Raw genomic sequence first — 62,405 nt, forward strand, 5'->3', positions numbered from 1 at the left:
AAAGTGAAACGCGTAAAGTGGAGGTTTAGTAATCAATGTGCCCTTCCGGTATTTTTTCATGGGTGGTGCGGATCGTAGAGGTGTGTGTGGGTTTGTCAGAAATGGTATAATACGAATTGATTTCTCATAAAAACTTTCGTTTTGAGGGGGGAGGGAGGGGGTTTCATGTAAAACGAAGGAATTACATTTCTTGTGCGTCAGCTTTTATTATCGACAGCCCCTAAACATTTTATCAAATTTCCACTATATAAAAACATGTGCACAAACCTAAAGGTCGTTGGGCCAGCATATCCAAAATACATGTACCATACCATATTTTGGCTGTCGATTGTGTGGGTGGGGGAGGGGAGACGTGAAGATTGATTGGGTATACAATATTTTTGTGGTTATTTTCAACATCAGTACAAACTATGGACTATGCTTACAGTTTTGCGAAATCATTAGTGTGGCAGTGCCCACCACCAACTATTCATGACACTGCCCCCTTACTTCTTGCTAGCTTACGTTCAAAAAGGTTCAGTTTTATGATATCAGTACACCACTTTCACAAATCCAAGAGAATCAATTACAACTCAAAGAGTTTACCTTTCGCACATGTATTTATATATAGGCACACATATGATTTGTTTATCTTGTAATTGTTCTGGCTTACACGGCAGATGTTCAAGCAGTTGACACCTCTGAGTATCACTGACCGATTGACAATTGTTTGAGTAGTGGAACCGAAGTTTCCCAAGTGCCCTTGTGTTTCTTCATAAAGTCATTTTCCAAAAAATCTTTGTAATTGGAAAATCCTTTAAAATTATGTGGATTTCTGTATGGTCTACGTGTTTATGAAATGATAAACATTCATGCCATTCCAATAATTTTTGTTGACTGGTGGTGTGTTATTTTCACTGAGCGGTACACCTTACTGTTGCTATTGTTATTGATGTGTTATTATGAATTTTCGAATAGTAAGGATGTCTTTAACCCTTAAAGTGCCATAGACTTTCTATGCAATGCAACTACCAGGCCAAGGACTTTTTGAACCCAACTTCTCAACATGTTACACTTTTTTCAGACTGGTGCAGTTCATTTTCTGTGATGAGAAACCCTAACAAACCATTATTATTTTCAAAGCGCAGGATATGAAGAAGCTCTCTATGACAATGAAAAGTTTCAAATTACACGCTGAAGGTGTAAAATTGGGCTAAAATGCTCGTTTTTTGTTCAAAATTCACTCAAAATGATAAAAAGTTTCTAAAAATGTATAAAATTCATCAACGGCCTTCAAACTTGAATAGAAGTTTTGTGTTATCGAAAGACACAATTCAGTTACACGATTTCAGCATCATGTAACATCATACGTAAGTCATAAACAAAAACAAACAAACAATTAGTGTCTTTCAAAATAATACAAATGCTTCCTGTGCAAATGCATCTCTACAAAATACAAATAATATTTTACATGCAGTACACTAAATGTAGATTGACAGCTACTGTGTATGGAGCATTGGCATGATTGCATTGCCTAAGCATTGTCTTTTACTTGTCTATTGTATTTGTTTGTTTATTTGTTTGTTTGCTTGTTTATATATTTTTATTTCTTCTAGTGGAAATGATTTTCCAGACAAAAATTCAGTGTACATATCCACTTTGTCATCAGTTTACTATCATATGATTTCTTGTTGTTGTTATTTAAAATCTGTCTTCAAAGTTAGAAGAAATCAATTTGTTTGCCTGTAAACACAAACAATTAATTTGCATACACAGAGACAACAAGGTTCCATATTGTACAGGGAGGGGTAACTATTGTGCAACACATGCACACAACTATAGGGCATATTCAACTGACTCTGTAGACATGTAGTTTCAACCGCCAGTATAATTATAATGAGTTGAAGACAAAAACACATTTCACTGACCTTGTCATTGATTAATTTTGGTGTTTGACCCAACTTACATTAGTTTAATTCACGTACGCGTGTGTAACTATCTGTGGCTTATCGAGTCACAGACTCGTACTACCAGACAATACTAGTCAATCCGTTTGCCAAGTTTGATCACGTATTTTGACAAGCACGCCACAAAATCCACCACGAAATGGAATGAAACCACTAAGTATCGAGAAAAAGTTTCATGTCCGATTTATTTCAGTTCAAAAAATGCGTAACACGTAGGAATGTCTCGCAATGTCAACAGTTCGGAACAACTACATTTCATTTACAATCCGGGTCGACTGTCATGGCCGTCTCGCTCCAGGCCGGCCGGAGGTCAAATATCAACAGTTTAAAGGAGCTTATTGGTAGTCCAACGCTTGAAAATCGACAAAATACACTTCAATTTAACCAAATCCTTACAAATTCTCAATCTTGCATGTTTTGGACTTCGAAAACCTTAGTTTTGGGCTTCGAAAACCTTAACCTTGGGTTCCATGTCGAGAGTTCGGCATCACACAGTGCCGCCATCTTGGCCGCCCATACGTTCGAAGTTCACTATTGCGATCAATTTGGTCAGCAAATCGCGTAATTTTTTCGTAAAATACTCTCAAAAAAACTGTCATTTCTATCACCCAGGGGGCAGTAGCTTCGCATAATCATGGAGTTCCGTGTCTACGGCATGGTAAAGCTTTCAAAACGTACGTACGTGTTCTGTTCAATGCACTGTGGCCGTATCCGCGTACGATTGAAACTGCGGACCTGATTAAATATTCATGAAAACCGCTGACCTCTTTTAAAGAAAGTTCGCATAAATTACTGGAATTTTCGATTGTTAGGCTGCATGATGTCATTATTTTAGTCCTTATATGGTACTAAACTGGGTTCAAAGGGTCAGGAATACCCTTCTTCTGGCTGAGTTCGGCAATGCATAGCTAAGTTAGGCATAAGCATAGAACGCAATCACTGTCGGTTTATATACCGACGTGGCGCCGAGAGCGAGAATGCCGTGTCGGTTTAAAACCGACGCGGCGCTTTAAGGGTTAATATCCAATATTGGAGTTTAAAGGGTGTTAGCGAAGTGACAGAGATGTAAGAGGATATGGCTAACCTTCAAGCAAATCAACCCCTTTGATTCTTCAATTGGTGTGAAGTCATCATCTTTAAACTGGAGAACTGGTCTCCAGTTTGAAGTTGAACGATGTCTATATCTCATCCGCACTTTACCATCAAATTCCTTGAACTGAAAATGCAGTGGCTTTGACCGTCCCTTGAAGTTCTTCACCATGTGTGGCAACAGCCATTTCTTTATGTCAAACACTCCTTCTACATGTTTGACAAATACAGGGACATTATATGAATTCATCACAGCACGCTCCATATCTGCACAGAAAGACATTCAGAATAATAAACACTAAAGGGAATAGGGGAAGTGTGCTTAAGACTGCGTTCACAAAACCAGGGGGGCTGGAGAGAAATTCGGGTAACATTTGAAAATTTTTGGGGTTAGAGGAGGGGGGACTGTAAAGTTTTGCTCTACCTACAGGGGGACTTTAAAATTTTTTGGTTCCCTTTTTTTATGATTCCAAGGTTTGGTTGAAAATTCAATGAAATTTAATTACATTTTTATGTAATTCCATTGTTTTAATGTTAGTAATAATTATGAAAGATCTAGAACCATTTTGTACCATTTCATTACTTTTGTCTCAAAAAAAATTTAAAAATTTATGAATTTTCGTTAAAAAGCAAACAAGTAGGCGTAGTATTGGGGCAGAAGCTGGAACTGTTGATAAGTTTTTTCAATAGTTTTATGCAATATATCAAATACAGTTGCTTGCTGTCTCCCTAAAGTATGCTGAAACACATATTATTCAGTTTGTCGACAAAAGCCTGCATATGGGAATATTGGGTGATAATTGAATCAGAGTCCAGACTGAAAGTCATTTGTCAATGATACAAATGCAGGATACATATTCACAGGTTGTGTTGACAAGCTGAATACTGGACAGTTCAACACACTGTAGGAAGTACAACAACAATGCAGTTGTGTAAACTTAACAAAATTATTATCAAAATTATCAAAGTTAATACAGTTACTGCCCTGCTACTGCCCACAGGCATTGTCACTGTTACTGTATACTATAGCAGTAGTGATAGAGATAGCTCTGATTATGAAGTAGCTGAAGAAGAGTTTGGGCATGTGACGCTCATGACACTGAAACATATTTGTACACGTGATCAGGCAGAAAGCACGACACAGAAGACCAGGAGACTTGAAAGTTATCTGGGATTTTTGAATTCTAGCACATGAGAATAATCAAATATTTCAATTATTATTAGTAAAGGAAAAAGATAGGGTCACCATGCTTGATTTTCTAAATTTTCATATTAGTAATACAGTAAAGACTCTAATTTAAAAAATACCGTCAATGACGCTGTACCTTCTCTAATGTGTGGCCAGGTCAGGTAATTGGTTGTTGGCATGGAGTTGTTGGTAAATAGTTGATGATGTAGGGGTATGAGGTGGGATATGGACCGAAAGAACCCAAAAGATGATTAAATACATCAATCAAAAAAATTCTAAGCTACAGTATAAACTGCCTAAAGATAGTTCAATATGGAAAAAAGTTAAATAATTCAGAAATAAGAATTAACAGTCCAAAATAGTAATGACGCACTTCCCTACTGACCTGAGTGCATGTGAAATACACAACCTGGCATCTATAAATTAAATGTACCGGTATACCAAGTGATCATTTTAAGTCACTTTTAACTGTTTTAAATGGATTTTCCAAAGAGTCCTGTGGAAATGATGAAAAACGCTTATCTGGTACTGTGTTTGTAAAACTTCATGGCTGATAATTGTCATAGTATTGAAAAAAATTGAAAGTGAAGAAATTACTGTTTTTGATAGGCATATTTACCTTGAAATACATGACCGTGTAAAGAATATTGTCTTTTCTAAAAGTTAAAATGCTCCTTTGTGTGGTCAAGCTTTCCACAAGCATCAAATGTGGTACTTCATATAGGAAGGTCTGCCTCTAGAGGGCGGGCATCATGAACAGTGTTTGTTTGTTAGTTATTTCCTCCCACATAAATTTCTGATTGTACTGTGGCCGACGTCCGATTTTCCTGTCTAAAACTTTCACTCATTTTCGTTCATATGACTCTGAAACCCCAGGAAACGATTGGGAAGAAAGAGTTATCTTGAAATATTGAGATACTCGCCGATATTTTGCAAAATTAAATGAGAAAAAACGCAAGGACAATGCCGACTGGCTAACGACCGTTTTCAGACTCAGAGGCATCATATCATCTGTAGATTATGCAACAGGCCCATATCACGTGAGGCCATGAGGGGATATCCACGCAACTCAGTACCAAACACTAGCGCACACAGAGTGAGCAAACACAAAGTGAGTACCCCAGCTCAGTAGTCTGTAATAAGTTGTAGTCAACTAAGAAACCTTGGAGAAAGGCTTAACACTGGCTATGCCGCAAGTCCATTTGATTTTTGTCACAGCTCAAAATCGTCTCCTACACCTCAACCTGAACCATGAACACCCCCACCAGTTTATGATATGACCCATCACAATAGCATGACGTCAACGGATCTTGACAGACGGAAGTATTGACAGACGGAAGTAGTTGACACCAGCATACTGGTTTTCAACTCTAATACCTTCTCTGTCTATAAATAGACACGAGAAGGTAAAAATACCGTCAATGACGCTGTAGCTTCTCTAATTAGTGGCCAGGTCAGATAATTGGTTATTGGCATGGAGTTGCTGGCAAATAGTTGATGATGTATTGGCATGAGGTGGATATGGACCCAAAGAACCCAACAGAACAGATGATTAAATATATCAATGAGAAAAAATTGTAAGTTACAGTATAAATTGCCTACAGATAGTTCATTGTGGAAAGAAGTTAAATAATTAAGAAATAAGAAATAAAAATCCTGAAATAGTAATGACACACTTCCCTGCTGACCTGAATGATGTGAAATGAACAACCTGGTGTCTGTAAATTAAATGTATACCAAGTGAATATTTAAGTCACTATTAACTGTTAAAATGCAATTTCTAAAGAGTCCTTTGAAAATGATGAAAAATGCTTATTTGGGGTTTGTGTTTGTAAATGTACCGCATGGCCAATACTAGTAATTGTCATATTATAGAAAAAATTGAAAGTGATGAAATTACAGTTTTAATAGGCATATTTTCCTTGAAATATATGACCCTGTAAAGAATATATGCTGGAAGTGTTGAAAAGTAATTTCTTTAAAGAAATTACTCTGTGATAAAGGATTTTTATTCTTTGAGCTTAACATATTCAAACATTGCAGTTTTTTCAATGTTGTGCAGTGCAAAAATTTTAAATGCCTGAAAAATACAAATTTTGGCAGAATTACAGTCTTTGTGATATAAAATTAGGGGTTGACAGAAAAATAATGGTTAATCTGTTTGAAGTACTACTTGACTATGATCTAAAAATAAGTACTAGTATGCTGTAAGTGGAATGGTGTGGCTGCATCCACATGCAGCAATAGGAATGCCTTTGTCTCTCGCCCCTCATTTCCAGCCTGCCCCATCCCTGAAAAAATAGTTTGGTCCTATATATATAATGTTAATAATTTCTGTATTTGTTAAAATATGCCCATCTCAAAAACTTTGTTTATAATATAGCTTAGAATTTTTTGATTGATATATTTAATCATCTTTTGGGTTCTTTGGGTCCATATCCCACCTCATGCCCTACATTATCAACTATTTGCCAACAACTCCATGCCAACAACCAATTACCTGACCTAGCCACACATAAGAGAAGGTACAGCGTCATTGACGGTATTTTTTTCATTTCTAATAGCTTCTCTGTCTATACATAGACGAGAAGCTAATAAAAATGTGTGACTAGATGGAATTATTTTAATTTTAGCAAAATTAGCATTATTTCACCAAAAATTTCAGCGATTAAAACTTTTATTTGATGGAATATTTTATCATTTCTTATTGGTATTGTCAATTTAGTAAACTTCTAACTAGCATTTAATGTGCCCAGGAATTCACCATTCGCATACTCTTTCATGGCCATCATTTTGGTGTGCTCTTCAGCAGGTGCCATTGGTGTGGCCATTTCAAGTTGGATTACCTTAAAGCCGCACTTTTCAATCCCAGGTTTTCGCATTAGTGGAGTTCTCCTCCCAGTCAAACGCTTGGCCAGTACGATGTTTGATTTCTATAACACTGATTACACAAAGTGATCTCAACCTTTTATCACATTTTGATAATCCTGCAAACAGAGTTTATGCAAGCTATTGATTGACGGTTGGTTCAAATCGCCAACGGTCATTGATTCCCCACCACAAACGCTCGAATTTCCTAAAAAATTGTCTTCCAGTCGCGTTAGACTTTGAATATAACCACAGAGTTCGATCGGCAGCAACTTCGCACTGACCGCTTGGCAGTCTGTCTGTCTTTTTGCGGCCGGGGAAAACTAAAAAGTGGCATTTTCTGGAGCGTGTGCCCGCTTGTTGCCTGTTTGGTGTCCACTTACACAATGAACGCCGCCATACCTTGGCGTCCTTTTAAAGGGAGGCTCCGCCTTTAAGTCGGCTTTGACTGATAATTCAAAAAAGTCGACTGTCTTTAAAAATGAATCAATTAAAGAACTTGCCTGGGAATATGGCTCTACAAACTACTAATAACAGGTAGTGTTGGACACTTCTGAGCAGAACTGCCCAATAGATTTCTATATTTTCTTTGTGTGCATCCCTAATACATATGCAGCTACATGATCATTGTAATCCCTAAGCAATTATAGTGTTGGCTGGCACTCTTTAATTTTTGGTAAATATTATTTATAGAAACTCATTATCATGACAATTAAATTTATTGTTATGGAAAATGGTCTCCACTCTACCAGAAAATCCTGGGAAGAACATGATGATAATTGGGGGGGGGGGGGGGGGGGGGGGGGGGGGGTGGGGGGGGGTGGGGGGGGGGGGGGGGGGGGGGGGTGGGGGGGGGGGGGTGGGGGGGGGGGGGGGGACTTTAAAATTTTTGATCATATAGACGGGGAGCTTGAAAATTGTTAAGGGCATTGAGGGGGGGGATCTGAAAAAAAATAAGATTTCAATCACAATTCCTCCAGCCCTCCTGTTATTTGTATACGCAGCCTAACATTTCCTTTTTTTTACTCAGGACAATGAAAACTCACAGCATGTTGCCTAAGTGACTTGAAAAAACTCAATCTGAGGAAAGTTAATGCTGAAATTACAATATTAGTATCAGAAACCTGCCGTCTTATCAGAAACCTATATGGTAGTTTTCTCATTTTGTACAATATCATGAATGCATAATCTTAATGCAAGGGGGTATACTGGTGTTTGTAGCAAATCATGTCACTCCTTTAAATTAAAACTTACCATCCATTGTATAAATGTTTGTCTTCTTCAAGTGTCTGCTGATGCAGGAAAACAACTGGTCAATATCCTCGTGAGTATGACCGACCGGTAGGAAATGAAGGTCAACCTGTGATTGTGAAGGATACATCACTGAATAAATAGTGACCATTCAAACACATGGAAATTGTATTCTTTCACTTTAATTTACCATTTTCCATAGAGGATAGAGATAAGGAAATATCTTGATAACTCTGTGCCTGATTTGAAATTAAAGGGGAAGTTCACCAAGGCTGATTTTTGCGTATGTGCTGCCTTTAGTGTCACTTATTCCGAAAAGCCATTTCACCATTCATACCTCATGCAATTTTTTACAAAAACAGATAAAAATAGTAGTGGAAGTTGTAGTTTAGGGCTTTTTCAACTCAATTTATTTGGATCATGGAGAGAAAGTGAAAAGCTTGGCGCTTTCATCATGTGATATGGCAAAGAAATCGCGGGGAAATGGCTTTTTCCAGAATAAGCGACCCAAAAGCTATGTAAAAATCAACCTTTGAACCTCCCTTTGAAGTTTTACACTACAGGTATAATCACACCCGTTTAAACTCATTGTCTATTTTAAAGGTACATAAGCTGTAACTTGTATCAAGTTTTTTCAGTATTCTGCTTCTGTATATCAACTACAGTGTTTGACCAAAATCCATTTGTCATGCAGAAATTTCAGGTGTTTTTTGGGTCAATGCAGCTTGTATGTGTGTAGTGATCATTGCTTACTGTTTACAAATGAATTCTAGTCTGGACTTGAAAACAGTTTTCAACAATAACAATACAGATTACACTCATATAGATTGTGTTGATATGCTAAATACTTGGCATTAAATTACAGTTTAGGCATTCAATGCAGAAAGTTTAGGGAAACCACAAAACAAAAGTTCTGAAAAAAATAGCAAAAGATACAGCTTCTGGAGCTTTAATATGAGGGATCTATTTAAAGTAACACTGTTTACTAAATAAACTCACCATATCAAATACCTTGTACTGCACCAACACATGAGCAAGACTTAACATGTATCGATTTTTATTTTCACGATAGCAGTTGTCTAATTGAGTAAATAAACATCTGGATAAACGGGCTCGGTTGTCAAACAATGTTTGCAGCAGCAGGTGCATGGATAGGTTGCTGTCGTGTGGATAGTTCAACAGGTCAACATAAGCCGGTATTATTTTACCACCTGGTACATTAGTATGGATAATATTGCCTGTATTTCGGAGAAAAGAAAAAATATTGGGAGAATTATTTCATACATTATTTAACAATCACTGTACTTGACTATTAGAATCAATGACTTTATATGACATGCAGACATGCAATATGAGCGATATAACATAAAATAAAATTACTGAGCAATCATAAAAATCACACACAGCCTCCTCTCCCCATTCATTATTCCTCCCTTGTAATAGTCGCGCCAGCAGCTTACTGACTACGCATGCGCGCATTCATAATATACTATGCGAGTAACCGGAAGTGTACCCTTCTTTCGGGGCGCCGCCATGTTTTTTGAGTGCTCGTAAATAAACAAATTCGAAACGTGCTCTCTATTATTTTATAACATGCCATTAATAAATATATCTTTTTATTAGCGAGTAATTATTATTATCCACCCTGTCGCTGATACAAAATTTCTTATCATGCCTAAAAATTAAAAGAAGAGAGAAAACTGTCGTGCATATGAACGAGAACATTCGCAAAGAATGCTGGGATTGAATCTTAGAAAGGCGCCCTCTGTGTCAATAACTATGTGCAAAATTTACCCGTTTTTAGAAGTAACGCTGGTTTTCAGCTTACAATATCGGAAGTTGGGCGGTACAGTTACTATTGCAAAGTTAATGATGGCACAATACGTCCCTTGTTAAACACAATAGATAGTAATCATGGTAAAAATTGCAAATTTATGTCAAACTTTTTACACATAACAGAAAATCTATACCTAAAGGGGTCCGACATCATGTACGTGAACTGTCATTAGAGGGTAGGCCCTAAACCGGTCATACTTGTACAAACGTATATAGAAAGTAACAATTAATTCTATTTTATCCTTTATGATTGCTAATCATGAATCGATACAAATTACATTTTAATCTCAACGCCTGGCGCGACACCAAGGGCTGAGCCCTATATAATATTAGTATCATCTGAATAATCATATATCCCTTTGGAGTCATGATTGAGGTAAACAGAGGAATGATACCAGTATTGCCATCATGGACTGGCTGATGCAACAGGAGTTTTTCTGAATCTTTTTTCATACATGAAAAATAATTACAAAGTCATAAAATCAGCTTGACCTATAATTCTTGAGTATATAATTTTGTCATATTTTTTATTTATTTTACATAATGATAAGTTTTGTTTCCAACAAAATCTCATAAACAGTCCAGGTTGCATCCATGTACCGGTACAAAGGAGATATGTTCAATGGTTCTAAAGCCGTTACAGGATACACACGGTACTGCATTACAAGCAGAAATTTCCACTATAAATGCTTAATTTTTGTAAATCTGGACAAATGTCAAAAAGTCAGCTATTGATCGAACGTGTTTGGTTTGATCCAAGAATCTCCTTATTTTACAATGTTAAAAAGAGGCCCTTGTCATTCAATCACGAGGTCTAAAAATCTTAACTAAAAAAATATTGTTTTTGTCATAGAATGCAAGTTTCAAAAACATGTGCTACACCTTGAGTGAAACAGACAGTGTTTACCTCAAATAGATGGTTATAGCCACTGTTTATTATACCAGCATTCAAAAACTACCCTCAGTGTACAATGACATGCATCATCAGCAGTTCCACAGTGCACCCATGACTTCTTATATTCCCATTGAAATAACAACAGACAGTAGGGGAAGATTTTTATGCAGATTTCCTCCTTAAAACACTGTGTTACATGAATATATCTAATTAACATTAGAACTTTCATCCTGTGGCCCACATACTTCTACAATCGTTTGTGTTGTAAACACAAATTTGTGCACTTTCAGAGACATGTCATACTGGCATCTGCACAGTTGCATTATTATTGGACAATAGCATGGAGAAAATTGTGTTAGAGACAACTGAGCAATGGATATACCACTAGGTTTTGACCGCTTCACTCCAGATTAGCACTTGTCATTGTTTGCGAATATATATTGGAAACTGGTCAATATATTGCATTATACATACCAGCATATTGATGGCACAAATGTAGCAATCAGATTGGTTGAGAATGAAAAGAACCATGGTATATACGTGATATATCATGTTTGGCACCTGCATGAGCTTTCGGCAAGAGCAAAAATCCTTTTCTGACATCAGTGCAAGAATTCCAATATACTGTTGTGATATAATAGCAATAAATCACATCTAGCAATAGTAAACCACTCATTTTGACCAGTTCACTTCTTGTATACAATGGCTCTTCCTTGTGCAAATAGGTTGTGAACTGATCAAAATCTCATGGTATGCCGTCACTGGTGTGCTTTCCCTATGTAAATACTGGATATACGTTCTTGTACAATTACGGAACACCGCATTAGATCTTTGGGATGTATACCGCTAGTGTCGTGTGCCATACATTCATAAACATAAATCTACAAGAACGTACATAAAGTATTTTACTTGGTGTTTATTGCTTAATATCCATTGCTTGGTGTGGCATATCGCCTATGGGACAAAAGCTGACAACAACTCACCGGTAATATGCAATCGTATTCGGGCAAGCAAGCTTGTCATCTTATCCTCATTTACTAGTCTTGGGATTGCTGTTTTCTTCTGATCCATTCCATCCTGAATTATACACATTATTTCATCAGGTTCAAATCTTGCCTGTTCTCGGGTTGCATGATACACCTTCTCTCTGTCCTATATACATAAAAGATACAATATCAACATTCTCAATACTTCACAAAATCAACCTTCTGGGTAACAATGAAGCTTTTCACTGCTATCAAAAGACACAGGTACAACTGTGAATACCAAAGCCAATACACATGCATGTATGCGTGCAGGTACGGGGTTAAAAAAACAAAAACTATTTTGCAAATGCATAGTATGGCCATTTATTAGTTTGTGAGGTTGTTATGTTGGTTACGTTTGGCATTTGTTTTGGTCAATGGCATACCAGTATCACAGTCATTCAATCAACTTATTTCAAACAAACTAGTGCATTATGACGACATATAATACTAGAGTCAAGATAGAGTATTGTCCAAGGATAGAACTCTGAACACTTTGTCTCTCTTCACGATTGATTTAGCTCACATGCTTACAATGTTATCCATGAAACAATGAAATAACCTGAATGGTATAAAGCAAATACCTACAGTACACTTACATACTCTAGGAAATTGAATTCTGAAGTGGACTTGAACTCATTTCTTAATATAACAAAATTTACTTCTTACACAGAGATGGACAGATTTGACAGGAAGAATAGTGGCATTTGGTTTATTATAATATGATGCAAAATAGATCAAGAAGAGCAGTTCATAAACAAAAAAAGCAAAGTACTGAAATTATCAAATTTAGCAGCTTTCAACAATATAATGAATGAAGGGACGCCTATCATACTGGTCTCCCCTGTTTCAAATCTATGTGTCTGCACTAGTGACGTACCTGAAATTTTTCCATTTAATTTCACTCCTGAAAACAGCATATATCATCATAAACATTGGAACCAATTAACTATATTCACAAGGCAGGACACATGTACAGCACATAATATTATCATTCCATGAAAATTATCATACACAAAATACTTACTCAACTTGGACAAAATTTTTTTTCAGCAATTCCGAAATGATTTCTTTTTCTTGTTTTGTCTTAGCTCGGTTTCGGTCTTCTTTCAACTGTGCACATATGCTACACTCAACAAATTCTGAAGTCTGTGAATGAATATGAATGAGTGAAAACAAGATGGAAAACTCCAATTAGTGCTGTCATATTGAGTAAATGCAGAAAAATACCCTGCACTGATATGTTCATTCATATTTTTTGTGTTGTAAGACTGTGGACCCATACATCATGGCAAGTTAACAACATCATGGAGGTAGTAGTGGCCAGACTAATGCAATTGCATTGTGATCACATTTTGAATACTTATATATCAATCAAAACTACGAGAAATCACAAAATGATCAAAACCTACGGCCTTCCCTTCCCTTCGAATGATTCAGAAGTTGTGTTTGTGTGTGTGTGTGTGTGGGGGGGGGACAATGCATGCCTGCACCTGGCCCTGCAGTTGCTAGTTGCATTACCCTGGTAATTTATTCTAATCATCGAGTTAGGAAAATTCCTAAGTCATTTTGCAAACCTGCTCTATATACAAAAGTATTCATATGCTAATTTAAGTTATCGCTATTTGTTCACTCCAGTTGATCTCCATTTCAGTTCACTATCATTACATAAATTTAGATTATAAAGTGACTACCAAAGCCCCAACTAAGTTGGTGCCAACACGTTTAGTAAGGTTTGAATAGTCTAATGCATCGATACCACAAATTTAATTGTAATTTTATGACAGAAGTCTTTTCATTGTACTTCCCTCCATATGATTTAGTTCAGGACATTAAAGTATAAGCACAAGTCATAACAATGTGCAGCGACTATTATGCATAATTTGTTATTGTGTAAACACCAAAACAATGCGGATATGTTTGCAAGCGATCAAATAGAGCAGTCACTTGTTGAATTTCGAGACTGCCATCAGCAGTAATTTAGCAATACATGTATGTAGCTATGCTATGCTAACACTAGAGGGCGCAATCCCCTGACCTTCGGATCATAACAACAATCTGCCAGCAGTGTATCGGGTATCAGTTACGCAGTCGTTCTTCACACGAAGGCGTCGTTCGACTCTACTTTTTTCGGGACTGTGGAGTTTGGGTTATAAAGTTTCTGAACTGGGCCAATTTATCAGTGAACCGACTAATTTTGGGTAGTTTTTCCTTTTTGGAAATCTTTGAACATTGCCAGCTCCTCAAGTGATGTGAGTTCAGAACGGAAAATACCTGATATATGCGTATCATAGACTGTTTTCCTGCGGACAATGTGTGTTGGTTTCGGCCGCCATGGTCATCAGGTCAAAAATAGCAGTTTTCCGAGGTAATTCAACGGACCTCCATGATAGTTAGAACAAAAGAACATCGATTGCACTGGCCTCTAACAATGATTTAATCCATATATGGGGAAAGTCAAGGTTGGAGGTGAAATATTTGCATAAACATTTCATATATTTGCATGTAGAAGTTAGCCACAAATAGGCATGGACTGTAGATGGTGAATTCAATGCAATGCAATGACTTTCACATTGAATTTGTTTTTTGTAAACCGTAAAACATTTCAGAGGACAACAATAAGAACATTCAATGGTAGTTCAAAGTGGTTTTTTTTTCATTTTTGCCCGGTATTGCTGAGTTGTCACTTTTCGGGTATTTTTGGAAAATGTGAATGTTGCATAACCTCTACAAATGTGACCCATGTACATCCATGAAGACACTTTGGAAAGAAGTTTTAGTATTTCTGTGTTAGTCAGCCTACAAAATGCATATGTAATGAGCTCACATAGCCAAAACTGATCTCCATAATAATAGCCTAGCATAGCTAATGTATGTTGTAAGACCGTGGCTCACCTTAGGAATCTTAAATTCGGGTAAATGCTCGGCCCAAATTGTAGTGAAATATTCATAGCTTATGTTGTCCTCTGGTTTTATGTTATAGTCCTCTTCAAACTCTTTGCACATTCTCTGATAGAACATTTTCTTTGATGATGTTTTCGGCAGGTGAACTTCAGTTTTGTGCGGCATCCAATCACCAATTCGCTCGAACAGGAAGCGCATCCACGTCAACGCCATTGTCGTTTTGCTCTTCATTTTTATCTGATCGGCATTACCGTGTACTACGTTGATAACACCATCCTTGTACATGCGTACACAATTTTCGTACCGCTTCTGACTGATGTTGTGCATTTCACGCCATGCCTTTACGCAAACAGGCTTGCCGAGAATGCGGAAATCAGTCTCCGTGTGCTTTCGTTTCCCTTTCATACTGAGAACGGAAATGTTGTCTAATGTTGTCGAGGATATATTGTTTCTGTTTCACTTCATTGCCAATGTCCTTGAATGTGAGTTCTACATCTTTTAATTCAGCGGGAGAAAAATCTTGTATGCATACGTTTTTGCAACATGTGACCTGGTACAAAATGGAATAGTTTCTGAGTGGCTGTGATAGACGGCGTCTCTTTGTTTGCCGTACTCTCATACTATCGTCACATGAATTTGAACTTGATGCATACTCACTGGCGTTCTCACTGTCACAATGTGTAGATAGTTCATTAGTGTGGCTTGTTTCCGTTTCTTGGTGAGTAGACAGTGATGATGAATCGCTGGATTCTGTTGGTTGATGAGACGAAAGTATCGATGTGTCATCAACAAGATGACCTCTGCCGAAAGGTGCCGAGGGTGCCTCGCCGCTTGAAAGCGTGTCGCTGAATGGATACCCAGTTCTGCATATGTGTAACATATTGCGATTGGTTCTTCTTTGGCTATCGGTTAGGAAATTGTTGGTATGTTTCTTCACGCGTGTCTATATACAGGAGCTAGTCAGACGCGATTTATTTTTGGCTGGTTTTGATCCCCGTTTGGATCTGTAGCATACGTACGCGTATACCAGCGTGAAGGTTATAGGTGTATTTGTATTTGATATTGGATGAAATTTGCATAAAATTACCATAATGTCATGTATGTAAACAGCAGTCCCCGCTCGATGTGGCATGAACTACAGAACTACAGTATATTAGTACGGCCCCGGAGGGACCGTGAAAGGGCAGCGCAACATTGATCGCGTCTCGGCGGAAAAAGAAAAGATCGCACTATAGACACACCTTAACATGAAAATTTATCGATGGTCGGTGCCACTTGCTTTCGAATAAATGCAAGCGAGCCGCCAAACCATCACTGATACATGTATATTGCACCAGTGACGGTTTTGCGGTTCGCCTTCTGATCGGAAGCCTGTGGTCGGTGCCAACTTTGAACAGAAACAATTTCGCCAAATTCATCACTTCGCCTGACAGTAGACAATCTTTCTTTGCCCGGATAACCCAGTAACACAGTGAACGATGTGATATGCGGGTGGGGGGGGGGGGGGGGTTGGTTAGAAGTTTTACTCTGAAGCATCATTCCTTCTTCCTGGCTGCGTCATCTTGATTTATTTCTGTCAACCGCATCTCTTTTTCATTTCCTTTCTGAGAAGATTTTTTCGCCCTCATGCGCATGCTGAAATGCAATATTTCCTGTTTTTTTCTGTCACAATGCTTTCTTTATATGCCATGACAAAACGAACAGAGAAATTTAATGCTGCTCCAAATTTACATGGAAGTACAGGATAACAGCATCTGCTCCAGAATGCTGGAAAGTTTGAAAGAAAAAAGAAGCATCTTTTTACACGGTACAGCAAATCACAGATGTGTAGACGAGAAATCATCGAGATCTCAATCTTTAAAGAACCACTACCAATTTTAGTGATAAAGTTTGTTCCAGGTATAGTACAGGGTGCTGACACAGGAAATTATGAATAAAGTTAGGTTATTTGGTAGCCATTTTGAGTGCTCTTATACAGTCTAGTTTTTTAACGGACCCGAATTGTGTAAGACTGAAATGATTCCAGTTACTACACATGAAATGATTTCCTGTAGGCCTACGCAGCTACGACTTGTACATTGTCAACAGAGACAAGTCACCCCACAAAGCCAAATTTCCATGGTTTTTTTTTTTAAAGAAAGGCAAATTAAATTAAAGCAAAATGCAGCATCTGTATATGTATATGCTACATAATTTCCGTAGTATATATTTCAAAAGTTTATGTGATACATTTGTTCAAATTGAGGCTCATTTTGGAATGTAGCTCTGTTACCAGGTGTATGCATGCTTTGACAGACAAAATGGATAATAAATTATGGTTACCATCACGACGTACATTTATAAGAAGTGGCCGTGGTCAATTTTATGGCAAACTCTGGCATCCTTGTCCAACAATGATAGAAACTGGAAAAAGTAAACATTCATTATTGGGGCGATTTTCTGAACCTCTTTATGTAAAATATACTTTTGTTGAGAAGTCGTGATAAGCCTGGCACATCATTGTGAAGAACAACAACGTACACACCCGATATCCAGTGCCGGCTATGTCGGGGTCAAGCTGAATTTAGTATTCAAGGTATAACAGGTGCGAGCTCTTGGATGAGAAACTGTATAGCATATATGAAGGGAACATTATTTTTTTACAGTGAGGGTCAGTGGAAAGGGGGGGGGGGTGACTTTACATTCAATTATTGAGGGAGGCGCGGCAATTTCTACAAAAGTTTCTATAGGCCTAGAGTTGTGGCAAGAACACAAGAGAATTGACTAAAACGAATGAAAAAACAATACAAACATGGCTTTATTCTGCCTGAACAGATGGCAACAAGCAGAAATAGCCCTGGCTTTCACAAAATAAAATTATCAAGCTGACCTGCAGAAGTAAGTTTCATGCCATGTTCACTTTATAAATGTTATAAGCAAGATTGGAACTAATTCGTGATAATTGGATCTTCATATTTTTCAAATTTATCAAAATTGTTAAGCTCTATAGCTCAATGTTGCAATTTTACACATTACTATAAAAATAAATGTGTAACTTAAAAAGAAAAGCAGATGAGCTTACATCTGCAGATTAAATCGACACTACTTCACCATCCAATTGTCCAAAAATTAGTTCCAATCGCGTTTATAACACTTTGAATAAATAATAATCTGAATTCTAGAATATCCTGCAAACTAATCATCGATTATTTTCCAAACATTGAGAGCTCAACTGTTGACGAAGCCCTAATTCTATAATTCTATGATATTACAGTGTTACTTTTAATATGGCCCTGAGCCCTCGAAGCAATCTCGAAAGCTTATGAATCCCAACATGCTCTCTGAATAAGGTCACTGGTCTTTCAAGCTCCAGCATATAGGCACGACATTACAGACAGCCCGAAAAGATCTTTGTCTGTGCACAAATGAATAGCATCGGATATACATATATCCTAGAAGTGCTAATTAAGAAAATATCGACACCATCGATAACACTTATAACATATCAATTTGATTTCGCTAGATACACATGTCGCTTCTGACATATGAAAAAAATAAAATTCGATAGTAGGCCTATCTGATACTATCTGGTATCGTCTGCTGTATTGGACTAAAGATCAATAACGCCTGTGAAACATACGATGCTACCGATAATGTCGATAGGGGTACGATATATAGTATCGATAAGTTTACCGGTGTGTCATTACAGACTCATGTCACCTATGACATGGTATGTCTATGTCGCCTATAAAAATATTGGACACTATTTGATACTGTATGACATTGTTATATTGTATAGTCGTGTATTCATTATTTATATTACACAAACTGTAAGCTTCTATTTAGACTTTTGAACACAAGGTGCCTATCGGAAAGCCATACTTAAACACATAAACACGAATGATACCATCAATATACTTTCAATTATTGCAGTACAGTAAAGTTTTACATCCACCAAAGCAAAATTCAAAGTGTGGAACTAGGAAACAACGTCAAAAGCTCGATGTCGGATGCTTTAATTTTTTTTTTTGTTTTGTTTTGTTTTAGGGTAACCCAACCAAAAACTTTTTTATCCGACAGAAACAATATCAAGATATCCTACTTTGGTTTGGTCAAAAGTAAATGTCCTATAATAATAAATTGCTAATATAATCAGGTGTTGGCCAGAGAAATTGCAAAGCTGGCGAAGTCGTTTCTCTGGCTGAAAAATTTCAAAGTTGCAAACAAATAATGATTGAAAGGGAAAAAAGTTGACTCTGACTGTTAGTCTTTTAGGGTAATATAAGATTTTACAAATGACCCAAGTCCGTTACGCTGGACATACACGCACAGCCTGCTAGAAAGTGGATCATGCATATACCGGTTTGTGTTATGATGTGTCGGGTACTCTCTTGCCAATGAGACTCTCGTACCCAAAAATCGTAATATTTAAAGTTTCATATACAGCATTTTTTTGCGTCATTGAAAATGGTTTGACCTTTCGTAGAGTTCGCATACTTTCAGTAATCGGTGGCACTGTATGAGCCATGAGCCAGCTATCTTTAATTGTTTCGATATTGGCATGAGAAGGAAATCGGGGGGAAAGAAAGCAATCAAGGGACAAAGTCGCACATTTTTTCATGAATTTTGTTTGATACGAGATACGATATATATTGCTTGATATGTTGAAAGATACTGAATGAATGGGTGACCATGCATATATTCGATACCAGTTTTAGACACGAGATATGAAACCAACGGAGAATTAATGAATTAATGGTCACAATCTTTGGTATATCCGAGAGCTAATTCTTTTACCAGCCGTATAGAGAGTTAGGTACGGAATTGTGTCTGTTCCTCAAAGCCATTTCTAAACTACGTGTATTCCCTATGGGGGCTAAACTAGCTAAAAACGATATACACAAAACCCCGATAATTATCGCTTTCTGAATAGCGTTCTAAGTTTAGAATTAGCTGTAGTTTAGAAAGTCGGGCCTCTGATGAAAAACTTTTTCCAAGGATATATCGGATAAAAACGATAATTATCGCTTTCTAAATAGCGTTCTAAGTTTAGAAATTAGCTGTAGTTTAGAAAATCGGTCCTGAGGTTGTATTTTTTTTTCCGAGGATATATCGGATAAAAACGATAATTATCGCATTTTAAATAGCGTTTTAAGTTTAGAAATTAGCTATAGATTAGAAAGTCGGGCTTGGAGCAGAAAAAGTTTTTCCAAGGATATATTGGATAAAAACGATAATTATCGCTTTCTAAATAGCGTTCTAAATTTAGAAAATAGCTGTATAGTTTAGAAAGTCGGGCCTTAGGTTGAAATTTTTTTCCAAGGATATATCGGATGAAAACGAAAATTATCGCTTTCTAAATAGCGTTCTAAGTTTAGAAATTAGCTGAAGTTTGGAAAGTCGGAGTTTGAGTTACTGTAGAAAAAGTTCTCCATAGATATATCGGATAAGAACGTTTGGTACACCATTCTATTGTCATCTGTATATTCGTAAGTGTTTCAATGGAAAAAGTGTGAGTTTGTAGGAGCAGTCTTCAGTCCAGAAGTAAGTTTTAAAAGCAAAAGCTTAAATGTGACTTGTCCAATAGACCGACGATATAGTACTTCCCATAAGTGATGCAAATTAATGCATTGGCCTTATCAAAGTGTTGCATTGGCCTTATCAAAAGTGTTGCCGGACAGGCTGCCATCTCCCAGCTGCGTGCTCACAGTGAAATGTGCAGTGCTTGAGATGAAGTCCCGCAAACACTTTCAAGATTATGTCGGAAAAAAGGTTGATTCACAGTTTCTGTGGTCATCTGTAAATTCCCGAGTGTTTTAAATTAAAAAGTGTGAGCATGTAGGAGCTTTCTTGTATAGCCTGGAAAATACTATTTCCCCCCGGAAGTAAGTTTTAACATCCAAAGCTCAAATGTGACTTGTCCAATAGACAAAAAGGAACCGTACTGCTTCAGCTAATGACCAAGGTGTGTTCCATAACGATCGCGTCAATTTGTGCTGATAAAGTTGTGATTCAAGTTAATGCTAATGAGGCATTGATAAGGCTGTTAGCATTAATTTGCACTACAATGGACGCGATCATCGTGGAACAAAGATAATCTGAACCACGTCTTGTCTGTCTAGAACGCTATTTAGAAAGCGATAATTATCATTTTTATCCGATTATCTTTGGAAAAATGTTTCCACTCGAGGCCCAACTTTCTAAACTTCAGCTTTTTTCTAAATTTAGAACGCTATTTAGAAAGCGATAATTATCGTTTTTATCCGATATATCCTCGAAAACATGTTTTCACTCGAGGCTCAACTTTCTAAACTTCAGCTAATTTCTAAACTTAGAACGCTATTTAGAAAGCGATAATTATCGTTTCTTGCTTAACTTTCTAAGTTTAGATTTAGATTTAGACAAATCTAATTTAGCTTTCTAAACTTCTAGCTAAACTTTCTAGAAACGGTAGAAACACAATTTCGCACCTTAATGCGTCTAGATGTATTGTAAATAGTTGCATTGTTGAATAATTGTTCCTCAGCCACTGATCATGCAAAAATTTAAAAAAATCAAATAAAATTATCATTGTCATTGAAAAATATCATTGTCGAATGTCATTTTCAAACGGTCTTAATGCAAAACAAAACTTCTCTCAGATAGTACCAGTGCAGACAGCGATTTTTCAAAATTTTCTATGGAGAGGGGACATCTCTTGCTCTCCCATCAAAACTTTTGCACGTTTCCCCCCAAATATCTCCCCCTGTACTTTGACACTATCCCCTGAGAGATATTTTACAGCTTGTGAAAACCCTGAGTAATTACACATTTTCGCTCCTTTCGCGGTAAAGTCAATAGAGACCCTTTGATACTTTGATATTGATGTTATATGTACAGTGACAGACCGGAAATTTTTCGAACTTAACTGGTGTTTTCATTTGAATAATGTTGCAATATCACCAGTCCTGAGTATCACTGTAAGAAAATATTAGGAAGCTGTGATCAACATTCAACAATTAAGTTTCATGGGGGTTTTGGTGGGAGGTGGGGGAGGTTGCGCGATAAACTTAAAGATTTCATTTTTGATCAGACTTTGAACTTTTTATGTCACCTCTAATTGAACCCATAGTTGTTATCATGAAAGCTCAACACCCAAACATGCAATGCAAGATATAACATCGTCTAGAATCGAAAATAGAAATTAATGACACTATCGTGTAGTCAAAACTACTACGGATCGACTAGTAGCGACACCTATGCAAAAGTTACATGCAATTCACCCGGTGCCATGGCGACATCCTTTATCTCGAATATGAACAGGAAAAATATCAGAGACTATTGATATATCGTTTTTGTCAGGTTGAGTTCACAATCTGACTGGCCGAGATTTCTGACAATGTCATCCAAACTATCCAATGCTGTTGAATGTATATGATACCAAACAAAAAAAAAATCTAGGAATGTGTGACGATACGTCTAGCTGATAATTTCTAGGTTATTAAGTCAAAGTGTATTTTATGACAACAGTAGCTTTTGCCGAAAATGTCGCTCGACAATAATAACTTTCGAGCGACGTCTTATTTCCGAGAGACCCAACATCATAGTTGTCGGTGTTCGTTGCAGCTTTTAGCTTGTATGGGACGAGTAAAATTAAATATCATGGATGCCTTTTCTTTTTATGTTATCATAATTATTCTCCTCTAAAAGCAATCCTGTGAGTTTCCTAATCGTGATGTGACAAAATCCATGTTTACATTCTCACGGACGATCGGACAGGCAGTTACGAGACATGATCGGCGTCGGAGAAGAAACAATGGGGATTAGATCCATACAGGTGTAAATGACAGTGAGAGATTATAGCCGCTGTAGAAAACCGCGTACCTGGCAGGTTTTTAAAATGTCAAAGTTCACTTGCAATTGGCCGTTGTTTGGCCTCTTCTTGACGAATATTTTCCGAAACTTAAAATTTCTATGATTCTGAAGCACCCTTGAATCATAAAATCACCGAGTGAGCCAAAAGTACTAGTTAAAAAAATGTATTTTAGCTTGAATAGCTAGACAACATTAGCTCTGCTATCACACAGTCCCTCTATCCACTGTGGCTATCGATAACATCTGACAATGGAGGTAAGAAGAGATCTGAAGTATGATACACGTGTCATCTTGTTGAGAGTCAGCCAAATCATTCACTTTCGTAAACCCAAACAATACTGCAGGGCTCGAAATTAGCGGTAGTCCCGCGTCCACAGACTACCAACTTTTCCCTGGGGCTACCGAAGTCCATGAAATGGTAGCCCACACGGACTACCAAAGCCTGGGACATGAAATACTTGGCGTGCGATGTCCGTCACTTTCGGACGAGCTAAATGCAATCAACATACAGTTTCATTTGTTGAATAAATTATCCTTTCATCTGTAAAGAGTTTTTTTCTGGTGACTATTACAATTTTCACTGCTATGTTGTTATTTTCACAAGATGCAGAGCGTTTGATACTAGAATGTTGAGTTGCTTTTCCGTCACACGGTGTGCAGTCTTTGCATGCCAGTTCACACTATGCTGTTGATCGGCAGCATACAAGACGTACTTGTGTCGAGTTTTTGGGTTTTGATGCTGAAATTTCACAAAACTGTCACTTCTATATCAAGAGATTGTGTAATCAGTTTGATTTGAAATAGTAATACAAGAGTTTCGCTGTCTTTTATCGATGGTTGTCGATCAATATCAATGTATTACTTTCTGTATAGATAGACTCGGGTGTAACAAGGCATGCCAGTTCATAAAGATCATGAGAATATTTTTTTTTCTGTTTTTCTTTACTAAAGTTACAATTTCTTTGGATGTGTAAGCCGATTTTGAAAGTGATAGAAAGTGTTAAAATGTATATAAATTAACATAAATTAAGCGTTCGTGACACATAACATGGGGTTTCTCGAGTTGAAGCCCCTAGTTTTACTGCTATTTTGTGTTGCTGAACCGGGGCTTATAGTCGAACGAGTACAGCATCCCTAAACTAAAATATTCATGGACTACCAGCCATTGTCACTGGGCTACCAACTTCAGCAAATGGTAGCCCAAGTGTACTACCAAGGTAAAATGTTAATTTCGAGCCCTGCAATACTGGACGATGTTATTGATAGTACTTGAGTATTTTTCGGTGGGAAACTACCACAATGAACCAAAATACTGTGTAGTTTGAAAAGAATTGACGGTGCTCCCTATAATATCAGCTAATTTCAACCAGCCAAACTTGTAATATATATCGTCAGGCTTGACGTAGAAGTTACCACACTGTACTGTCTATAGTATAGTGTTATATATTGACAATTTTAAATAATTACTTGTGCTAGTTTTGACATTCGACAAAATAGTGAGTGACATTCACAAAAATTAGATGAAATAATTGTGGTACCTGTCACGCAGCCAAAAAGCAATTGAATTTAGTTAATTCCATCTCTTTCCTTACTTGTTCAAAGTGTGAAACTAATTACGCATTGCATTTATCATGAACACGAGACATTCGCAAAGCGAGAAATATATGGTTTGGTGTCGATAGCAAAAATAACGACACAATCATATGGTATAAAAATATGAAAGATCGATAGTAGCATTGCTCATGGCAAAGTTACACTAAATTCAGCCGGTGCCATGATGTCAAATATCTCAAAAATGAACTGTCATAATATCCAAGACCATCGTATACCATCGTTGACGTGAAGACTTCACGAAAGAGATTACCTAAAATGTTGCACTAAAATGTTGTGGAGGGACCGTGTTTGACGATATTTTATTACGGCAGTGTCGCTCGTCAAAATGATTTTCGAGCGACGTCTGATTTCCAGGAGACCAAATTAGTATCCCCGCATTCATCACAACGATCGAACCAGTGTATCATATTTAACGTTTGCCCCAAGATGCGCGTCATGACATATTTATATATATATATCTTTCTGAGTTCGTCGAATCTTTCCTCTTGCTTGAGACCAGTAAATTAAATGTATGTCATAGATGCTTATTCGTTTTATGTGACAGAATCCATGTTTACATTCTCACGGGCAATCAGACAGGAAGTTACAAGACATGATTGGCATCAGAGAAGAAACAATAGGGCGTAAATCCATACAGGTGTAAATGAGAGCGAGAGATTATAGCAGCATGCGTACCCTGGCAGATTTTTAAATGTCAAAGTTCTTTGTCAATCGGTTGATGTTTGGCCTGTGCATGGCGATTTCTATAACCTTTACCAAACATGAAAATTTCCATCGATTCTGAAAGCACCTTTGAATCGTGAGATTACTGAGCTAGTCAAAGTTGTGATAATTTATCGCCTAACTTCAAAACCTAGGCGTTACAGTTGATACTATTCGACGGTATCGGACTTTTTATACCAGCCATTGTCTGGAATCAGTGACATTTGTAATGAAATATCATCTAGCTTGAAAAGTCTGATAGACTAAGAGATTTCGAAAATTTCGATAATTAGATATATCTCTGCGTGCGACCACAAAATATCTTTCAGCTCGAAAAGCTCGGGAACCAACTAAACTTGCAAAAAATGCGATCTAGCTTGGAAAATTACAGTATATCAAACTAGCCTGTCGATAGTATGATGGTATAGCGTTTGCTCTGAAAACTTAGACGGTACTGGACGCTATACTGCTATATATTCATTGAGATATATGTCTCATGGTATATATCCACAAATATATATCCAACATCATGTAATATCAACTCTTCTCGCTTGTGGCCTGTAAAGTAATCCTGTACCTGGGCCTAGACAGGGTTCGTGGTCTCCGTCATCAACCGGTCAAATAACTGACTTTGCCTAGCCCATAGCGTCTTTGTGTCACATATTGAGTTTGTGGTCTTTTCCCCTCTTTGAATTAGACTTAATCGTTGGAATTTTTACTTGACAAGAGTAGTGTGATGTCAAACTACCGAGAGCAAAGGTTGAATATGAATACATTTATTCGTTTTTCTTGCACCCGTACATGATTTTCTTGCTGCAGGTATTTCTGGTGGTACGGGCTTTGCGCCACATAGGCAGGTTTGTTTTACATCATTCTAGGAAGTACAAGTACGTTTACCGGAAACAGTGTTGGCAATGCTGGTTTCTAATTATCATTAATGTTGACAAGACGAGACAACCATATCGTATTCTTGAGGTACCAGTATCTTCATGGCCTACTTCAGATTTTATTGCAGGTCGATATTCATTTCAACAAATATACAGATTCTATCTATTTCCTGCTTTCCATGTTTTTTTATATTTTTATTACTAGCCTTCCATATACAGTAGTCATGAGACAATTCCCAGAGAGCTGTCGATTCGAATGTCATACCTTGGGATTTCAAATCCTGACATCAGGCAAGGCTTATACCATGAATGTCATGATTTTCGAAAAAGTGAGACAATTACAAACCCTGTAAATAATTCGGTACAAATTTTCTGATATGTTCTATTCCGGGCTTCTATTCAAGGAACAAAATGATACGTTCTTGCGTTGACAAAAAACTTACTTAAAACCTACCAAACTCCGGTCATGTGATCTAGCGCATTGTGTAGATCTATTTTGTGGAGGGACCGTGATCTGACACGCGATCGACACGCTCGCACAGCCAGGGCCGGGTCTAACATCGACCGTACGTACGTGTGTATGGCGTTGATTTGTCTTGTTTATACTTGAAATGAATTTCAAATTGTCTACATAGGAACAAAGAAATACTTTTACCTCCATGATAGGAAATATTTAAAACAACATGATATTTTATTGTAATTTCATATTACACATTCCTGTTTGTAAAATGGTGATTAAGAGAGGTTTATGGCTGTATCTTCGACATCTACCTGCAAACCACAGTAATCATTGATATATGCTATCGGGAAAATGCGCCAGTATGCAAGCAGATTGGTTGGTCACTGTCACACACGGACAACAAGATATCCAGCAATTAGTCTTGCTCAACGATTACAAGACGATGAATTTTCGTTAACGAGGTGTTAATCGTTCTTGCATACCAAGCGTCGACTCCAGGTAGAGGTATCAGACTGCATGACGCCTGTACCTCACTAAATTTGCATGCGGCACTGATCAACAGTTGCTATAAAAGCGGAATATTTTGACTATGAGCACAATCTGGACCACGGTCCTTCAACAAGTGCTTTGCGTGTCAGGTTCCTGCCGTTCTTTCTGCGTGCTCTAAGCTGACTCAGGCTGAACAAGATGACTCGTGCTCGTGGTTGGTGGTTCGAGAAGTCAGACGACTCAATCTTCATCATATTCGATTATCGAGAAAACCCGTCAGGCTCCGAAAGAAAGGAGGCTCGAGCGCTGTATACAGCAGTGTAGCGAAATTCAAGGCATACTCTGGTATCGGCGATGACGCAATCAAGGTAAGTTAAGTACTCGTGTTTGTTATTTGTTTCATGTTTTATCAGGCTTTCGTTTGGCAATGCACTGTGATGTCTTGTTGGATTATTCCCTTCATGATATCTGCATTTTCGAAGTGCGCTGTGTTTTAAAATAAAATAAAGTATTTCAACGGCGCCGTCGCTGATCCAAAGGAAGAATCTTTGGAGATGTCTTCCCTCAGGGAAGTTTGGAGGCAAAGAATAATAATGCGCAGGAGACCCCGGGCCCGATCCAGGTATCTATCCACAGTCACATGTGATCTATTCAGCTCTGGGACTATGCGCCCCATAGACATGTGTACATATGTCTGAGAAATCTTTTTCTCAGGCATATGTACACACGTCTATACGGAGAGCATAATGGACGCAGAGCGGAATACATCACAGGTGACTGTGATCTATCGGCGGCAACCGTGCGAATTGCGGACAGGCTAGGCTAAAGGCGTCTGAATTATCCGGAATAACAACATCGAATTGTTATGGTCAACTATTCATACATGATATACCGTGAGGAAAAAAGTAAAAGAAAACACCCGGGGCCAAGGATCACTGTTACACAGTAGCCTAGATTGGTTTGCGACAACTGGCAACATACCGGTTTACGGTATATATTGAAGGTCACTTTATAGGTCACTCCCGTGAGCATTTGCCGTTGCCCAAAGCATCGTCTCGCAAGGCATAGTCGCAGGGTGTTCATTCAACCAGTGCTGTGTTGAAGATGCTTCAAAAGTAATTGGTAAGATTTTTTATGATAGACAAGCACTCGGAATTCGATCCACTATGTCAACCTTCCAGTCGTTTCGACTGATTTAAACACATTCGTTCAGACACGAAATATCCTCTTAACCGCACCCTGGCGGTGACGACGCGACGCTGTGCTATGGGTTGCTGCGAATCCGTAGCCTTTGCCACTCGGTTGTAGCTTGGTCATTTGAGTGGCTACCCCACTCCCAAAAGAACATGTCAAGGAGTGGCAGTGCTTGTTTTCGCAGCAATGCTATGGCATGACCGTTGTTCGACCCACAATCATTGTCAAAGACCCTCGAGTTTTTCTGGAAGTTCTATACCACAGTTACTTGAAATAATAGTACTAGTTGGCTGCAAGTCCGCGGTAGCTTCGCGGCCCGTGCATGGATGTGTGTAGATACACGTCTGTTGGTCTGATGTGTACACGCCATTACTACATTAAAAATCAGTCAATACGTTTTATTTGCCAACACAGATGCAACTTATTCCCTTAGTTTCCTTGAAAATATGGTGTATGGCTGTCAAAAATCTATGTCGACAAAATTACAAAATTGCTATCTCCTCCGCAGAAAAGGGGTTATTCGTCTCATTATTCACAGTGAGAAATCAGAAAATTATGATTATGAGAACTATGTTGCGGGAATTTTGAAATTTGGACAGAGTTTTTCTGTGTACGGAAGAAATTTGCTTCAGTGAGTGATCTCCGTGTGTACAGATCATGGAGAATTGTGGGTAGCCTCACTTGTGCATCAGCCAAGTTAGTTAAAGCGGTATTGAGCCAAATCATGACGTATTTTCACCTGGTTGGCTTGGTCTATATAGCATCTTTAGTCCCAAAAAATCAAGTTTACAGTATTTATGTTTTCAACCACCTTCAAATGCACAGTATTTTTTTAAAATACACAATATATGGAATATGTTGTGTTTCATTAATTTTAACCATCTTGAGGTGATGGTGAAATATGGACTTGGCAGGAATAGGGTTAGACTGGCTTTCCACACCTTATTGTTTCAATGATACAGTTTATGATTTAGGCAAAGTTTTCTCTGACAGTGGAGATGGACATTGCCGAAAAATGAAGCAACTTGTTAAGTATTTCACTCTTGCAGCAAAATATTTCATCAATTAATGCAAACTACTCACTTTGAGTAAAGTGATGAGGTCTGAATAGTGAAAATATTCATGATGGTTGGACCATTGGTTTGTTAGCATTGATTGATAAATCAGTATATAAGTATTCTGCATTTGCCAAATACATCAACCATGATGATAATATTTGTTTTTTTTTCAGGTTTACTTTACTGACAAAATGATCATCCATACAAGCTCCTACGTTCTTCTTTGTGTGGAACAAGAATGACATGTGTCGCCAATTCAGAGACCTTAGAAGTCCACAGGAGTTCTGTGATCATTTTAATTCAGTATTGTCCGGTAAGGAAGACACATCTTCACCTGCATCAAGTGTGAGTAACCTGACCAACGATTCCAGTGAAGATGACTCCGAGCCAGAGGGTGAATCAGAAACAACAGAAAATATTAGTCATAGTTCCAGTAATGGCATAGAGTCTACACCAGATGATGATGATGATGTAATGAGTCCCACAGCTAGTATGTAAGTACATCGACATCTGAGAGACTAAAACACAATTGATGAAAACAAAACCCATGACAATTCATTGAAGAATTCTTTGGACCATACATATCATGAGTTTAACCATTTGAACTTCTAAATTTGTGTAATTTGATTCATGGTCATTGTACCCTTGAACTAGTGACCTTCTGTTACACTTCCTTTGCAGTGGAATCAAATGAAACATGGTTCACATTTCACAGAACTATGAAATCACAAGTTTTCTCAGGTACCAAATTAGAGAAACCGCACATGTATGAATGCAAACATTCCAGTCCTTTGTAACCAAGCCTACAAAGAGATCTAACACAATGAGATTCACCAAGCTACTTTGGTACATATGAAGCAGCAAAGAGAATACAAGTTGCAACCAACAAAATACAGCAAAAGCTAGAGTACATATAATGCTCAAAGTCATATAAGACTGAAGTGCATGTAATACGGGTAGTCTGTCCAAAGATTTGTAATAACATAAAGCATTAATGTGAAGGGAAATGGTCCAAATCTCTGGAGACCTATTGCTGACATTGAACCAATATGTTACTTTGAGTTGAATACAACATTTCTTTTTATTTTGGTGAATTACACAGGTCAAATACTCCCTTATCAAGAAGCACAAAGAAGAGAAAATTGACAGATGCTGCAAAACATTAGTGCTACCGACACTTTCAAAAAAAAGAAGGCTGAAAAACTCAACAAAGAAATGAGTGAGGAGGAGCTATCGATGAAAGAAAGCATCAGGGACTGCCACATTGGAACTGGTAAGCTTGACAAAGATTTCTCTATGTTTCCCTTATCTGTCGGAAAGACAACACTCTTTGAGGAAATCTAGTCAATATCAATTAGTGCAAAGAGGAATAATTGAGGTATTTGAAATAAGTGCAGATAAATACTAAACACACTGACCTTTTTGGTTAAGTACAAGAAAAGAGAAGCTCGTGAAAGACTCGCTCATTCTTCAATGCGGTATGAAGAACAAAATGTCTAAATTATTTATGTCGTGTGCAGCTGACAAACATCACTAGTGTCAGTATGAAGCTCCTGGTTAACCTTATAAAAAGTGTATGGTTTGAAAGTGTTTACTGTTGATTATTTTAATTCTAAGGATTGGTTTAATTGAGTAATTCTTGCTGATTTTTGACAAAGAAATAAACTTGAATTGGTTATTAATTTAAGCTTTAGTGCTCATCATAAGGGGATTTCAGTAGGTGACTAATCCTGAGCTTTTTGACAAGTCTATTCATACTGTATATTATTGTCTGCACAAAAAGCATTTACACAACCCAAGAATATTCACATAAAGTTATGTGTACTTGCCAATCCTAAGTTGTTTCTCAAGTGGCATGATTGATGGTAGGAACAGTTGGTTTAATAAGAATTCTGTGGGTTAACAGTCCACCCATAGTTGACACACTTTCACCATCAAAACATGAACCAAATATTAGTGATATATCAAACTGTGATGTTCTATCGAAGACAAGTGCCATGTACTAGCAGATGATAACTGAAGTCTTTCTGTGCACATCTTTGGTATGGTGTGTCAGACTTTGATGAAAACATTTACATAAAAAAATTATTAGAAAAATCTTATTTGTATATTATCCTGCTGTCTTCCCAATGACAATGTAATGTTGTCTTTTCTTAAGGACCGTTTTTAATTGATATCAGCGCACTGGAACTAGGGAAGCAAGCAAGGGCTCCTGATGACAAATGGGTTGACAAATTGGAAGCAGCTATGGAGGATTACCTTGATGAGGCATATCAACCATTAATTGTTGTGTTGAAAAATGAATCAAAGGAGAACTTTAGGGAGTCCAATGTGAGTATCTTGGAACTGAACTTTACCTATGTTTGCTTGGCACGCATTGTGTCCTAACACTTTCCAGGTTGAGAATGTATCTAAACAACATCTGGGTCAATATATGGAAGGGTAATGTAATGAAAATACATTTCAACTTCTCCCTGTGAAATGTACATGACTTGCATGTGAGACAGAAGCAGTGTCATGCAACTCAATGCCTGTGAAATGAATGCATGCAAAATGTGCTATACACATTTAGCTGTATTTACAATATTTTTATCTTTGGACATACGGCCTCTACTTAGCAAACACATTCACATTTATTCTGTGCCTTATCCTTCACCTAGTGTTTGAATGTCAAAACATGTATCAATGATGTTAAATTTATTAAATATACCACAGACTTTTTGGTTGATTTCCCTGTACTGTTTGAATAGCAATAATCACAACATTTCTAGATAGGGGAGACTACTTCTTTAGTTAGCGTAACAATTTCATGGTGACTTCTGATAAGAAAGAGAAAATGTATGTAATGATGGCATTCACAAAGTAGAGCTTTTTGACGTATGTAAAGTGAACAGTTATTGCAATGTTTAACTTGTCCTGTTTCAAAAACCTGTTCTCATTATTATTCTAGGTTAACGGCTACACATATGAGGTTATTGGAGGGCAGCATTCTTTCCTTGCTGTTAAACGCCTGAGTGAAAAATATGGAAATCGGAAAGAACTGAAAAGTAGACTCGCTGTTGTCTATGCAGGACTGAGCGATGAACAGAGGAAGTGGTTGGCCCATAGACATAATGCAACTGTTGAATTCCATCATTCGATGACTTTCAAAGAGAGGTAGGATGAGTTATCTTACACGTCTGATGTACTGCACTGTTCCAAGTATAACCTCAGAGACACAAAACTGCTTTTAAAAATCTTTTACTCACAGGGTTCTCCACAAGGGGATTTTATGGTGGGCCACCCCTCCGTTTTTGGAGCAATTTATTCTTATGTTAATAACTGCACATAAGAATACATTTTCACAAGAAAAGAATTTGCAAATTATGCACTGTTGTGTAAATTGGCCATCCATCTGTTTTTCTAAGCTGTGGAGAACACTGACTCATGTAACCAGATCTCAGAAAACAACAACATAGATGGGAAATTCTTGTATAGTGATTGTTAAAATCTATAAAGATGAAAAAAAGTAATTGTTGGAAACCAAAAAATGTTTAGAGGATGAAATGCAACATTGTGAATAAGAATAGAAATGAAAATGCATTGTGACCTAAGAGTATCGGTATATCTGTTCCATTGCACAAAGGGACAACAGAGTTTCACAAAATGATAATAAGGGACCATAAATAGCGCAGATGTTACATTATGTTACCTTCATGGAAAGGTTAATTTCACATTTTTTCACACACCAGTTTCTTTGGTCTGAAAAGAAATTTTACCAGTTGATTTATGTATGTGTGCAGCAAACGTAGGGCTTATGCAAAGATCTACTTCATTTTAAACCTTCCACACAAAATTAGTGCAGGGGCTTATACACGAGTAGGGATTATACTTGGAAATGCTTTGAAAATTGTACAAATTTGTTCATCACAAGCCATGTAAGTTATAAAAAATAGCCTTCGTTCCTCAATACATATACATTCCCATAAGGCTGAAGTGCCTTACTTTTGATTGTCAACAATTGGATTTGAAATTACTTAGCAAGAACAGAGTGTTGGGTGTAAAGAGTATGCAATATCTAAACAAGAAAAAAAATTGTTGATACTGATAGAACAAAATATCTCTAGCCAGAATGTCAGACATTTTGGAGATTATTGTAAGTTGAAATGTGCATTGAAGCCTTAAAGGTACCATCTAATTATACAACAGCATTGATGACAGTACAATTTACATAATACATCTCCTGTTGAACTCATATAATTTTTAAGTAAAACTGGAGACATTAAAGGAGAGTTTTGAGTTTCCAACAGTTGTACAACATTTTAACCCTTTGCACCCTGACCCCCTGGTACTCTATGACGTCATCGGACATTTTTGTCCGAGTTGGGTTGAAATGGTTAAGTTTATTATTGCAAGTAAAGTCAAACAAATACCAGTTGTCTTTTGGTAAGAAATTTGACAGTTTTATTTGCAGGACACTTTTGTCTGATAGACTGAACAAAAAGTAATGAGTAATTCAGATAATTGATTGTGCTCAATGATTTTTGTAAAATATGTATCTAGTATGTATTTTGTTGGATAAGATGTAATATGCCCTCTTGTTTATGGTCATTAGGTTCAAATGTGCCGGGATAGATACGAAGAAATGCAAGACATAGAAGCAAAAGAAGAACAGTGGGAGAAATCATGTGCAATGATACTTAAGGAGGTAAGTTTACTAATGACTGTATCAGTTGATACATAAACATTGATGTTATATATTGAAAATGTAAGACTAAAAACCTACACTGTGTGGTTTTCAGTCTTATATGGACAAGCTGTGTATTACCAGAACATCACATGATAATCTCCAGCTTTTGTAATATCATATAGGACTCAGCCCTTGGTGTCACGTCAGGGGTTAAGATCTTAATTTTATTTGTATTGATTCATCATTAGTAATAGTAAAGGATAAAATAGAATTAATCATTACTTGCTTTAAATGCCAATCTACCTACTGACCACAACAGTTCAAACACATACACAATATCAGACTCCCTGCAGGTATAGATTTTCTGTTTAATGTGTAAAAATGTTGGACATAAATTGGCAATTTTTACCATCATACTTACCTATTGTGTTTAACAAGGGATGTACTGTGCCATCATTACCATTGAGTAACTGCACTGCCTAACTTCCACTTGCAAGCCAAAAACTGACATTGTGGCTGAAAACTGGCAATTTTTGCATCAAGTTATTTACACAGAGGATGCTCTCTAAAATTCAATCCCAACATTCTTACTTATGTTCATAGGTACAGCAGTTTTCTCTCTTTTTCTGTTTTTCTTTAGGCATGATAGTAACAATATTTTATATCATTGACAAGATGGATTATGATACTAACTGGCTAATAATAGAGATACATATTTTATTAATGGCATGTTATAAAGTTATACTTTGCACACTTCATATTTGTTTATTCACAAGTACTCAAAAAGCATGGCAGCACCCATGAATTTAATTGTGTACACTTCCGGTTAATCGCATAATATATTGTGAACCTGCATACATATTGTCAGTAAGCCACTGGCGCAATTATCGATGATGTTAAGTGTCATGCTCATGAAATTGATATGTTAATTACTAATTATTTTCTTGACACAGAAAGCCGACTCCCTCTTCATGAAGATATGCTGTGCTGTTGCGAAAATGAGACATTTTTCATTGATGATGGAAGTGTTCGCAATGTATGAAGAAGGCCAACAAGATCTCAGAATCTCAAGCCTGCTGAACTGAGAGGATTGAAGAGGCCAGAAATTCCGTTCAGAAAATTAGGTGACTTTCTTCGGCTTAACAATAACGATCAGAAATGGCTGTTAGAAAAATAATTTCAACAGAAATTTCTGTTACAGAGCTAGTAAAGGAATCGGCAGTACTGAGGAAATTAGACCTGGTACAGAGATTTTTCGTCATGATTACTGGCTGTGTTGAAGGGGGCTGGGAAGAGGCAAGGCAAAGATTTCCAAACGAAACAACAAGAGAAAAACTAGAACAGTTTGTAAACCTATCGTACAGTCGTGGTGTACCAGCACAGTTTGAATCATTTTGCCAAAGAGCAGTAATTCTAGAAAAAAACAAGGAAGATGCGAGTAAAACTGCCGTATTTGCAACTGATGGCGCCTATGGATTCACAATCCACAATGCAGATGTGCTTGATCTGAATGCCTCTTCACTAAAACAGCAGTGTCCAGGATTCCGAGGAATTGACCTAACATTGGTTGATATGCCTTCAGTAAGTGTACTCTTATCATTGTTACTAACACGACCAACCAAAGCTGCTTCTTTTAATGTGTTTTGGTCATAGCCACGGAAATCAATAAGTATGGAGGTCCTTGCGTACCAATAGTATTTCCCCCCTGACATAGTTTTTCGCTTCCAAATTCCACACATACACATGGTATAATCATCTGTTGTATAGGCTGGGAAACTTTTTGCCATGACTTTTACATCATATGGAGTCATCTACACTGAAAAGTGTTAAGTTGAGATCTCAGTTTTTTACTGTCTCAGCCATGACTCTCAACGGCTATCTGAATTTTATGATAAGTTGTTTCATTCAATGTCATGGTTATAAAATTGTTATTGTTCATGTTTCATTGCTTGTTGGAACCCTTACGCCACCTAGCATGTCACTTTATATCTTATACTCATAAACATACACCGGGACTGTTTAGTCATGTGTTTCATGTATGTTCATGACTTAATACGGCTAGTTTTCAATCGGATTCGAACCCACAACATACGGCATCAGTCGCCTAGCTGAGAGGCCACAGACAGAACCACTCGGCTAAATCTCCACTCCCGAATCATACTGTCTATGCTTAAATCTACCAGGATGTCAAATAGTGAATAAAGCTGTCTCCTATTTTATTTTCAAGGAATGGTCAGCAAGTGATATCCAAAGACTGATGATTACCATCAAGGCAATAAATGTCGACTGCCAACAAAGTGCATTTAACATAGCTGTCATCTGCAGAGCATCAGAGATGGGAGAGATTATGCAGGCATTTAAAAGAGACAAAAACTTTGTCTCTGTGCAACCTGTGTTCTGTCATGTACAAACTTGTAGCTCAAGTAAGTGCAATCACTGTTTTTACCCTATTGTTCTTTCTTCCCCCTCCCTCTCGTACACATAAAATAGACCACATGATGTAGTGTAACGACCAACACACACACCCTTGTTGGTGCTTATTGACAAGTTTGATGCATGTTTTTTGGAAATATGTCAATTTTGTGTAAATATCTGATGAAGATAGATTGCCAAATACATTTACCAAATGAAATTCATTTAACCCTTTCACCCCCAGTTCCCTGTATACAGGTCCAACTTTACCATAGAAAACAATGGATTTGGGACAAACCATGGTGGTGAAAGGGTTAATTAACCCTTTTCCTGCCAGACGATATTACTTCCCCATCAGCCAACTCAGGGAAAAGCAGTGTTGAGCCACAACAATACGTATTTCCACCAATTTGGCTTGGTCTGTTCCAACAGCTTTAGTCCATACAAATAATGTTTTCAGTATCTGTGATTTCAAGGTCTTCAAAAGTTCAATTTTGTTGTTAAATGCACCGAATGTTACATATTGTGCTTCACTAGTTTTAACGATCTAGACCTGATGGGGAAATATGAACTTGGCAGGAAAAGGGTAATGTATTCTTGGCACTCTTTGTAATCGATATTTACAAACATAAAGTGTAAAAATGCTGAAGTTAGATTTAGGCTTGTAAAATAATAGATATTATTATTTCTACATTTCAGCCCGCAGATTTGGACTGATAGAGGCCGTACAGTGTATGGTGGTGGCTATGTACTGCTCACAAGACAAGAATCCAATTCAACATCCAACCGAAGAACGACACAATATGTGGTCCTGTGACACTCCACAAAGAACGTATGACCATGTGATTCAAACTTTCAGCCACAGAGGGGGATGGATACTTCACATATTCAGTGGATCTGGTAAATAAATTACTTTTAGTTCCATTTTCGTGCTTTCAAAAAAAGCAGATGCCAAGCAATTGTAGGACAAGGCAGACTACAAGAATCACACACAATTTTATTTTCCTTACTGTATCTGCATGTGCTGAGAAAGGTCTCTTTTGCAATGCTTCAAGTGCTGCAATAATTCAACTAATCTTTCTCACAAGAAAAAATTATAGTTTTGCGTACATTGATAATTTAGGAAATGTATGTTTTTAATTTGGTCAAAATTACTTGATATAAGATTTATTCCTTCATATTACTGAAATACAATATAGTATTATAACCCATAAATCCAACATAACATCAAAGCACCAAAAGCTGCAACTTTTGACATTATTGTTAATGAGTGTGCAAATAAATATTATCTATCAACCTCTGTTCATGCCTTATTTTTTAACACTTATTATAATTGTGAACAAATTCAATTTTAACAAGTGCATGCATACAACATAGTTGCAACTCTTGCCATGGGGGCTGATTAATGGAGAGCAGCACCCACGTAAAAATTATTTTGCTCACATTTCGACATTAGCAGAGGTTGATAATATCGGTATGTGTATGGATACCCAACAGTATGTCTATCTACATGCACTAATTGTACATTGCATGTAACATTATGAAAATATTGTGAAAAGTTGCAGCAGGACTTTTAATGAATTTGTTGATAAGACAATATGAATTCACTCATCTTTCCACAACACTTATCCTTTAATTTTCTTCAAATTTAATGGACTAATAAAAATTTGTTTCATTCACAGGTAATGGAATGATATCATCCTTGAAGAATGGCAGACACTGCATCGTCACTGATCATTCATCGGACCAATTAGCTATCCTCTGTGACAATGTCTCTCAGTTTGTTGGTACTGAAGAGCTATGAGAATCTTTGTGAAGCAAGGCAATCTCTGGGTATAGTATTATTGATAAGGGACTTTTAAAGGCGGACAATCCATGTAGCTATGTTTTTACTGCCCACTTGTGTACCATCTTAACCAATGAGTCAGGGAATGTTTGAATGGCTTTCATTGGCTGACACTGTACACTACTTCATTTAAATTTTTATCCAAATATTCAATTTAAGGCAAATTAATTTATGTTTTACTTTTAATTTGGCCTTTTAAAATGAGTAAATTATTAAAAGAATCCATTCCTCGGCACCAAAAGATACATTCAGCAATAAAAGGACAAATACAAGAAAAAAATGTACACAAAGATTGAAAAAATGAAAATTCCTCAAAACAGCATAACAGAGTTTGACTTTTACAAAGGAGCCACTATTGTCATATGATGATGGTCATGTTACATATGCCCTGACTAAAGAATTTAAATCGATTACTGACAATTGTACCAATTAGCTTTCAACAAGTGAATTAGAATTGGACCAATGCCATAGATTAGTGTGTCAACCAGTGAAGGACATATGAAATATGCCCTGACTTCTGAATTAGAATTGGGCCAATGTCAAAGCCAGCCAAAGAAAGGTCATTTTAAATTGACCCTGACTTCAGATACAGATGTCTGACCAATGTCCTAGTTAAGATTGTCTTCCAGTGATGGTCATTTTAAATATGCCCTGACTTTAGAATTGCAATTTTATGGTGTCAAAGTTTATTGTTTCAACCAGTTAAGGTCATTTTAAATTGACCCTGACTTCAGATACAGATATCTGACCAATGTCGTAGTTTAGATTGTCTTCCAGTGATGGTCATTTTAAATATGCCCTGACTTTAGAATTGCAATTTTACTTGTGTCAAAGTTTATTGTGTCAACCAGTGAAGGTCATTTTAAATTGACCCTGACTTCAGATACAGATGTCTGACCAATGTCATAGTTTAGATTGTCTTCCAGTGATGGTCATTTTAAATATGCCCTGACTTTAGAATTGCAATTGGACCAATGTCAAAGTTTATTGTGTCAACAAGTGAAGGTCGTTTTAAATTGACCTGACTTCAGATACAGATGTCTGACCAATGTCCTAGTTTAGATTGTCTTCCAGTGATGGTCATTTGAAATATGCCTGACTTAGAATTGCAATTTTACTTGTGTCAAAGTTTATTGTGTCAACCAGTGAAGGTCATTTTAAATTGACCCTGACTTCAGATAGATGTCTGACCAATGTCCTAGTTTGGATTGTCTTCCAGTGATGGTCATTTTAAATATGCCCTGACTTTAGAATTGCACTTTTACTTGTGTCCAAGTTTATTGTGTCAACCAGTGAAGGTCATTTTAAATTGACCCTGACTTCAGATACAGATATCTGACCAATGTCCAAGTTTAGATTGTCTTCCAGTGACGGTCATTTTAAATATGCCCCGACTTTAGAATTGCAATTGGACCAATGTCAAAGTTTATTGTTTCAACCAGTGAAGGTCATTTTAAATTGACCCTGACTTCAGATACAGATGTCTGACCAATGTCGTAGTTTAGATTGTCTTCCAGTGATGGTCATTTTAAATATGCCCTGACTTAAGAATTGCAATTTTACTTGTGTCAAAGTTTATTGTATCAACCAGTGAAGGTCATTTAAATTGACCCTGACTTCAGATACAGATGTCTGACCAATGTCATAGTTTAGATTGTCTTCCGGTGACGGTCAGTTTAAATATGCCCTGACTTTAGAATTGCAATTTTACTTGTGTCAAAGTTTATTGTGTCAACCAGTGAAGGTCATTTTAAATTGACCCTGACTTCAGATAGATGTCTGACCAATGTCCTAGTTTAGATTGTCTTCCAGTGATGGTCATTTTAAATATGCCCTGACTTTAGAATTGCAATTTTACTTGTGTCAAAGTTTATTGTGTCAACCAGTGAAGGTCATTTTAAATTGACCCTGACTTCAGATACAGATGTCTGACCAATGTCATAGTTTAGATTGTCTTCCAGTGACGGTCATTTTAAATATGCCCTGACTTTAAAATTGCAATTGGACCAATGTCAAAGTTTATTGTTTCAACCAGTGAAGGTCATTTTAAATTGACCCTGACTTCAGATACAGATGTCTGACCAATGTCATAGTTTAGATTGTCTTCCAGTGACGGTCATTTTAAATATGCCCTGACTTTAGAATTGCAATTTTACTTGTGTCAAAGTTTATTGTGTCTACCAGTGAAGGTCATTTTAAATTGACCCTGACTTCAGATACAGATGTCTGACCAATGTCATAGTTTAGATTGTCTTCCAGTGACGGTCATTTTAAATATGCCCTGACTTTAAAATTGCAATTGGACCAATGTCAAAGTTGATTGTTTCAACCAGTGAAGGTCATTTTAAATTGACCCTGACTTCAGATACAGATGTCTGACCAATGTCATAGTTTAGATTGTCTTCCAGTGACGGTCATTTTAAATATGCCCTGACTTTAAAATTGCAATTGGACCAATGTCAAAGTTTATTGTTTCAACCAGTGAAGGTCATTTTAAATTGACCCTGACTTCAGATACAGATGTCTGACCAATGTCATAGTTTAGATTGTCTTCCAGTGACGGTCATTTTAAATATGCCCTGACTTTAAAATTGCAATTGGACCAATGTCAAAGTTTATTGTTTCAACCAGTGAAGGTCATTTTAAATTGACCCTGACTTCAGATACAGATGTCTGACCAATGTCATAGTTTAGATTGTCTTCCAGTGACGGTCATTTTAAATATGCCTGACTTTAAAATTGCAATTGGACCAATGTCAAAGTTGATTGTTTCAACCAGTGAAGGTCATTTTAAATTGACCCTGACTTCAGATACAGATGTCTGACCAATGTCATAGTTTAGATTGTCTTCCAGTGACGGTCATTTTAAATATACCCTGACTTCAGAATAAGAATTTCAAAGCCAGCCAGTAAAGGACATTCTAAATTTGCCTTGATTTTAAAAAAACAATTAAAACAATGTCATAGTTTAGATTGTCTTCCAGTGATGGTCATTTTCAATATGCCCTGACTTCAGAATTGCAATTGTACCAATGTCAAAGTTTAGTGTTTCACCACTGAAGGTCATGTTTGATATGCCCTGACTGCAGATACAGATGTCTGACCAATGCCATAGTTAAAGTTTCTACCAGTGAGGATCATTTGAAATATGCCCTGACTTTAGAATTGTACTTAGATTGTTTCAGTTAGCAAAAATTACTGATTGTTTACTTGATTGTGTGAAATAACTTTGAAGAATTGAGTTTTCACAGTAATTAATAGAGTTTGACTCATTTTGATGTACTTCTGTGAAAAATATGCTGTTGTAAGTTCCTTTTCCTGACAGAATTTAGTCATTCATGGTTATGCATGGATATTCTTCTATTTTTACACCTGGTCAATGTTCAGTTTTAATTTACACTGTAAAATTTACATTTTTTACTGTCAGTAATGTGATGTGTTGTACCATATTGGAAAAATGTCATGTGTGATGATATTTTATGTGTAGGAAAAATAAAGATTGTTAGCAATTCTGCAAGAATTACCTTGTCAATTATTCTTCAGTGACAGTGTGAATGTGAATCGTGGAATTTTAAGATTTTGCGGGGAGCAAAATTACAAACTGACATTATAACAGCATTTTGACGCATGAAAGAAAGTCAAACAATTCAGCATATTTTGATGAAAAATATCAGGTTATCTGTTGTCTACTGACAAAAACTAAAAATATGCTGTCATTTTAAATCTTCACTAGTAATGATTATGAAAATTTGCGTTTTTTTAAGGAAAATTCAAAATTTTTCCACATTTAGCATGTCATTTTGAACTGATTAAAGCATTTTTTGTATTTTGTTGCAAATCCAATTATCCCAAAATAGTTCCAATCGTGTTAAAATTAAATACTAAAATCATTTACAGTACAAAATAGATCATCAGTGACACTGTAACCCACAGAAATACATATCAGACGCACATAATGCATTCAACAACTCGTTTTAACAGTACTTAAGCCGGCTGAGAAAGCTGAAAACATCATCTCTCCTTAAAACTGAAAAAAAAGTATTGACACTGTTTGAAACAAATGAGGACGACATACTGCCAATTCGTGACAGTCCAAATAATCTGCGAAGTGCATTATTATGACAGACATGTATACTATGAATGGTTGAAATATTAAAATTACACCTAAATAACATAATACCGTACATACATTGGTACACCCTGGTGACCCTGGCAGTGCCCTGTACTGACATGCCACTTAGTAGATACCAATGTTGTACCAGGACGCGATGTTTTCATACAGTGTGTGGTTTATTTTTCAGTCGTAAAGCAACTCAGTAAAACAACACTACCTTTATGAGGTGTCACTCTATGTACATTAGTCTTGAGTGGTTGTTGTACTGGTCAAGTTCTTCATCAGCGTTACATGTTAGTTGAACCTATTTGTGACACTTGAATCGACTAAGCTACGCGTCTGCAAATGGGCGACACACTCAACCCCCTATAAGTGGAATTTCTTCATTTCAGTGAGGGTACTGCGAGGGTCACCAGTGTGTATGGCTGAAGGCTGAATACACTGTACTGCTAATGACCATTTGTATATGACCTCAATGACACTTGAATGCTGTATGAGTTGCTGATAAACACGAAACTGTTATCGCCAAGACATGGCCTACATATACGCATGCGCGTTCTTCGTGCAAATATTCAGGCTTATGCAAATTGCACCCAAGTGGGGATTTCCCCGCGCTGACGTACTGTAAATAAAAACACGTAAACCCCCTCACATCAAGTATACAAAGGCAGCATACACATCTTCCAGGAACTATAACGTCGTTATTTTAAAACGAATTAAAGACAGATTTTCTATACATCACATCAGAATTGGAATAGATATGGAATAACCGACCGCTTACGTATGTTTGTTGCTGACAAGGAAACTTCATTGAGTAAGGAGAGGCAGTTCTCATGACAACTAGAGGTAATTGCGCAACGCCTTTTTCGTACATTTGACGGAAAAGTTAGTATTAATACATTTGCTGAATTTTCTTAATCTGAAATGCTGAAAATGGTCACCTACATTTGCTCTGCCTTGATCGTGTGCTTTTCTGAGAGTATTTAACATTCTCAGTGTACACTTATGACTTCGTTGTACAACATATATAATAGCATTTGCGTAGAATGACATTATATATCGAAAGTGTAATATCGAAAGTTAATTGTTTGGTTGTCTCAGGTTCTGAGATAATCTGTAAATGAATCCTGTGTGTACGTTGTCGCGATGACGTGGATCGATTTCGAAACACGTCGTGAACATGTACATGACAACACAACGAATAGAGAACAGGCGTTATGCTGTCCCCTCACTATACTATGGAAAAATCATGCGATAATGCCAACCTATTCTCCCTATATGCATCGACAAGTTCCTTGCCTTGATATCAATAGTGCCATGCTATCTCTTTATTTCTTCGAAATAATTTGGTCGATTTTATGATTCAATTTCTAACTTATTTGACCTTTGTGCGCGACAGTCCAGGAAGATGATGAAACAAAAGCAAGATGAGGCAAACTGTATTCGCAAAGGGACTACCCGAACGGTTCCGAAATGGTGAAAGAAAGGTACGTGCTCAAGATTAGAAACGACAGAGGTTACAACCGAACATACGTTAAAGTTTACAGATATCACTTTTTCTGAGATGATTGATCCAGGTAGGATGCCACTCATGTATATATATATATATATATATATATATATATATATATATATATATATATATATATATATATATATATATATATTATATATATATATATATATATAAATTATATACTATATATATAAATTATATACTATATATATGACTGTGTGACGTATGAAAATATGAATGCATTCATGTGTGTATATGTGTGTTGTCTGTTCGTTTTTTGGGTTGTGTTGTTGTTGTTGTTGTTGTTGTTGTTGTTGTTGTTGTTGTTGTTGTTGTTATGACTGTGGGTATGATCAAAATGCGAACGCAATTAAAATTCTAAACCGTACAATCTCCCGATAACTTTTTCAGCAACTCACTGAATGGCACTTTCACGACAGATTTGACTTGAGTGTACAGAGTATAGAGCGTATATTGATAAGAACAGAGGATATATATACAATTTACCTTATATAATCTAATCATAGCTGTCTCCGTAACATATGAAATCATTACGTAGTTGAACATGATTTTTCAAGTCTGAGCGTCCGGCTGCAGTGGCCTCTTTTATTTCGGCCACTAGTTCTGTTAGAGTTTGGCGGTTACCTACGCTCTATAGACCGCTTATATTGTCGCAGTTGGGCCGGTTCCTTTTAGATAATCTTATCAAGTCTGTCATTGTTTTCTTGGATGTAGCTGAAATCACGTATATCTGCATTTTACAGTGTGGCACAGTGATGTGTTTGTACTATGTTGCGCGTTGATGAAATTTTACAGCATCTGTTGACGCATATCTCCAGGTCCGGATTGCAATATATAATCCTACCGGAAGACATGGCTCAGACTTAAACGATGGATTTGCTCATAAGGTCAACGGAGTGGAAGAATGACGTCAGCTTTGTAATGAAAGTGATGGATGCGTCTCTTACGGCTTTGATACCAGAAATAAGAATTGCTGGTTGAAGGACGACATGCCCTGGTCAACGGATTCATCGGATTTCCATTCAGGTAATGTACAAAGTGATACATTAGAAGTGAGAAGTATCCATTGATTGGTGAAACAATGTGCAATTGGCAAACATCTTTGGAAGATAACAATGATATATTTTCGGGACAGATGTTTGAACCAGAGGGAAGGATATTTTTCCCAAGCTATAGAGAGCAGTATACATGGGGTATTTATGGTTATTAATATGGATATATGGCTTAGGTGCCAAAGAGTTATCTTACGATACTTAAACAAGACAAACATAAAAAAAATTGCGACCTTCCGAAGTCACCATTACGCCTTAGAAAAAGAATTTCATTGCTACTCCAAGTTTACTAAGAACGAGAACACGACAGAAATCAAAACTCATACAGTGCCGAAACTCTACACTTTAGGTAAATATAACAAAAATACGATATTCTCAGGTTTATTAGGTATTACAGGCATCATTACGCCATGTGACAATAGATTGGAAATGATAAAGATCTTCAGTGATGGTAAACTGATTGGCATAGTGTGCCAGGGGCATCATGGGAATGGTTTTGTCTCAAGCGGCAGAATTACACTTGAAATGCACATCAGTGACGCTATTCAAAACGAAAAGGGATTCAAAGGAATTTATACATTGTTCTACATGTCAGGTAAGATTTAGACACATTGAATAACAAGCAGCATATTTTTCTCAATGACTGTTTTAAGTAGTTTATTAGCTCATTGTCTCTGAAGATAACAATTGCATGTCAATCTCATATGAGCCTCACTAGTCCCAGAATTATATAGGTGAGTCACAAACGACATATAATTGTGAAATTTATTAAATCTCGGTTGAAAAGGTAACCTTATAAAGCTTTATTTGCCAATTTTTATTTTTTATTTTTTGCTCAGATCGCAATGGAAAGTTCAGGAATGGGAACGATTACCTGTGCAAAAAACGGACGGTGTATTCCCAAATATTTCAGGGACGACTATCGTGACCACTGTGGGAAAGCCTCGTGCATTAGAAGTGCTTCAGTTGGTGAGTGGCTGAAAGATCCGAGTTATAACAGCGTATCATTTCACCGTTTATCATTTACTTCAAGTTTATATTTACTGTAAGGTTAAGTGTGTTCTCCCTCAAAAGGGATGCCGGAGACATTTCATAAGAAAATCAAGGGAAAATATGACCTATAGATCTACAGTTTCAAACATATTTTAAATAGCAATAAAGTATCGCGCATTTACATGTAACTGTGGTACAAAGTTGATGTGAATACTTGTTACTGTCTTAATAGAGCGAGACACCCCCTAGAAAAGGAATCATTGGACGCATTAGACGTACTAAAGTAATGATTTTTTGCAAGAAGAAATCAGTAAGCAAAAGATTTGTGTCCAATGCCTTGAACCACTGTATCTGAGAAATGACACGCATAAGACATATATACTAGAAAGACTAGAAATGTAGAATATCCAACAACTCCATCCTTTAAAAGTAACCTTTGACATGTATCCCTAGGACGATCCAGCTATTGTTCATAGTAACTTCTATATCAAACGAAAATATTCATTTCCGTCGATTTAGAATGAATTGTTACACTTCATCAGTGTGGAAAGTCTTTTAATCTAAAGGCTATTTAAATCAAAATCAAGATTTCAGCAATTTTGTCTCTTCATTGGAAAATTTTGTCTTAAGAAATTGCATAAAGAACAAATGCATGACCGGATGCTTGCATCTGAAAAACAGTGCACTTTTTTGGGCTCTTTCTGCACTGATAATATGCAATCTAAAGTAGTTATATCAGATATAATCAGACATTACATAACGCTTAGTCAACAACTTCAGATACCAATAGCTTGGCCGGTACTACTTTATGCCAAGGTATTGTACAGTGAAGCGGCGCAAACTCAGTCTAAACCTTGACAACAGTATTATCATTTCAGGATATCAGAATTTGTTCCTACTTTTATTAATTTGAACTAACATATGGCTTGTAGTATATTTATAGGTCCTATTCTGTGAAAATTAGGGTACAATGTTCAAAGAAGTTCAAGGCGAACGATTATCTGTATGAGTGAAGTGTGTAAGGCAGAGATGTCTTCCCTGTACACCCACTTAATCGCTATCTCTAATCACATATTGCAAACAGCTTACAAGATGGCAAATAACTTTAATTAGGAGCTCCATACCCCTTGAAACCCCTATTTCAAGGGGTGAATGTGCGTTGAATATGCATTGTTTTTAGATGGAAACGTCCCCTAATGGTGAAAATGTGTATGTAGTTTTACAGGTCTTTATTCTATTGTCATTGATAAATGTCTTGATTGTCAATGATCCCCTCAGTATTTATCTTTCTGTATACATAGAAACTGCTTTTTGAACACTAATTATTTTAAGGTTTGAGCGAGTACCCATATTACAGCGGTGTCTTTATTTTACGTGACTTGAACCCGCTATTGTACTTACGTTTCCTGAATCATAATTTCTATCATTTATATTTGTAGAATGAAAGATCCGTCGCTTGAGGACGCTCCCTACGCTCCCTTCCGCCTACGACTGGACGCGGGCTGTCACATGCGGCTGCGAGATGAAAGAACGTTGGTCACGCCCGCCTACAGCTGTTTCTGGTCGCTAAAATATGTAACGTTTTATGCAGAGTGCTGTTAAATATTTATTGATCTCAGAGGGGGAAGCGTAGAGAGCGCCCTCGAGCGACGGATCTTCCAGCCTATTATATCTGGTGAACTGCAGTTTCTGACACTTACTCTGTACTTATTTGTGACACAACGTTTCTAAAACTGATCTTTTACGCATAAACATAACCGCAGAGTTTTTGAACTAGACAACATACGTATGAATCAACGTGTTCTGAGTGTCTCCTTGTTTCATCAAAATATTTACTTTGAACCAATGACAGTTTGACACAACCTTTGCACCCTGTATTGTTACTGTGATTTATCATCCATCAATAAAGCTACAAACTGTGATTATCAGTAGCGTACTAAACAATCGATTTTCTCAATGCTTCGTTCATAACTAAGTTGTTAAGCATTGTGAGAGAAAAACGTGCACGCATAATAGGGTGACAAGCAATCTCTAATAAATCTACCGTTTGGAATTTTCGACAACTTCTGCTTACTCGTCAGTTTGTCACCAAAATTTATGAAAAGTCAATATGCTCAGTTACAGAGTGCTTTGGTTGGTGCACGCATCGTTTGAGTATAAAATGTCTTTTGTATAAAAGTCAAGGACTGCAAAGTTTGCAGGCATGTTATTTCAAATTTGCAGTAAAGTACACGTGAAAGCAGAAAGCCGAGAAAAGACCGGGTAATAAACATCTGCTCCTTGCTCTGAACGACGAAATGCACATATAGGGCTCCTACAAGTCCCCAAGCCAAGTCTTTTTCTAAATAGTACTTCATGAATACGTTATCTGCGCTTCGATGCTGCAATAAAACGGATCCAAATGACGATTGAGATATTTACGTCCACCTTCAATGTGATGAGAGACTCTGAGGCAAGGTCAACGATATGTGTAGTGCAGTCATCTATTGACGACAGAGACGGCGATGTCAGAGCTAGAATGCTTGTGGCGGCAGAATATTTGGTCTGATTAACCCTTTTCAGGTCACCAGTCCATTCGACCTTTATCAGTACGGATACTGAGATACAGTGGAATTTGAACACCTGTATTTAGTAGGTATAGTGTTCATGTAGATATTCACCGCCACACTGGAGCCGTCAACATCGTAAAGCGATAAATTTAGGAGTTAAAGTCAAACACAAATCGTTTTCAATTCTGGCTGATTATGAGCGCTGGGTTTACGAGGGTTGATAAAAATTTATAAATACATCGTTAAATATGATAACAGGGGGAGGCTTGACTCTGATAATGTGGAAAGAATTCACGAACAACAAATTTGTTGGTAGCTCGCATAGTTTCAGTTCAAGTATGTCATTTAAGTAATATAATGTGTTTTATGACCATTTGCGTGAATATGTGTGTATAACTGGGGTAAATGCGATACTCGAATCGGGGACTAACTAGCTGCATCACTTTCAGCTCTACTCAGACTCAAGTGAAAAAAGCTGACTGGGAACAACAAATACTTCATTTATGAAATAAGCAGACATAATAGCCGATTTCAAACAATCGACACAATGTCTTATTCAACGACTCGAGTCTACGGCTTCATTATAGTGTAATAACGCTGACTACGGAGACGTTTCCTGCGATGTTTACAGCCTTATCACTTTGCTCAAGGATATAACTTGTTGTTATATGATTGGGTCGGCCTGCCAAAATCAGTGTGATTTACTCACACCCATACAAAGCTTCACCCATACCTTAAAACTTCTTAACCATACACCAACCATTATCATGATTTATAACCCACTCCTGATATCCGTTGTTGTATCATACATTTAATTTCATTTATCTTGTCTCAAAACATTAACTCGAATGCCACAGTCATTTAGTTTCTTATCACATAAATATACTATGTACATGTATACTTACATACATAGACTAAATTCCGTTAGACAACATGACCCACTTTCCCCTATCCCTGACCGACTGATAGTTGGGCCGTGATCTGTTGGGCCCTGTCGAGGCGCACTTTCTAAAGTTACTCAAGAGGTGATAGATAAGGGGATATGCGTGTTCCGTCTTTTTTCTACTGAAAAGCTAAGCTACACTCTCAAAACAAAAGCGGACATTTACAGAGTATACCGACACGCCAACTTTGAGGGTGCCCCAGGCGGGCCTCGAAACCAAGGCTGGATGTAGGCCTAACTGCGTTCGGTGGGCCCGAACCGGGCAGCCAAAGCCACTCGTATGCCAGTCAACATACAGGCCTACACTAATATCACGTACGGTGATTCTTTTATTGAATAATCAAGTCGTACATAGACATTCTACATATCAAATACGATTATCATCCCATCAATGTGCCAAGCGCCTGTGACTGTATATGGTTAAACGATGGTTTCTGAACTCTCTACTTAAGCGAGACCCCAAAACCAGGGGAAAGCCTTATTTGAACTGTCTTCTATGTATACACATAATCGCATTGTTATTGAACTTTGGAGAATACGTACGCGTATGGATCAACGAATCCTGTGTGTCTCGTCGTTTCATACCAATATCGTCACTTTGAATCAGTGACACTTTGACACAACCTCTGTACCCTGTATTGTTACTGTTCTTCTGTCAATAAAACTACAAATCATGACTATCAATAGTTTATTACAGCCTTGCCATTATCAAAGACGCATAACTGAGTTGTGAAGCGTAAATGCATGTTAGAAATCCGCCTGAGCTTTGCACAGGTGGTGCTGTTGTTGTGTGTAAGACAAGCACAACCTTGGTAGCAATCTCTTGTCAGACTAGTTTTGAAATCGCTTCATGTCTACTTCCTCGTCGCCATGTATCCTACAGGTGTGTGTAAAGGCTGAATTACAGAATGCATTTGTCTGTACATGCATCATTGAAGTTGAACTTTAAAAAACACAACAAATTTCGGATTTCAAAAGTACGTTCTTTAACTTTTTCTGGACAGCACAAACAAGGTAAATACAAAACCATGAAAGTTACCAACTAAAGAAGAAGTAACCATTGTCCTGAATAACGTAATTAACATATGGGGCTACGGGTTCCCCTAAGTCAGTCTATATATAACAATAGTATGACTTTTCATAAATTCTTTCATTATCGTCACTCCGCATTCTTTCGATTGACATCAAAATCCATGATGACATTACACTGCAGGAAATAGAAAATGACTATTGAGACATCTACTTATTGTTTCAGTTCGATGAAAGTTTCCAGAGAAATATCAAAGTTACCTGATTTAATTCAATCTGTTGATAACTGGTGTAGCGATTGTCAGAATGGCTACGAAGTGTTTAAGCAGACTTGTCTTATTTAGGTCGTCAGTCTGTTCAGCAGTTATCAGTACTGATACTGCGACACAGAGGACTTTGGACACCTGCATTTGAATTGTAGTCTGTAAGTCGATAAGTATCACCAGAACAGAGACGAAAACGTTGTAAAGCAATAGGTCGTGCAGCTAACGCCCCGGTACGCGACGTATTACAAACCTGGCTGCTTGTCACAGTTAGGGTCATTTGAAATAATGTTGACCAAAAATAAGAGCGATGAATATCAAAGTACTCTTCGGAACAGAATACAAAAACAATCAGATTATCGGGTCAAATCTGTGGTTTAAGTCATTTTTCGTGTATTTGTAACCATCTGCGGGAAAATAGGAGGACGTGGTACGTAAAACTTGGGCTAATTATTCACATCACTTTCAGTACTACTACGCAAACACCACTGTGAAACGTTAGCCAGGAACTATGTGATGATGGTAATAACTGTATTTACGAAACAAAAGAAAAGAATACTTTTGTATGTGCATGTGTGTGAAATGAATAGATATACCTTTCCAACGATCGAGGCATGTTTTTAATTTACCGAGCTGATTTGAATCTTCGGCCTGCATCGTAGAGCAATGAATGAGACTAACACTGAGTGAGAACGATAATTTGTGGAAGCCAATGTTAATCTGTTCGAGTGAAAATAATGCATTGAGAAGGTAACGTATAATTATACGTTGAGTTCCCTGAACTCTGTAACAACGTTATGTGAAAAGGAGAAGTTAACTTATCTCGGATAATACCCAAAGTCCCTACGCTATCAGTATTGCCAGACTGAATTTATCGTCTAATTTATATACGATTTCATTGCACATTTGTCGTAAATTTTTAACAACATGCACGAATTATGCCACAGTGACAGCGTTGTAGCCTGAGAGTCTGCATGATTTGAGTTGGTCAACGTATATAATCTAGAGTAAGTGGGCTTAGTAACGTCAGTCCAATGACGATATGTAGAAAATACAGCTTCGGATGTGATAAAGCACTATGGACGCTGCTGTAATATTAAAGCTTCTTTCTCATTTGAGTTAGAGGGATTATTGAAACTATTTGTGCTTCCAATACTTGTGTATGTGCATGTGTGTGAAATGAACGGATATGGATTTCCAGCGATCAAGGCGTGTTTTTGATTTACCAAACTGATTTTGTCTTCCGCCTGCATCGCAGGCTGAAAAACGACATTCGAGTGTTGATAACAACGACCTTCGTGATGATGATGATGATGATGATGATGATGATGATGATGATGATGGTGGTGGTGGTGGTGGTGGTGGTGATGATGGTGGTGGTGGTGGTGGCGATGATGGTGGTGATGGTGGTGACGATGATGACTTTAAAGATAATGCGGCGATGGTTGCGAGTTGGAGGAGGATAGTGTGATAGTCTTCAAAATTTGCTCAAAAATAAGATTTCACGCTCACGATACATTGACATCCATCCCGTAGAATTCCCCTCGATTTGGATTCTAACAATACTGACGCCACGAAATACCAGTACGAAATCAACAACATGGTCTTACTTGTTTATACATTTAAAAATTCACCCAACAACTTATTTTTATCGTCCATAATATCCAATTGTTCTATTGTATTTCGACTACTTTTAATATTGAGCTGTTATTGTCATTTTAATTTAATCATGGCGTAGGTTTAAAACAAAAGAATTCCAGTATGCCAAGCATGGGCAAGTGATAATTTGTACATTTGTAACTTTTCTAATATCGGCAGAAATCAAAGTATTGTATATCATCTCTTATTGTTTTTATGGCTTCGGTATGTGACAGCCAAGATACTGCATAAATGGACATTCAAAAGTCAAAGGAGGGACAACTCGGGAATACGACACCAACTCGCGCAGACACGCACTCACAGGCAAACTCACAGACTAATTTACCAGTGGCCGGGCCATGAGGCCAAGTCATGGTGCCGTATTCAAGTTCAAGTATTTCAGTGAGAAAAATACGTTAATGGTAGAAAATTAATGTGTAAACGAGTAAAACCGTTGTTTGTTGGTATGTAGTGGTGCAAGTATTGTGAGAGTCCAAATTGGACGCTAATATATCATGAGTGTGAAATATAAATTTACTTTGCTCCAATTTGGAAGATTATATTGGAAGATTATGATAATAGAATGATGAAGAAATGTAGGCGAGCTCAAACTTTAAAGTTTGATAACAAGATTTATGAGCAATGGACAGGCGTTATTTATTGTTTCAGTAGATATAAGTGAGGGGCCGAAATAGAGTGCATGGTCTTTGGCTGCCATGACTACTGTATGTATGACACCGTTCTGGTAAAAAAAGTTTTCGATAGGAATACAATGAGTCAAGATCAAATTACAGAGAGGAATTTTTCGAAATTAAAAGAAAAAGGACTCGGTGGCACATTTTGTACGACCGGCTCTGCACCCCAGATATTCTATGAAACACACGTCATGAATTATTTATGAAGCACGTCGCTGTTCTATACCGACATAAGGAAGTTAATAATCTACTAAGGCCTCTTTTGCGAGGTCTGCAGCTCTGACACAGTTCAGCTTTTTTCGTGTCCTTCTCTCCGACCTTTTTCGGTCTCCCTTGATCAGAGTTCGTCATCCCATTAGGTCTCAGATTTCTTTGACTTTGACTTGCTCTGATCAAGAGTCGGCATGGCAAGCTCCGATGTAAAACCTAGTACTTCCGACAGCAAAGGGAGTGAACGTATTGAATGCTCCGACGGTAATGGCGGACGACGTGGCAGCAAAACCAAAAGGTAAGCTGGTAGGGCAATAACATGGTATATCGTAACAAATGGTATCCTGACGTTGATACATTTTGTATTGCAGCTGAAAATTGTCACTGTAAGTGTCAGACTACGGAAAATGATGTATAATAATTAAGAAGCTGTAATACCTCAACAACCAGAGACGGCGTTCTACAAAAATAGCCTTATATTCTCACGGCTACAAGTACGGTGACACTAACGCCCTCTATGGTGTGATGTTAAGAGAAGAGAAGTCAGTTGTTACGAAGATTTTGAAATATTTTATCACTGTATTCTGATATCGACTTGATTAAGTGTTACAATGCGATAAGGTAATTTGCAGGTGCGACGTATAATCTTCACGATGACGTATTTATGACATTTCCAAATAACCTTTGATAATAATTTTATGACTAATCTGTTCAGAACAGACATTAAACACCTAGTGCCTTCAGTTATGTTTGCGATCGCCTGTTGCAATTGATAAAGGATATTCAAAAAGAACGGTTAAGCGAATCATGTCACTTACGTAGGGGGTGGGGGATGGGCTAACAGATGAAAACAGTATATTCCTTCGATGAATCTTACTTCACTGCTTAAAAGTGTTACATTGCCTGGAGCACTGCGCCTTATTGCAATATCTATTGTTTCTACATTGAAACGCTGGTACTTTACTATAATGGATCAAGTTTTAAAATCACCAGCACTTTTTCTCCTCATCTTTCTACAATTTATGCATTCCGTCATTAACTCACTACATGTACCTTTCAAACCATCGATTTATGAAAAGTCTAGTGTGGACTCTTTACAGTATAAAGTTATAGTATAAAGCTAATTAGTATCACGCTATCAGTTTCATTTGACCCAGTTTGTCATGGATTTAATTGGCCACACCGCATCATAGTTCGTCATTGAGCGATTGCATTTTAAGTTGGGACAGGGTGCATCAATAACGAAACAATACAGGGAGGCAAGAATAATCAACTAACCCATTTCACTTTTGCCTTTTTTATATCAGACAGTTGAAGACCATGATGTTATTCTATGCACTTATGAAAATCACCATTTTTGTAATGAGTCCGTAAGACTCCTGATCTTACCACATTGGAATAACCATGACGTTTTAGATCAAAGTTGAATCGACAAAATGGCCATCGATTCTTCGAATTAAATCAGTTGGCAAAAATTGTGTCGTCTCATCATTCATATTAGTATAAGCTGCCAGCGAGCAGGCATATTCGCCGTTAAACTGAGGCAAACATGCCGGGCCCCATGACTCGAAGATAAACGAACATGAAAGAGCCGATAGCTTATATACCCCTTCAAGTCAAAATTCACATAACGATTACTGGTGCATCCTGGTATATCAGATATTTAGATTCTCTTTTGATTATATCATTTTTAAAATATCTAAGTTTAAGACTGGTAGTAAGACGAAACTACAAATCTGACCCTGTGGAAGCCACGAGCCAATAGTATTTTTGTTTAGGAGACATGCAAGAATAGATGAGACCGTTGCGATGTGTTTACACATCAAACTGTTTTAATACCAAACAATTATCAAAGCAAAACCAAACATTTTTTCTCCTTTTTTTCGTTGACAGCAATATGGTAGACAAAGCGTTGATCGTGAGTGACCGATGGGGTCCATCAATTCATGGAGGAATCACCGATGCACTTCATCTGGTGATCAGACTACTGCAGGAGATGGACATATCTGTCCATTGCACTGCTGTGAAAGCAACACCAGAAGAAGAAGAGGAGGCAGAAAAGCTCGGTGTAACTCTTGAGCTTCCGACAAAAACAGGCATATTTGAATTCAAGGAGCCACATAGCGATTGGTTGTTTTACCACAACGAACACTATCCACATTTAGAAGAGTTGACAAATGTCAAATTCGTGTTTGGCTTCAGTGCTTTCACCTCAATACCAACCTTCAAAATCCTGAGTAAGGTGTGTCCAAAGGCGTCTTGCTATCTGATCAATTTATTTGAGAAAGATGACATAACCCCCTTAATTGTCGGGTGCAGTGAAAAGGAACTGGAATTTCGGAAGCGAATCATGTCAGATGAATTTAAGAAGGCAAAGTGTTCGTTTTCTGTCGGAGAAAGTGTATTCGCGGAATACAAGCGACGTTATCAGAAAACCAATCAACAGCTTCTTTCGCCGATGATAAACGAAGAATACTTAGCGGCTTCCGGATCAGATATACTGCCGGTACTCAAAGGCGAAAAGTTCAAAATTATATCCGTTGTCCAGAAATACGAGTTTGAAGACCCTCAAAAGCTTGATGTTGTTATAAGGGCGGTAAATGATGCTGCTGATCTCATATATGAGTTCAACAAAACATCGACTGTATGGAAAATAATAGGAATGCCACCAAATAAGGGAAAAGAGATAGAAAAGAAGCTGACACGCAGCTCAAGATTGAAGATCACGCCTAAAATCGTGACAAGTACTGAAGAACTTAACAATGAACTGATGTCATCTCATCTTGTATTAATTCCGCCATCTACCACAAATTATGGTAACCTTACTCTGGCAGCTATGTGCGCAGCGATACCCGTAGTCTATCCTGAAGGGTCGCACAGTGATGAGATTGTCAGTAAACACATAGACAAGCTCGAAGCAACAGAATGTGCAGTAGACATGGATGAAGACCCAGAAGACTTGAGAGCCAAAATAGTGTCAGTCATAACGAAAAACCCAACAGCATTTCAGCGTGCAAAGATAATAAGAGAGCACATAAGGAAAAGGTAGCCGGGATCCTCAGGATGGCAATGAATGTTTTGTTGCCTCGATAACTGCCGATATACAAGACACCTCTGCATTCAGAAATGACCAGGATACAAAAATAGAACCCACAGTTGAACAAAAGGTATTAACATACGGTCTGTTGTCATTTGAATGAATTGGGAAGTGTGTGCGTATTTGTGGAGGGATTTACGCGTGCTCGTGCGTGAATCTTGATGTCGCAAAATAATGTTGAATACACGAAGGCTTTGACTGTATGCCTTATTCCCTGAAACTGAAGAATGCGTTTACTGTTAGTATAAAGGGATTTGTAAGATACGTATCGCTACATGAGAACCATTGTAGAAAGTGTGACAATTACATGATCAAATTAACTACATTCAGTGCATTTATGAACGTTCATGCGTTATTTGCTCTCAAAATTTGGCCTTTCTCGATTTTCTTATATATATATATATAGTCTTCAACTATTACTTCTCTTTGTAGGCAATTCAATGATCTCTGACAGAGAGGATGAAACTGCTGTGGAAGAGGATGCAGTCAGTACAGGTAATTTTTCAGAAATAAAGAGACAGTGGAGTACTGAAAAATCTAAGTTACATTTTTTTTCTAAAGACTATCTTCCTGCAACCTGACACGGTTGCCCCCGTTGTATCTAGTAGAAGGCGTAAATACTGAATAATTCATTTCTACGATTTTGATTACGTTTGCTCGATAAAACAATCATCGTTTTTATGTGAAACAAACTGTCACAAGGAGTAACCGTTTTTCTTTGTCTCTTAACAATACCGATGGACTTCAGTTGATGACTACAAGTCAACAGCAACTGACAGAAAAAAGAAGATGCAGTTTTAACTTCCTAAATGGTAGTAAAACATTTTTAATCGTGATAACCTTTTCGGGTTGTGCTCATTTCCTAAAACTGCCATTTTGGCCAGTTATCGAAGTGAAACAGGTAAAAAGGAACAAGTGCGAACAGAAATTTTTTTATTGGACTAATGTCTTTTATTTTTTAATCATTTTACAAACTAGATTTTGATCTTTCTGAAAGTTGATGACACAATTTTAAGTACATTTCTATGTCCGTTTCTAAGAAATCTAGGTATACTCAATTGATTTGAAGAAACGTAATTTGCAATATTATATACCTGTACAATTTCAGAATTACTATTAAAATGCAATCGTGCTGGTCAAAAGAGAAGCTTAAATACTTAATATGTACATAGCATTATCTAATGATTGATGATGTCTGATGATTTCAGGAAGCACATTTTGAGGATACACATTTTGTGCTATTTATGTGTTACTCTGACTTGAAATAATTTTGTGAATCCCGATTTGTGATATATATATATATATATATATATATATATATATATATATATATATATATATATATATATTATATATATATATATATTTATTTATTTATTTATCGAAGTATAGAAATTTCCTCGTAGGAAATTACGGTCCTCGAAGCTGAAAGCAGAGCGCTATAAATAATAATACGGATAACTTCCAAGTACTTATGCCTGTTACTTAAGTTTCATGCATCCTGCAATCTTCAGGAAATGATTCTAAGCAGCATTCTCATGTTTATGTTTTTCGCGTACGATTCTACTTGTAGATGGTGTGATAATTTGACAAAAATGTTAAGCAATAACATTAAATTATAATAATAATAATGATAATATATATATATATATATATATATATATTATATATATATATATATATATTATATATATTATATATATATATATATATATATATATATATATAATATATGTCATATATGTGTGTGTATAAATGTATATATAACGATCAGTTTTTTTTTATTTTGTTTCAAGCTCAAAATAAGCTACCTACTGAAGCAGAAGTACCACCAAAAGCAGTAGACGAAGGCAGTCCGTCTGGTTAGTTTGCTGTTCAAAAGTACATTTTATATATATATTTAATATATATATATTTTATATATATATATATATATATATATATATATATATATATATATATATATATATATATATATATATATATATATATATATATATATATATATATATATATATATATATATATATATATATATTTATCACATGAACTGGCCCGTATCTCCACCTGTGTGACGTACACCAGCACAGATAAGAAATCCATATTACCCCTGTTGTACGTCATCAACCGGAACTTTTTTCCTGCAATGGTACCGTTCGTCGACGCGTCGCAACACAGACCGATTTGTCGTGATCGATGCCGTGCTCCCGGCCGTGCTCATGGAATTTTGACAAAAATGTGACCCGGCGCGATAAATCCAGATATGGAAACATAGAAGGCATGTCCAACGAAATTCCAAGTCGCTAAAGCTTTAGCGATCATTTGGCTCAGTAACGTAACTGCTCCAGTGGACGTCGTCGTACCTGGCGATCGCCAAGCGATGTCGTACCTGGCGATCCCGGTTGGCGATTACCCTAAAGATACACCTCAACGAAAGTTCAACTTAATAAATGAGTACCGTATAATCTTCGGGAAAGCGACATAGAAGGCACAAGCATAAAGTCATTCGACGAACAACGATAAATTTCCTTCATCACACAATTATTCCGTCGTTTCTCGATCGAGATCAACCTGCAGCGGAAGGCTGTAGTGAAGACATATACAGCTGTCGACCTGTAGCCCTAACTCTGCAGTGCAGCGCTGTAGAATCCGATTTATTTCGAAAGTTGACTCGGACAACACTCACTGTACAACAGAACAGAGTTCCCACCAAGTAACAAAATTGAGATGCACCTACGGGCGATACGTGTCACAGCAAACATCAAAGTCAATAAAACGAAAACATTGACGACTGATATGGCCACCGGCGCGGTGGAGACCGGTGACGTACGGCAGTGCCCACAACAACAAGCGTACACTCTGTGTGTCATCGATCTGAATCTTTCGGGCTCGCTAAGGTCGTAAACTTGTGATATTTTAAACGACACAGCATCTCTAAGAGTGATAACTACTGCTTCGATAGTGCCATTGTACATGTAATTGTAAATATTCTAAATAACTCAAAATACTATGGCTATCCGTCGGTAGCACGGTACGGTGAAAGCTATGATGGCAGACTTGCCTTTGCATCGCTCCAGCGCGAGACAATGATTGACACGCGCACGTGACCGAATCCAGATGTCTGATTGGTGGAGATACCTTTCGCTGTAGCGAAATTTCAGCTTAATCGGATTTATGAATGAAAGTATACCTGTAAACATTTGCACATCTCCTGGGTGACGGGCCGCTTTACTCGTTAAATGAAAGTAATCCGCGTAAATAAAACACAAAATCGCGATAAAAATCATGCAATTTGTTAAAATAATTTTGATCCATCCACATCAAAGAAAAATAAGAAGACTGTTCATGTGATAAATATATAATCCCATGGAATTTTTCTCTGTTTGACGTCATCGTATACGAGTGTTTTTCGCGGAGCCGTACAACTTCGAGCCGAAATGGGATTATATATAAATATATACCTATATATACATATATATATAACATATATATATATATGATAAAATAGAAGCAGCAAACCACGCATAATAACAGTAAAATGAGTATCTAACATCCAATAATTTTTTTATCCTCGACTCTATATATATATATATATATATATATATATATATATATATATATATATATATATATATATATTATAGTATGGTCTCACAGTGATGAGATTTTCAGTAAACACATAGATAAGCTCGAGGCGACAGAATATGCGATAGATATGGGTGAAGATCCACATGATTTGAGAGCCAAAAAAAATAGTGTCCGTCATAACGAAAAACGCGACAGTATTTCAGCGTGCAAAGATAATAAGAGATCACATAAACAAAGGAGAAGGATAGCATTTAATGCTTTGTTACATCTATAACTACCGATCTGAAAGAAACTAATGCATACAGATGTGCCCAATATATAAAAAAGTCCACTGTTCAAGAGAAAGGTATCAATACACGATATGTTGTGTTTTGGTTGAATTTAGAAGTGCATGTGTATTTATGGGGTGAATGTGTGCTTGTAGTGTAAATCTTGATGTCGCCCAATAATGTTGACAACAGAAAAACTTAAACTGTTCACTATACGCGACCTAAATCCCTGAATCTGAAGAATACGTTCACCGTTAATATAAAGGAAACTTAAAAACTGAATTTAAGATAACGTATCGCTACATGAGAATTATAGTAGAAAATTTGACTATAACATGGTCAAAACAACTGCATTAAGTGCATTTTTGAACGTTCATATTTCCTCAAAAACTTGTTGTATGCATGTACGTAAAGTACGTATGTATGTATGTATGTATGTATGTATGTATGTATGTATGTGTATGTACGTATTTATGTATGTATGTATGTATGTATGTATGTATGTATGTATGTATGTATGTATGTATGTATGTATGTATGTATGTATGTATGTATGTATGTATGTATGTATGTATGTATGTATGTATGTATGTATGTATGTATGTATGTATGTATGTATGTATGTATGTATGTATGTATGTATGTATATATGTATGTATGTATGTATGTGTACATGTATGTATGCATGTATGTATGCATTTTTGTACGTATATATATATATATATATATATATATATATATATATATATATATATATATATATATATATATAACACAAACTTACTTCAAGTACAAAGCAATGACATCTATTAGACTGTTACTTAAGTTTCATGCAACCTGCAATCATCAGACAGATATCATTATCATTCAGTAACATATATCAATACTATTTACTTGAAGTAATTTTGTGTTATTATTTATAACGCTCTGCTTTAGCATCGAGCACTGTAATTTCCCACGATTTCATCTGTGTGTGTGTGTGTGTGTGTGTGTGTGTGTGTGTGTGTGTGTGTGTGTGTATATATATATATATATATATATATATATATATATATATATATATATATATAACACAAACTTACTTCAAGTACAAAGCAATGACATCTGTTAGACTGTTACTTAAGTTTCATGCAACCTGCAATCATCAGACAGATATCATTATCATTCAGTAACATATATCAATACTATTTACTTGAAGTAATTTTGTGTTATTATTTATAACGCTCTGCTTTAGCATCGAGCACTGTAATTTCCCACGATTTCATCTCTGTGTGTGTGTGTGTATATATATATACATATATATATATATATATATATATATATATATATATATACCGAATACCTTGTTTGGTATTTCACGATTCTTAAATATTAAATCTATATTAGGCAAAGTTGATGTCGACAAGTCAAGGATATCCAACATTAAGGATAAAACAGGAAAGGAACATTATAAAGTCAAAACAATTAACTGTAATGATTGAAGTAGAAACCATGCTTGATATCTACAGAAAGGGGTCAATACCCGTCGATTTTTTTTTGGCTGAAGAAATATCCTATGAAAAACTTAGTATATATCACTATTTTTTGATTGATTTCTTCTATGTGTGACTTGCACGGAAAACGTGATTTTGCTTTGTAAAAATCGTTCAAAGGTGTATTATACCTCTTGAATTTATGCTGATGATATTCTGTTATGTCAACTATTCATGGTCATTAATATTCCGTCACTTGGCATTTATTAATCTGTAAGGTGCATATATAGATGACAAATGCTGAATTCTAAACATAATTACGTTTGCTTCTTGAGCAGTTGAGCAGCGTGATAAAGAGGAACTACAATCAAAATACAAAGCATTTGGTGATGGAAACGGAGTCGACATTTCCAGGGATAAAAAATTAAGTAGTGGAGGAATACGACTGCAAGGTAAGGAAATCGATAGAGTAAACTTTTTTGGTGGCGAAAATTTGACGGCATCTCTGAGCTCTTGCTTAACCGCGTAGATTATCGACATTTATCATTTTATCACATTTCAACACAACCTAAAATCAAAATGTCATATTACATTCCGTCCGTCAGTCTGAAGATTGTTAGAGATGCATTAAAGGGGAAGTTCACCAAGGATGATTTTTACATATGTGCTAGCTTTGTGGTCACTTACCCCGGAAAAGCTATTTTCGCCATTTATAACTTGCACGATTTTTACAAAAACCGATAGAAATAGTACAGGAAGTTGCCCATGTAATTTGAATCATGGGAAAAA

The 62,405-nt window shown here is 36.9% G+C and overlaps 4 protein-coding genes across 4 annotated transcripts in view; 3 read left to right on the forward strand and 1 right to left on the reverse strand.

The window, feature by feature from the left end:
* The window catches only part of LOC139128742 (uncharacterized), a 19,113-nt gene extending 6,119 nt beyond the window's left edge, over nucleotides 1-12,994 (reverse strand). The window contains exons 1-5 of the mRNA XM_070694471.1: nucleotides 12,980-12,994; nucleotides 12,058-12,226; nucleotides 9,343-9,581; nucleotides 8,347-8,452; nucleotides 3,031-3,302 (exon numbers count right to left, since the gene is read on the reverse strand). Of these exons, the coding sequence (XP_070550572.1) occupies nucleotides 3,031-3,302; nucleotides 8,347-8,452; nucleotides 9,343-9,581; nucleotides 12,058-12,226; nucleotides 12,980-12,994 (801 nt within the window). The remainder of the gene's footprint in view (nucleotides 1-3,030; nucleotides 3,303-8,346; nucleotides 8,453-9,342; nucleotides 9,582-12,057; nucleotides 12,227-12,979) is intronic.
* Nucleotides 12,995-30,431: 17,437 nt separating this feature from the next.
* LOC139128711 (uncharacterized) lies at nucleotides 30,432-34,994 on the forward strand. Its single transcript, XM_070694439.1, has 6 exons — nucleotides 30,432-30,513; nucleotides 31,399-31,571; nucleotides 32,191-32,396; nucleotides 33,154-33,157; nucleotides 33,835-33,927; nucleotides 34,863-34,994. The coding sequence occupies exons 1-6, from the start codon at nucleotides 30,456-30,458 to the stop codon at nucleotides 34,992-34,994; spliced, it is 666 nt and encodes a 221-aa protein (XP_070550540.1). The 5' UTR covers nucleotides 30,432-30,455.
* LOC139128744 (uncharacterized) lies at nucleotides 33,871-41,687 on the forward strand. Its single transcript, XM_070694472.1, has 6 exons — nucleotides 33,871-33,927; nucleotides 34,863-35,490; nucleotides 36,137-36,332; nucleotides 37,021-37,221; nucleotides 38,004-39,172; nucleotides 39,319-41,687. The coding sequence occupies exons 2-5, from the start codon at nucleotides 35,068-35,070 to the stop codon at nucleotides 38,123-38,125; spliced, it is 942 nt and encodes a 313-aa protein (XP_070550573.1). The 5' UTR covers nucleotides 33,871-33,927; nucleotides 34,863-35,067; the 3' UTR covers nucleotides 38,126-39,172; nucleotides 39,319-41,687.
* An 11,550-nt stretch (nucleotides 41,688-53,237) lies between these two features.
* On the forward strand, nucleotides 53,238-56,374 carry LOC139128736 (uncharacterized). The gene is made up of 2 exons (XM_070694466.1): nucleotides 53,238-53,488; nucleotides 55,084-56,374. Exons 1-2 carry the CDS (start codon nucleotides 53,385-53,387, stop codon nucleotides 56,237-56,239), a joined length of 1,260 nt encoding a protein of 419 aa, XP_070550567.1. The 5' UTR covers nucleotides 53,238-53,384; the 3' UTR covers nucleotides 56,240-56,374.
* Nucleotides 56,375-62,405: the final 6,031 nt, after the last annotated feature.

This window comes from Ptychodera flava, unplaced genomic scaffold (genome assembly GCF_041260155.1).
Source record: "Ptychodera flava strain L36383 unplaced genomic scaffold, AS_Pfla_20210202 Scaffold_66__1_contigs__length_654902_pilon, whole genome shotgun sequence".
Classification (NCBI taxonomy): Eukaryota; Metazoa; Hemichordata; class Enteropneusta; family Ptychoderidae; genus Ptychodera; species Ptychodera flava.

Excerpts from the sequence above, each read along its gene's own strand:
- LOC139128711 (XM_070694439.1), top strand. The coding sequence starts at position 30,456 with ATGAGTGAGGAGGAGCTATCGATGAAAGAAAGCATCAGGGACTGCCAC. Across the intron at positions 30,514-31,398 it reads GGACTGCCACATTGGAACTG|GACCGTTTTTAATTGATATC; the intron begins GTAAGCTTGACA and ends TCTTTTCTTAAG. Across the intron at positions 33,928-34,862 it reads GTGCAATGATACTTAAGGAG|AAAGCCGACTCCCTCTTCAT; the intron begins GTAAGTTTACTA and ends TTCTTGACACAG.
- LOC139128744 (XM_070694472.1), top strand. The coding sequence starts at position 35,068 with ATGGCTGTTAGAAAAATAATTTCAACAGAAATTTCTGTTACAGAGCTA. Across the intron at positions 35,491-36,136 it reads CATTGGTTGATATGCCTTCA|GAATGGTCAGCAAGTGATAT; the intron begins GTAAGTGTACTC and ends TTTATTTTCAAG. Across the intron at positions 37,222-38,003 it reads TCACATATTCAGTGGATCTG|GTAATGGAATGATATCATCC; the intron begins GTAAATAAATTA and ends TTTCATTCACAG.
- LOC139128736 (XM_070694466.1), top strand. The coding sequence starts at position 53,385 with ATGGCAAGCTCCGATGTAAAACCTAGTACTTCCGACAGCAAAGGGAGT. Across the intron at positions 53,489-55,083 it reads CGTGGCAGCAAAACCAAAAG|CAATATGGTAGACAAAGCGT; the intron begins GTAAGCTGGTAG and ends TTTCGTTGACAG.